A 72089-nucleotide genomic window follows, 5' to 3' on the forward strand; every position below is an offset into this window, starting at 1 on the left:
ACATGTTATTTTGGTACATTTATATATTGCAATATGATTACCATCGTAGAGTTAGCTAACACCTCTATCATGTCACACAACTATCATTTCTTTTTTTGTGGTGAGAACAATAACATATAGTCTCTTAGCAGCTTTGAAGTTTATAATACAGTATTGTTGACTATAATCACTATGCTGTGTATTAGATCTCCAGAACTTATTTATCTTCTAGTTGCAAGTTTGTACCCTTAAACAGCATCTCCCCAATTCCCCCACCCCCAGCCCCTAGTAACCACCATTTTACTCTGTGTTTTTATGAGTTCAGCTTTTTTAGATTCCACTATCAGTGGTATTGTACAGTATTTGTCTTTTTTTGAGTTATCTCACTTAGCGTAATGCCCTCAAGGTCCATCCATGTTGTCACAAATGGCAGGATTTCCTTCTTTCTCATGACACAATAATATTCCGCTATGTATATATACCACATCTTCTTCCTCAGTTCATCTGTTGACAGACACATAGTTTGTTTCCGTATCTTAGCTGCTGTGAATAATGAGTGCAGATATCTCTTTGATATCCTATTTTCATTTCCTTTGGATATATACCCAGAAGTGGAATTGCTGGATCATATATTAGTTCTATTTTTAATTTTTTGAGGAACCTCCATACTGTTTTCCATAGGTGTTGAACAAATTTACATTCCTACCAACAGTGTAGAAGTGTTTCCTTTTCTTCACACCCTCACCAACACTTGTTATCTCTTGTCTTCTTGATGATAGTCATTCTAACAGATGTGAAGTGATACCTCATTGTGGTTTTGATTTGCGTTTTCCTGATGATTAATGATGTTAAATATCTTTTCATGTACTTGTTGTCCATTTAGATGGCTTCTTTAGAAAAATGTGTATTTAGTTCCTCTGTCTATTAAAGATAATTTAGAGTTTATTGGCATTTTTCCATCAGCACCGTTCTTCCTAGGTGGGTCACATCGACTTTGAATAAACACTGCACAAATGCACATTTGAGTAGTACTGTTTTCTAACCAGGTGAAATCACTGATTTAATATTTAGTTTTAAGTGATGTGATTACATGGGTGTAACTTACATACTTCCAATTCCTAGACAATAAACTTATACTTATTTCCTTCACAGAGAGAAGTCAAATTTTAAAATATAAACATGGGGGTTAATCATCAGTGACATGTAAACCTGTTACCACTACTAATTCTATTTTCTATTTACTTACCTCACAATATTTAAGATTCTATCACCTCCGAGAACAATCAAATCTCCAAAGTATAAAGACCAAACAAGGAAAAAAAAATTCACACATCACTTTAGAAAGATTACCAACAGTTATCCTAAGTCTAGAGATAAAATAGCTTTGAATTCTAATCTAAAATAATAAAAAGCAAAATCAAGAATGTCTTAATTTATGTGCAACAGAAATAATAATACAAATAGCAACACAAAATATATATAAAATGCTGTAATTTCTCACTTACAATTTCTATTAAGGTAAAGAAATGAATCACCATGGGTAAACACCTCAAACTTATCACATCAAAAACATTTATGTTGTTTTCATAATAATGCTGATTTGGGGAAATACCACATTGGGGTGGAGGGTGATTCAGAATAAAATAAGGTTTCTATTCTAAGTCCTTATTTAAAATACCTAAGAGTAGCATTGGCTATGGATAAAGTAATATTTTAACTCACAAAAATTTGAAAAGAACAGGTTATTAAATTTCTAGTAACTATATATATGTAATGTATAATAACTGTGTTAATAGAATGTTAAATATAGCAATCAAGAGGAAAAATAATCAGAGGTCCCCATTTATTTAACATGTGTGTACTTAGTCTTAAAAGAAAAAAGGCATAGAAAAAAATAAGAATTTTGTTTAGACTTTGTAACTTAGAAATTTAGTCTAAGATATGCCATAGAGTCATTACAGATTAAGAAAGGTCCCTAATCTTTTTACCACTCACATCTGTAAGACAACATATATAAGCATGTATAATGTATATATATGCCAATTCTCTCTTGCCACATATATATAACATATGTATATATTTATATAATATAATTATTATTTACACATATACATATATGTATATATACATAGAAAATTTACATCCCTAAATCATCACCTTATGGTACCCATGAATACTTCCCAATATTCACAATATTCTCCTGTCATACCAAAGTAGTAATGTAATTAATATGTTATTTAGGGCCGGCCCTGTGGCTTAGCGGTTAAGTGCACGTGCTCCGCTGCTGGCGGCCCGGGTTCGGATCCCGGGCACGCACTGACGCACCGCTTCTCTGGCCATGCTGAGGCCATGTCCCACATACAGCAACTAGAAGGCTGTGCAGCTATGACATACAACTATCTACCGGGGCTTTGGGGGGAAAAAATAAATAAATAAAAATATGTTATTTAAATATTAGGAACAATAAGTACTATATATGGACAATAAAAGAAAAATTAAGATGAAATGATTGGGGGAATGCAAACATTCAATTTCTTAAAGACTGAAATGATCAAAGGTCAATGTGTCTTTTAAAATAGCAAATCTTATACATGAAACTCTATTTAAAAATCTAAAAATTAAGGAAGATCCATAGTTATCTCTGGAATATTTTTAAAAGAATTTCTAAAAAGTTGCATGGAAAATATTTTGCACCATCCTATGTATGAAAACATAAAGTATTTAAAATTGGGGATAGGAAAATTGGGGATCAAGAGCTTGGTGAGATAGCAAGAAAATACTTTCAATCTCATATCATGATAAGCAGTATAATTTCCTGGCTGTAGTTCCTATTCACAGGTATACTTTAGGGTTAATTATATTGTAGTATCTCCTTAAAGAAAAAAAAGGGACACTTTACAAATGCTAGGTGACTTCTGGTCACTTTGGACTCTTTTCTCAAATGTGCATTAATTACTCCAAACTCTAGATTTAGGTTCAAGAACTGGTGTAGGTGCCAGAGAAAGAGAAGAAATAACCATAGAAACCAAAATGTCCACCAGTAGATGTTCTAGGCAATGAAAGCACCTCTTTTTCATTATCAAATTTATAAGCATGAATTTTCACAGATTGATTTTGTGTATGCCAAGGGAAGCTGATTAAAGGGACTCTCAATGGAACCACTAACCATAGTGCGGGATTTGGTAAGACTTGGACCCCATCCATAGTGTTTTAGTGACTCAAGTACCAAATGTTCCCCCATACTTTGTAGTGTCTCATTGTCACTAAGGATACCATTCAGAAGGTCTCCAAGGTATTAAGTAGTGATATCAATTCAATAGGAATAGATCCAATATATATATTGATTGGATAAGCAACTTAAAATACACCAGAAAAATTATTACTTTTTAAAAAACTAAATTCTTGAATAACATTGGAAAATTAGAAAGTTAAATCAGGAAAAATTTATAATTTGATAAAAGTACCAACATACATTCTGCTTTTTTTTTTTTTTTTTGGTGAGGAAGATTAGCCCTGAGCTAACATCTGTTGGCAATCTTCCTCTTTTTCCTGAGGAAGATTGGCCCTGAGCTAACAACTGTGTCCATCTTCCTCCATTTTATATGTGGGACACTGCCACAGCATGGCTTGATGAGTGGTGCATAGGTCCACGCCTGGGATCCGAACCTGTGAACCCAAGGCCGCCAAAGTCGAGCATGCAAATTTCACTACTATGCCACTGGGCTAGCCTCTATTCCGGATTTTTTTAGCATACTAATTTTTGAAATAGTATTTAATGTAAAAATAAAAAGTACTTCAATCAATGATTTCTTAAATTATTACCATTGCTTAACTAGTACTCCAAAATTATTCACAGAAGTGTATTTTACCACCTAAATAAAGCCTCATGTTTCTATTATTAAAAATATAATAATTTAGTTATTCTCATGATTTTGCAATCATATATATTATTATTATTTGAATTTTTAATTCCTGTGGGGACATACGACAAGCTGATCAATACTTCATAGTCCCTGGTTATGGTCAATGATTTCTGAACAATTTAACAGTGAAAATGAAATTATGAAAAGGCTCAGTGAAGCTGAGTCACCATGTTAATAGACCACAGCCATGCCAGGTGAGAAGCCAAGAAAAGTTTATTCCAACCAAAGTGGTACCATATTGAATTATGTGTTATTTAGTAAAAATTTCTGCCTAAAGCACTATTATTACCTTGTGTATAAATCATATTCCAGGTCTCGTTATCATTTTATTGTCTCATGTAAATACCAGGACTGGGAATACTCAATGACATCTATTTTACTGAATTACATAATTTTTCAATAAAAATTTTGTTATAATTTTCAAATTTAAATACTTTTCAGAGCTTGTTTTGAGCAAAAAAAATTACAAGAAGTTAATGGAAAACTAAATATTGGAAAGAGATACTACTTTAATTTATCTTGGTTTGAACTAAAACTTTCTGTGTGATCAGCTTAAGGTTTAAAGAAAAACAAGAGTATTAGGGAGGGGTGATAGAGTAGAAATTAGTTTCTGAAATACACTAAAATGAAAACTAAAGCTATCATTTTTCATACTTTTTAAAAACTTTTTCAAAAATAAAAAGAATTCTATTTCTATCATGGTAATTTCTATTTTCGTTTCTCTTTAGCTGTACTTAGTTCCAGTTGAAAGCAACCTTAACATAAATACTTTGATCACATCATGTTTTCACTTGTTTATTTTGACACCTTTCCTCATTTAAAGAATAAATGTCTGGGGGCCGGCCCTGTGGTTTAGCGGTTAAGTGCGTGCGCTCCGCTGCTGGCGGCCCGTGTTCGAACCCCGGGCGCGCATCGACGCACCGCTTCTCTGGCCATGCTGAGGCCACGTCCCACATACAGCAACTAGAAGGATGTGCAACTATGACATACAACTATCTACTGGGGCTTTGGGGAAAAAGAAATAAATAAATAAAATTAAAAAAAAAAAAAGAATAAATGTCTGGCCTAAATTATCTCCTCATCTCCCTTAAGTCGATATTGATGCAAGCTGATGCAGTCTTCAAATACCAGGCATTCAAATACCAGTCACCTGCAAACAGGCATTTACTTTTCCTCCCCACATACACTCTCTTGAGAAGAATGTAAAAATCTACCGTGTCCATAATATCAAGACTAGAATTGAAGAGCCTAAACAGATCAATGATTTTGATGAATTTTTGAAAGACTTAAAGCAGAGAGTAGAATAAACCCGAGTTGAGAAAGCCAAAACCCACACAAGAGAAGGCAGTTGCAAAGATGAAAATGTGACAACTGGAAAGAAAAAAAGTATGCTCAAGAGAGACAATGACTTTATCCTTTAAGATGGTAGACACTTGAACATGTTTAATTGTTGGTGGGCAGGAGCCATGTGCAAGAGCAGGCCCAAAACCAGAATGCAAATTGAGAAGCCATTTGAGGTTTTGAGGTTTGTGTTAAGATGTTTATAGTGACAATGATACATTGTGTTATACACATTTCTTCACTTATGCTTAGATACTCAGGGCTGGGTGTAGAGAATAGGGTTAGAAAGGTTCATCCAGGTTTGACTTTTCACCAAATATAATGAAAAGAGAGACAGTGGAAGTTGGTTGTTGGTAAAAATGTTTTGAAAATGATGGATCATTGAGATCTAAAGTGGATAAGATATGGAAGGAGAAAAAAGGAGGGCTGTTGGATTTGGACAAAGTAAAAGCATTAATGAATTGGAGGTTTTGAGTGTGTGATGAAGAATATAGTTGCAGAGTAATTGAAAATGTAACTGAGAAGGCTCCATGACATCTTCAATCAAGTATGTAGGCAAAATGGTGTTTCGAATACGCAACGATTTAGAAATGGTACTCTAGCACATCCTTGATCAAAAACTTATTTAATGTCCTCCAGTAAATAAAACAAGGAATCTATGAAGTCAATAATATAGGATCCACAGAGAAATGGAACTCACCTAGAAATATAAAAGAAACCCCAGACAGTTTGGCCACAGGTCTGAGATATAATCAGTATAAATGAGAACAGAAAGCCAGGGGGCTCTTAGTTGAACGTTTTCGTGAAGAAAGAGGGGACTTAAAAAAAGGGTATGGTTAAGAATCTGAGGAGCCAGCCTGGTGGTGCAGCGGTTAAGTTCACGTGCTCTGCTTCAGCAGCCCAGGGTTCGCAGGTTCAGATCCCCGGCATGGACCCATGCACGGCTTGTCAAGCCATGCTGTGGCAGCGTCCCATATAAGGCAGAGGAAGATGGGCACGGATGTTAGCCCAGGGCCAACCTTCCTCAGCAAAAAGAGGAGGAGTGGTGATGGATCTTAGCTCAGGGCTAGGTTTCCTCACAAAAAAAAAAAAAAAAAAAGAATCTGGACATTGTTATATAATGAGGACGGCAAATGTCTTGCTTAAAAATTACCAAGAGAAAGAAAGTAATTAAAATTACAGGCAAAACACAGTTGCCCAAGATAAATCAAATATGAATTAGATGAAAATATGGAACATTTTTAAAGATTTAATATATACTACTTGATTCTCCTCTGAATAATATTTAAAGCAATAATGTTATCAGTAATGTATATGGTTTTTCAATGTCTATTGACATTAAAGAGTAATAAAACAATATATATGGTATAAAATTTGACAGTGTAAAGTAATATATAAAATTGAAAAGTGTCTGGGGATGAAGAGGAGACTATAGGTAGATAGATGAAAGTGTTGTCGAAAATCAAAAAAGACAGATTTGGTTTATGACTTAAAATATAGAGATAGTTGCTAGAAGAATTAAAAACAGTAATACAACTAACCAAACTTAAAGTCAGGGAATAATAAAATTGGGAAGTAACATATTTCACTTCGCTTCCTCATCTTCCAGGTAGATAATGTTTATCATTGATCAACTAGGATTCAGAGGTAAAAGAATAACATTTAGATTTTTTTTTTTTTTTTGTAACTGACAGAAGAACTAAAAACAGAAAATGCTGAAAGTTTTAACATTTTGGACACATGAAAGGAGACAAGGTGTGACAGAGAATATTACTTTCAATTAACATCTTTTTTTAGTTTTTGAACGTTTGTTTATAATCTATTTGTTAATACTCTAGTATAAAGATAACATACTCTTTATTTCCTGGTTCCTTGAAACATTTTGACTCTATTTTAGTTTATTGCATGCCATTCTCCTTGGGACCTTCCCATGAAGACCACCCAAGAGTCAGAGGGGGGAAATGGAATGACTGAGTAATTGCTCAACGGTTTAAGTTACACTAAAGCTTCACATTCCTTAATAATTGCCCATTTTACTTTAGATACAATTCAAGGTATAAAACTATGTTGTATAAATCCCTGAATAACTGCATCCTAACAGCTTTTGAGATTGTGCTCCACAGTAGTCTCATTTGGAAAGTTATGATTAACTATGCTTCTGGCAATTCCCAAATTCCATCTTTAGGGAATCAGAAACAGATTGTCTCATGTGAAGAACCCACTGTCTTGTAGAACTCCCTGACTTGGTCAAGCTTTAGTGTCATTCTTAAGAGTGTAGTACAAGACTTTTTCTGGGTTTTCGTATATGACTATATTAGTCAGGATTCTCCAGAGAAACATAACCAATAGGATGTATGTATATATTTATATACACAGAGAGAGAAATTAATTTAAGGGATTGGCTCATGCAATTGTGGAGGCTGGCAAGTCCAAAATCTGCACTGCAGGTGGTCAGGCTGAAGGCCCATGGAAGAATTAATTTTGCTGCTTGAGTCCAAGGTGGTCTAGAGGCAGAATTCCTTGTTCCTTGGGGGACCTCAGTCTTTTTTTCTTAAGGCCTTCAACTGATTGGACAAGGCCCATCCACATTATGGAGGGTGATCTGCTTTACACAAAGTCTACTGATTTAAGTGTTAATAATCTCAACTAAACACTATCTTCACAGTAACATCTAGGCTGGTGTTTGACCAAATATCCCAGTACCATCGCCTAGCCAAGTTGACACACAAATTTAATCATCGCAATGACTATTATGACTATATATGATTATTTTAATTTTTAAATTACCATTTAAATATCCACCATAAAAGGCACAAACTAAAAAATTAATTATTGCAAATAGGGTGTTGAATTTCAGCAATTACCATAGACCACACTAAAATACCACAAACATGCAACTAACATAAGGCTTGCTCCTGGATCTCTAAGAAATTTTCTTTTTCCACACCCAAATATTTTATTAGCCCCACTTCTCAAGGCTTCTGAATAAATTTGTAAAGGCTGATTAAAAATGAACAAAGTGAACAAATGGAAATTTGTTCAACTTTTTATTTCTTTCAGTAACTTTCATAAGATTCCCATCCTTAGTTTCTCAATGTCTGTTTCTTCTATCCTATGTAAAAAATTAGCTAGTAAAAATATATCCTCAGATCAATTCTATGTTTTGACTTCATCTATTCCCATATAATGCCATCTTAAAATGTATGCGCTTAAACCATAATAATTCTGGTGTTATAATTTAACACGTTGTTCTAACTTACATTGTAGAAATAAATTTTTCACTGTAAAATTTTTACTTCTTAATATGAAATGAGGAAAATGATTCCAGCAATCAGTGGCCATTACTTTTTATCCGTTTTGTCGTAAAATTGACAAAAATTCCCACAGACCTGCCAGCTTCGTTTTATGTGCTAAAACTGAGGCAGAGATTGATTAGAGATTCTTATTTATTTACTTTCCCTCATTGCTGACTTCTGTGTACACTTAAATGACTGTCACATTCTGATTCTGGCTCAGGGGAATGTAGTTTTAGGAGAGTGAAGGAAAGAAGAATGTATCTGCGTGTAGTCAATGGACACACATTCTGTGTATGTATATTTATGTATATACCTATGAAATACATGTGCAACTCTACTTATAATCTACTTACCTAATCTCTCTAGCCTATGTAGTAAGATGCATGTATTCCACCTGTGTGCACACATTTGTGGAAAAAGTCCACCTTCACTCTTCTAAATGATTCAAGAAAATATGAAATTAGTAATAAATCTCTGTATGTGGAGAGAAAACTAGAACAGGCATCCTCTCAGGTTCCTAATCGGGGTATGACATAACTTGGGAAATAAAATTATTCAGTGATACATTTGTAAAGGGTGGAAGTTTGTAGAGAGTATACAAAATATCTTGCTGAAACCACCCATTTTAAGTCCAAGGATTCTGGAGTTTATAAAAGTTGTGTGATTTGTCCATGGTCATATATGGAATGAGTGGCAGGATTGAAATTAGAGATCAACTTTCTTGAAGATTAATTCAGACCCACATCCTTGTTTTGCTGAAACTCAATTTTTCATAGTATGCTTCATACTTGGTAGATCCTCTGTGCAAAGAGATTTAGAGTAATTCTAAAAGAACTTGGGGAAAAAAAGAAACGATTTCCATAAGAACAGACAGATTTTGGTTTTGTTAAGAATAAGAAACAGATCAGTTAGATGTATGAGACATAATTAACAGAAACTAGTGAAATTACATGAGACATTAATAGAAAATATACTAGTGGAAAGATTAAAATAGATCTTTTGTTTGTGTTGCATATTCCATTGTGTTACAGAAACAGCAGTGCATGTTCTGAGTCACACAGCAATGATGTCATCCACTGTAAGGAGCAATAATCAGCTCTTTCATTGAAGGCATGAAGTTTGAAGTTCTACAGCCAAAACGTTAGTTAGTTTTAAAAATCAGAAATTCATCAGAAAGCTATAAATGTTATGATTAGTCAACAAATATACCTTGCATGGATTTTAAGTTCTGGAAAAAAACTTTCAGGAGTGATTTAATAATTAGTTTTCAAGCAGACCAAGAGGCTCTCTTGAGGAAAATGGTGAGCAGCTGTTTTCTAACACCATGTATAGGGCGTGTAGTTTTATGAAGACATAGCACAATAAAACATCATTAAACAATACCATGAGGGCTTTGTCAGTTACATGAAAGACAGCAGTAATAGTAATGTTTGTTATTTTTTGAATGCAACGAAGAGAGATGATTCTTCTGAGCTCTTTGAAAATGCAAGAGCATCTTGGTGTGAGGTGGATTAAACATGGTCTGATTAAAAATGGTATGATAGATGCCTGTTCAAGCTCCTTTTGACTCTATGATTGTGCCATACTTTAATAGTATTACGTCTCAAGAAATGCTTTTCAAAGGTCTCAAATGGAAAGTGAATTTTGTTTGAACTCAGACAAGTTATTAAACTTTCTGGACCTCAGTTTTTTCATGTAAAATGAGGAGGTCAAGCTAGCCTGGGATTTTTAAAATGTGTCCTATTTATCCGCAGACCAAGGTATGCCACGGGGGGAATTGAGCAAGGCTCACAGACTCTCTCCTTTACCTGCACAGCTTGATCCTAGCTGCTGGAAAAACTGACTGTGAATTTTGTTTGAATAAAGATCTGCAGGTTCCCTTCCAGAAGCAGTGAGGCACAGTAAAATGAGTTCTGACTGTTGCAGACATGGGTTCAAATGCAATTTGAATGGTCTGAAATGGGACATGAGACTGAACTTCTCTGATTCTTGCTGTCCTTGTCTACAGGTACCCACAATAGCTCCTCTTGATGGCAATATGCTACAGAAAATTGAGAATCTCTTTACTTCCAGCTTTATGGTCTATGATGCATTGTTTTTGCTTTTCTCTCTGACAGAATCACTAACATTTCTCTCAAATGTGCCAGGAAGAATTTTTTTTTAGCCAACTGAGCCCAAAAAACAAAACAAAAAAAAAAACAAAGAAAGAAAGAAAAGAAAAAAGAAATGCAACACTTTCTATGATTACAAGACACAGACAAACTCCGTTTGTTGGAATGGGTATATGTATCCATCCATTTTGGAACCCCCTTAAAATGCATTCTTTGAGGTATTATGGGACTGTGTTAGACATAATGCGAAGTAAATCTTTTAATTAAATATTGCAAACATTTATTTGACTACAATGCAGCTATTACATGTGTTATGTTACTATATTAACTCTGTGTATATAAATATCATATATATGTACACACTTACGTACACCTCCTTATTGTCTCTCACTTTATTTTCCTAATTATTGTTAAGTTGCTTGAAAAGCTAGACCTCAACTGTCAAGTACTTGAAGCAAAAGGAAAAATAGACAGGGAAAAATGCATATTATTGGTAAAAGCGAAAACCCTAGAGGAACCGCACTCACCCATTCTCTGTGTTATATTTCTTCCTTTCTCAAATCAGCTGTTTACTGTTGGTTTTGTTTAACTACAGGTCTTCCACATTCTGCAGAAGCTCCAGTAAACCGTGAGTAGTTAGTGCGTGTATTATCAAACTTGGACTGAATATGCAGAGGCTTAAGCTGTTTTAGGAAAAAGAAAATTACTCCAAGCATTTTATAGAGGGCATAGCCATTCTCAATATCTCCAAAAGATCATCATAAAAAACTAACAAACAACCCAATGAGGTTTTTTTTTTTTCAAAACCATGAGGGCAGATATTTAATAAAAAATACTAAGAGATAGCGTATCTGGAGGGCCTGAATGAAATAGCATTAGTCTAGAACTCCTAAGTTTTCAGAAGTTTAATGGAACCCAATGTCCTTGGGGCAGCCTATGCCGGGGTCTCTGTTGACTTGGAATTGAATTGTCATTTTATTGCCCCCAGAGGCTACTTCACTACTGCAGATTGCTGGACTAGAATTGTTCTGTGAATATGTTGGTAAAAGTTTTATTTGTTTTGTTTTATTTTTTTTTTGAGGACTGATTTTAGACAAATTTTATTAATAATATTTGACATAAGACAATGTTAACAGGATAGTCTGATTTTTATGTGTTTCTGCTTGGATTTTGAGAATGAGAAATTAATGAGAAAGCATTTGCCAATTCTGGCTGATAGTTCAGCTAAAGGTCACTTCCTACAACCACTTCAAATTCTTTAAACCATGAATCCCTCCTTTCAGCACTGGAAAACTCAGATAACTTGGAAAACTGGCATATGGTAAGTGCTTAAAAACATAATTGTTGAGAATATAAATAATTATTATTTTACCAAAGTCATAGATATCTCTCCTCTCAAAGAATCTAAAATTAATTTTATTATATAAAAACTATGTAACAACATAACAAAAAAAATTTTTGAGAATAGAAAAAGGAGAGAAATCATTCATAATCTTGTTTGGATAACAAAAGTAGTGTACATTTTATTATTTGACTCTCAATATTTTTTCATATGGTTATTTCCAGAGTTGAAGTGATAACACAGTAATATTCTGTATTTCCAGTTTCTCGTGTTGTGATATGATTTCTATCATTCAAATAAATGTATATTATTTTTTATTATGCTATTGATGAATATGAGGTTATTCATTTCTCCATTTCAAACAATATTGCAATGGATAGATATGTCCTTAGCTTCTCCATCTTTACTGGTTTTCCATCGGGTATGTTACCACACAAAAAGGGGGTTCTCCTACCCGATGTGCATAAACAAGCCAATTAATCATGGCATCAGCTTTTGGGAAGAGAAATGAACTTTATTCTATGAGATTGATCTGCAGAGAGATAGAGGACATGTGCTCGCAGATCTGTCTCCCCAATCCAGGATTTGGGGTGAAATTTAAGAGGTTAGGGAGAACAGGCTGGCACACAGAAACACTGGCAGGACAGGTTTTGGTTGGTGGGCTTCAAGCATGTGTGGTAAGGTTCTAAACATTTATGATGAGTTTCTAAACATTTATGATGAAGTTCTAAACATTTATGGTAGTGTAGGGAAGGAATTTTAACACTGGATCTTCCTGAACAATGGACCTCTTGCTTCTGATAAGAGTCCAAGTTTTAAGTTCCAGTAATGTCTTGGCCCTTCAGTTCTGTGAGGAGGAGAATCTTTGGTTCCACGGTCATTTCAGGTCAAGATTTCTTCTTCTGCACATGCGCTGGCTATGTGACTTTGCAAATTTTCTGAAAGACAATTTCTTAAGTATTCTGTTGGTAAGAGATTGGGTCTGTTTGAACTGGGCTCTAAATGAGCCCATGGCTACAGATATATTTACAGAAGTGAAATTATTAGGTTAAAATGTGTAAAAACTTATATGATTAGTTACATAGATCACCAAGTTATTTCAAAAAAATGTTATACATAATTCATCAGCAAAGTTCTGAAATCCCAATTTCATAGCAATTTTACAAGTTCTGGAAATGACTTGAACTTTTCTTTACTAATGTAATTGGAAACAATTACACTTTGCTATTTTAATATATTTCTTGAATTACTATAGAAGTAGAAAATATGTTATGAGTTATACTTTGTCTATGATCATTCATAAGAGTGAGCGATGTGCATGTTTACCAGTAAACAATAATAGTTAATATTCATAGTAAAAGTATTGCATGCATTACCACATTCAATCTAAACTCATTTTATAGATATGGACACTTAGACTTAGGAAGTAAAGTTACACAGTTCATACATGTTTCAACTCAGGTAATTCAAAATTATCCAAGTGTCTAGAGAATGGGATGCAAGGTGTGAGTGAGGACATGCAAACTGAATGAGACTAACTAATTTCCTGTGGAGTCCTAGAAGTCTCCTGACATACTCTTATTGTTGTGTTTGTTGTATTTGTCTTGTTTGTTAGTTTCATTATTTTAAATTTCCTGAATACCCTACAATCATTTCTTGAAACTGAACTGTCACTTGAAATTCTAAAGAGATCAGGATACAAAATTCTCTTTACCTTCATAAGCAGTACTGTAATAATCTATAATAGCCTTCTAGGTGGCAGAAACCTTATGGGATTGTTACAAATCAATGTAGTTATGAATTTTTAGTTGGGTAACTTGAGACCGAGCAGGTCAAGTGATTGGCCCAAATTTCATTAAGTGGCAGAGCTGTGACATTTCGTTACTTCACATTCCCTTGCACTATCTTCCTACTGATTCTTCTTTGTATGGAAATGTTTCCTTTGATGATGGCAAACATAACATCATAGTCCTTTCTCTATGGTGGGGATTAAATTTTATACTCTCTTCCAGGCAAGGTGTTAAATTCCCATTATTCTAAGTCCTCACCTGTGCATTAAATCCTCTTGCAGAGGCAGGATGTGAGAGCGCAGCACATGCTTCCAAGGATACAATTAACCCCATTCCGATTTGTACTGCATGTCGCATGGTCACATTAAAAGATTTTATTGTTTTGCAGATAAAGATTGTTTGAGGCATCCAATGTTCATCTTGAATTATTCATAAAATATCATTATTTATTCATTAGTTCCTGAGCAATCTTGCTCAGCCCAAGTACCTATACTATTTTGTTTCTTATATGAAGATGTGTTAGGATATTAGCCTTATATGAGATGTACTGTATTAAAGGGCAGCTTCTAACCATTTAACCTAGCATAGACACTTAGAGGCAGGACTCACTGGTAAGGAATATATACAGAAATGAAGATATGGGATGCTAATCAGAAACAAAGTCAAATCTCTGCACTAATGGGCAAGTATTCAAATGTCAGTGTCCCACAATTGATAGTGCTTATTTAGACTCTAACATCTGAGTCTCTGAAAGGACTCAAGGCCTACAGGAACTCAAAGCATTAGTTTTGGACAATGAGAATATTCAAAAGCCTTAGCTTAGAACATATTTAAATGCTCTCAAATAATGTTTTATCAACCTGTTGACTTTAAAGTAGTATAGGAACTCCCTGGGGAGAATACAAAATAAAGTTTTATGAAGGATAATATACCAAGAAATACTCTGTGTGAAAGAGGAATTGAGCAGTGAGAAGGAAGAGGATAAAAACAGAAATATTGGAAATATGAGGTAGGAGGGGGCTCAAAAAGGTGTTTATGAGTTAGAAGATATGCTGTTTATGAGAATAGGGATGACAAGAATGACTCACACAAAACTAAGCAGATGAGATTATAGACGGAAGAACCACACGATATTTTTCCTAAACTAGTCCCTTTTAAGAGTGAAAGGAGGTTGCTCCATTACTCCAGGACAACAGGCCTAAACTAAAACTGTATTGAGTAAATGAGGGCATGTCATTATCCTAAAAATAGAGAACTTAAATGAATACTTAGAATAAACAGTATTTTGCATTTATCATGCCACACTGGAATCTACTGAGCACATTTGGGGTACTGAGAAATAATGTTTGGTAGAGTGCATTTAAAGTGAAAAGTCCAAAAAAAAGAATATATGTAAAATACCTGAAGAAACGCAAAACATGTAGCCTGTGTGAACAAAGACAAAATAATCAGGATAGTCATTTTTAAATAGTTGAAGGCATATCACATTATCGATATATCATACATGATATGGTGTCATGTTTTAGGGAGTTTCAGTTTACCTAGGTTAGAATCCCAGCTTGGCTGTTAATTATCTAGATGACTTTAGGGAAGTTAACTATCTCTGTGTCTCAGTTTTCTCATACCAAAGGAGTGACTTCTCTAAAGTTATGCATGTAGCCTTGTTCTCAGATTCTTCACTGCTAGCCATGTTGGGAAAATCATTATATAGAAAGAGGTAGTTAAAGCATCAACCCCCCATTCTTGTTTAACAAGATGTCTCTGGGGCCTCTCTCTCTAATTACAGTTATCATCATCATGCCTCCTTAGAGTTGGAAACATGGCTCTTCCTTTAACATTTTATCCCATGTGTAAGTACATAGTCCAGCTGATACAGGCTGGACATCTATACAAAACTTGAGTAAGGAGTAGACGTTCAAACAAGGAAGAGAGAATAACATGAAACAAGGTAATCAGGTTTTTAGGAAATTGGATATAGGTTCAACTTGGAGTCCTACCCGGAGGTCTGCTTTCATTGGGCAAATGCCTCCTTTAACAAGACTATGTCTACCTCTGGCAGTGTGCCCTTACTCTCCAAACTAAACGAAAGGGTCATTATTTCAATATATCATAAAGCAGAGTTTTACAAACTTTTCCAAGTAAGTATCCCTTGTAGAAAGAGTAAGGGACTAATGAAGCTGTGTCTGTGCCCATGCAAACTTTTGGGGAGGGTAATATGTGATGCTATGTGTGTTTGTGTGTGTTTATGGGTCATCAGGCTGAAATGGTCTATCAAAAGCATAATATTTCTTTGGAGTCTTACAATTTTCTTGAAAATCCTTAAAAATATTGCATGTACTCTATATCTATCTTGTTTTCAAAAAAGTATAATGATATAAAATAATGAGTACAAAAAAAGTTGATGATACAGGAAGATGTGCAGTTTTTTCCCAGGAAATCTCATACACTTTTTATTCCTTACAAGTTGCATAACATCTGCTTAGTCATTTAGGGCTGCCGTAATAGAATACTATAGACTGGGTGGCTTGTAAGCAACATTTCTCACAGTTCTAAAGACTGGGAAGTTCAGGATCAAGGCACTGGCAGATTTGGAGTCTGATGAGAGTTTACATCTGATTCATAGATGGCCCTTTTTTCCCAGTGTCTTCACAAGGCAGAAGTAGTGAGGGAGGGTCTCTTTTCTAGGGACACTAAGCCCATTCATGAGGGCTCCCTGCTCATGACATAATCACCTCCTAAAGGCCCCACCTACACATAACATCACAGTGCACCTCAGGATTTAACATATGAATTTGGGGGGACACAAAACGTTCAGTCTATAACAATATCCCAAGGGTTTTTATAAATTGTGCATTTAAGAGACAGGCATGTACGTTATTAGCAGGTAAAGAGGGCAGAGAAAACCCCCAAAATTATATAAACACATATATATACTATTTCAATTGGAAAGTCTATTGAGGATAATATCATAGTCTAGAAAAATAAAAACCATTCATTGCAAAACAACACTGGAAATATTGAAAAAATTATTTCAGAAGAAAATAATGAAAATAATCAAAAAAAAAAAAAGGAAATAAAATTCAGAGAGATAAGCCTGAAGGGATATTGTGGTTGTTCTAAGAGGTTTTTGTGCAGTGGGGTTTAACGGGGCAGAGGGGGATTGGGAGATATTTCTGGTCTCAATAACAATGGCAAGTAGGTTTTAAGGACATAGAGAGTTAGGATATGAGGCTCTCCACTAAGGAGAGAATTCAACCCATCCTAGGAGAAAAGTTGACGCCAAAATTCCCCATATTGGATTAAAATAACAGTGAAAGGCTAGACTAGAAAATATCCAGCCACAGGAGAGGGAGAGGACAGGAATACATGTTCATTTTACCTTAGATTCCAAGAGAGAAAACAAGTTTTAACCTGGAGCCTGCCAGGTTAAAACCTGGAAGTAAAACTAATATAAAAAGGGGACACAGGCTGGTAATATCCCTTGGGCCCTGTATTTGTTTCCTAGAACTGTCATGACAAAGTACCACAAACTGAGCGGCTAAAAGCAACAGAAATTTATTGTCTAACTGTTCTAGAGGCTAGAAGTCTGAAATCAAAGTGTTGAGAGGGCCATGCTCCCTCTGAAACCTGTAGAGAAATCTTTTCTTCTCTCTGTCTGGCTTCTGTTGGTTTGCTGGCAATCATTGACATTCCCTGGCTGGCAGATGAATAACTCCAATCTCTGCTTTGTCATCACATAGCATTCTCTGTGTCTCTGTCTTCAAGTGGTATTCTTTTTATAAGGACACCAGTTATATTGGATTAGGGCCCACCATACCCTACTATGATCTTGTCTTAACTAATTAAATCTGAGATGACCCTATTTCCAAGTAAGGCCACATTCTGTTAGGACTTCAACATACCCTTTTTTGCAGGGCACACAATTCAACTCATAACAGGCTCCTGGTAGAAGTAAAAGCAAAATCTCTCCCAAGTTACATACTTCAAACAGGCTATATTGCATTCCTATAAATAAAGCCCTTTTAAGATGAGCTCATAAAAAAAAAAGTGACAATAGGAAAAATTCATACTGAGTAAATATAAGCAGACCACTTGGGTCTCTACTCTGGTAAGCCGTGGCTCCCTGTATTCTCCTGGCTGTCTGTCAATCGTTTAGGCAGAGGTTTGCCCTGTGTCCTCTCTCTTATGATCTAAGAAGAGTTGATTTTTCAGTCCGTACAGCTTTTTACTTGTTGTTAGGACAGATTGGCGGCGTCCAGACTCCTTACATGTGGAACCATGAGGGAAACCGGAAGTCTCCCTCTAGAGAATTTTTCATTTCAGTTATTGTAGTTTTCAGCACCAGAATTTCTATTACATTTTTAAAAATAATTTCTATCTCTTTGTTGATATTTTCATTTTGATCATACAGTGTTTTCCTGGTCTCCTTTAGTTGTTTGTCCATGGTTTCCTTTAGCTCCTTTGAGCACATTTAAAACAGTGGAAAAAGTTTTGTTTAGTATGTCCAATGTCTCGGCTTCTTCAGGGATATATTTCTGTCAAGTTGGTTTTTCTTTAAATTTTCCCCAGAGTTTGCGGTTGTTGATTGTTCAGTGCTATCCTTTTGTCATGACTTTTCTAAACATTTTTTCAGAGAATAAATTCAGTGTATTTGATGGTCACTGAAGTGTTTGTTCCTTTAACTCAGTGGTCAGCCATTGGCCAGGCAGGCATTTCCTTAAATGCTTGAAGTCAAAAAGAGAAAGAAAAAAATTCTACCCTCCCAGTCTAGGTGGCATGGATATGAGCTGGGGCGCTCCTTCAATGCTAACCCAGGCTGCCTACAGACGTGCCTTTTCTTTCACCTCTTGCCTGTCTGGAGCCTGCAGATCAGTCAGAGGCGCAAGCCTAGACGTCTTCTCAGATTGCTTTGAGCACGTGTCTGGTCCTGGGCATGAATGTTGTACTCCGTCTTTCCCTGGTGTATATGAGGGCCTCTAAACCTTTATTCCCATAAAAAGACTTCCTCTTCCTTCCATGGCTTTGAGTCTATCTCTCTCTTGCCTCATTTGATATCCATCGTGCCAGGCAGGCAGGAGTAGTCTATGTCTTTCAATCTTTGGACAGACACTACTGCCCAGAAAGCTGCTTCAGCTGGAGGGAGTGGGGTAAATAAAGACCACCCTCTATACCAGTTCCCCAGGGACCAGACAGGTGAAAGTTCACAACCCAAGGATTTTAAGAACAAAGTCTGTATTTACAAACAAGCTGCACCAGGAACGTGGGTCGATTTCAGTGCTGCTGGGGAATGAAACATGGCAGGCAGATGAATACAAACGCAAGGCTCTTATCAAAAATCAACTACCTTTTTCTTCATTAAGCAGTCTCTGATTGCTCTAAGTTTTGGATTCAATTTCAGAGTTCCAAAAAATCAATTCTGTCTGTCTTGGCCAGCTTATGGTTATTTCAGTGGAGGAACTGATTCTTTGAGTAGCCTATTCTACCATATTCTGTGACATGATTCATGATATTGTCTTTGATTCACTTTCTTTGGAAGGGGGGGTCTGGATAATTGCAGAATTTTCCATCTGGCCTTTCCTACTATGATAACTCTTCCTCAATAAATCAGTGGCCCGATGTAGGATTACACTAACTGATAAGTATATCAGTTCCAATTAAGCATTCAAGGATTGCAGAAATACCACTGTGTAGATTGGTGGATCCAGTAGGTTTATTGAGAGAAGGACTTACTGTTGTCTAATGTGATTGCTGGGAATCAGGACTCCATTTATTATCTATCTCCTATAGGCCCCTATTCTAGAGGGGCTGTGATAATTTTTTGGGTCTCCAGATAGCAGTGTCAACTCAGAACCTATGTTCAGTAACCCATGAAATGTTCAGTAATCCATGAAATTCCACTTGTTACAGTGTATAGTTACCCAAATAAATAGCTGTAGGCTCTTTTGGGGAAGGATGGGGTAATCGTCATTTTATATACCTGCCATGGTGTTGTAGGTCCTTACTTCTAGAGATCCAGTGGACTCTGGATATGAAAATTGGCTTATCTCTGGGAACTGAGTAAAGGATCATGACTTTTAATTCTGGAGATTGACCTCACTCTCTTCATCCTCCATTCTTGTTTTGTTTCTGTTTTTTGTTTTTATTATAGATGTTAAGCAGCACCCTCGTTGGCCACCTGTCTGTTTTTTCCCTCAATGTTCTATCATCTTTTTCCATAACTCCACGTGGGTGAAGCTTCCTTGGTTGCCTCTACAACCTTTCCAGTCTTTACAACAATGGAGTCCTCCTGGGTCCTGGTAGTTAAGCACAATTACTTCCCTTCTATTATTTTGGGGGCCCCATCAAATCTCCATAGATTATAACAAGCATAGCTCTACCTGACTGCCTCTCCAACCATCCTTCCCTGCAGAGAACCATTAACAAACTTATTAGTGATGCCGGTGTCTCTATTATTAGCATATTCTTTATGAATTCCATGGTGAACGTTGCCTCCACTAGGTCTTCCCATTGAACATAATCCTTCGGTGGATCTTCTGGCCTTATATAATGTATTCATTCTAACATGCCCACCTCCTCCAGCCTATTTACTATTTCTTCTACCATCTGTCAGGGTTACTTAGGCATTTCCACTTCTCTTAAAGTTGTCCATTATTTTTCCAAGATTCTTAGAGCGACACTAAAGGCGAGTTTGCACCCATCCTGTGAGATTTTTCCCAATGTGTTAAATTCTGTATTCTGAAAAAATGTCCTAATTCAATAAATTCTTGTTGGCCAAGTCTTACATTCTGATCCTCTTGGTTAAGTAGCCTCAAAAATCCAATCTTAGGAGTACTTCTGTCATTTCTACCAATACATGCCAGCTAAATCTTGCAATTCCTTAGAGATATAATCTTTCTTCTCCCTTCCTTCCTTATCAAGCTCATCACAATGCCAGTCATATTATGCTGGGATTTAAGCCTAGTTTTTTGCCTGGCAGCCATGAAAGCAGATGGAAACAGCTCCTGAGGGACCAGCTTTTGTCTGTGAGAGAGAGACTTCTACAGCATCTTCCAGCACAGCTAAGTGTTAAGTTATACTAAGGAAGGGTGGATCATTTCTGTAAGGCTGCAGGGTCCAGGGAAGTTGCAGAGTCAACATCCATAGGGATATCCAAAGTGATACCTCCACATCATATTTCAGGATATCAGATTTCCCTCACCCATCATATAACAGATCTGCTTTACTGAGCAGTCAAATGTCTCTAGAGCTCTGTGGCTCTTACAATTAGTTCTTCAGTCTGCTGCCCATTTGTGTCAGCCCTTTCACTGCAGAAGATAATGTTTTCTATGACTTTTACATGAACTGCTTGTTAAGAGTTTTCAGTCTCTCATTATCCTCTGCAGGGCTTCAATACAATGTAGCAGTAACCAGCCAACTCTGCTATCTTTGTAGGCTTTGTTACTTCCATACTTTTCAACTTTCCACAACTTTATACCTACCATTGCATTCTCTTCAAAGGGAAATTTTCCCAGATTACTGTCTGTAAAATTTTTAGCAGTTGAGCCACCACATGTTGCTAGGTAATATGCATGCCCTACCTACCAACCAAGAAGCCATCCTGCCTGCTGGGCAGTAAGTGAGTCATTACCAAATCCGAATCTTGTAACCTTTTCTCGGATTACCCCAGTCACAATACCACTTGTGTCAATCTAGGTCTTCCAAGAAGGAGACATCAAGATGACATTAAACATAAAAGAATTTCATTAGAGGAAAGGTCTAAGAGAGAAAACGTGGATGAAGTTAGGAAAGGCTGGGAGCTCCAACACACCACAATGCAATTCTCATCCTGAGTGAAGGAGAGGGAAAGAAGGTTTGATGGACGCATCAAATAATGTCAGGCAGTTTACAAATTGTTTAGCAAGACTTTCAGGGAGAGTTTGAGCCAAAGTCTACTATCAGAGGATTCTCCTGTTTCCAGGATTGGTCCAGTGTTATTATTCTATCCCTGACCCTTAGTCATTGGCTAGTAAGAACCTGTGGCCTATGTGAAGCCTGGTCTTGTTGCAAATGAGGGAATGAATTTCAGAGTGAAGCAGTTGAAACTTTAGACAATAATGTTCCCTGGAAGTTGGAGGTCTGTAGGCAGTCTCATGGCTGCCACACTATATAATGTATCTTTAATTCAAGTCTAGCAATTAATTTTTAAATTTGATCAAGTTGGATTTATCATAGACGTATGAGGTATAAGAGTACTTCAATTCTAGATAATCTACTAACATAGCTAATTAAATTAATAAATTAAAGAAATAAGGAAAGGATTTCTGCATCATTCTTTAGTGTAACAAATGCCATAAGAACAGAAAAATAAATAAATATATATATAAAGGAATAATCATATATGTCATTATTCATAAAGTATAAGATTGTCTATATAGATTATTAGACTAAGAAAATTTAGTAATTTTCTATTATGTCTATAATCAAAAATTGAAATTGTTCCTTTAGACAAAAAAAATCAGAAATTGTAATTGAAATACATATAAAATTTTCAAAGTAATTAAAATATAAATAACAAGAAATAAATACTAGAAAAAATATTAAAGAACTTTTACAAAAATTTTACAAATTTACTGAAAGATAAGAAGACCTAAACAAGTAGAGAAGAAAATCATGTTCCTGAATGGAAAAACTTTATTATTTTTAAATTCCTCAAATTAATCTCTAAATTCAATGTAATTCGAATCAAAATTACCACAGAATTTTTTATGAACATAGGGAAGCTAATTTTAAATTTTATAACAAAAAGAATAGGGTTGTGAATCAATGAAATAAGTTTTGAAGAGAAATAAAAGTGAAGAGATTTGCTCTATTAAGTTATCAAATATATTTATAAATCTACAGTGTAAAGAGAGTGTGGAATTTGTGTAGAGATACATAAATGGATCAATGAATCAGAACACAAAGCTGTATGTATGTAGAAACTTTAAAAATGAGAGATCTTCCACTTCCGGCTAAGAGATAGTAACAGGGACTGGGTTTATCCTCTGTGCCTAAAACAACAATAACACTGAAAAATATAGAGTCATGTATCACTTAACATTGGGGATATATTCTGAGAAATGCGTCGTCAAGTGATTTTGTCATTGTGCAAACATCACAGAGCGTGCTTATACAAACCTAGATGGTATAGCCTGCTATACCCCTAGGCTATATGATACTGATCTTTTCGTACCACTGTTGTATATACAATCTGTCATTGACTGAAATGTCATTATGCAGCACGTGACTGTATAAGAAAACCATTTTCAGACTCTAGGCAGCACAGGACATTGATCTTTGAGAGAGGGTAAACAAACAAGGTAAGCCCTTTGATTGCCCATACTTACTGCCTGGAGAAAATATCTAAGCCACAGAGACAGCAGGAAAAAGGAGACCCTAGTGGAGCCTAGTTGTCTCCCTGACTTGAAGAAAAAATTTTATGAGCCCTAAGGAGCCAAAGAACTCTGAGTTCATAGGTCAGAGGACCAGCAAGGAGAGAGAGATACACAAAGATAGAGTTCTGTAGGTCTGTAGAAAGTCACTCTCAAGTCTTTAGATGAGTACTAATCAGAATTTCTGAACAGAAATTTCTTTCTTTTTTTTTTTTGTGAGGAAGACCAGCCATGAGATAACATCCGATGCCAATCCTCTTCTTTTTGGCTGAGGAAGACTGGCCCTAGGCTAACATTCGTTCCCATCTTCCTCTGCTTTACATGGGATGCTGCCACAGCATGGCTTAACAAGTGGTGTGTCAGTTCGTGCCCGGGATCCAAACTGGCAAACCCCGGGCTGCCACAGCGGAACACCCACACTTAACCGCTTGAGCCACCGGGTTGGCCCCAGAAATTTCTTGAGGACCCAGAAATATCCACCTAAAAAGATTAGAGGGAACAATCCCTGGAGCTGACCAGGCACCAGGACTAGTTTCTGTTTTCCACCGGCCAGGTAGAAAAACCTTATAATTCTTGAAAAACTAGGGAGTATACTTATGTATATGTCTTAATAGTGAGTCAAATTTAGCACTAGAGTCTAGGCTACCTTGATGCTGATCCTAACAACAAACTTAAATGAAAAACCTTGAAAGGAGCAAACTGTTTTCAAGTAACTTAACTGCACACAAAGAAAAAACTTAAGAATACTTGTAGGAATACAAAAATATACGGCACCCAACAACATAAATTTCACAATATCCAGCATCAAATGAAAAAGTACCAACTATGCAAAGTAACAAAACAATATGACCCACAGTAAAGAGAAAAGTTATTCAACAGAAATTAATTAAGTACTAGGCAAGAACGTTAAAACAAGTTATGTGAATTATACATTCCAAAGGTTCAAGAAGGTAAAAATTGATCATGTTAAATTCAGACATGAAAGATACACAAAATATACCCAAGTCAAATTTCTAGAGATAAAGACTAACATGACTGAGATGAAAAACACACAAACAAGATTAACATCAGATTAGACTTGCAAGAGAAAAGATTAGTATACCTGAAAAGGTAGCAATGGAAAGAATCCAAAATGCAACACAGATAAAAGGGACTGAAAATAAACGAACAGATCATAAGGAGCTATAGGACAACTTTAAGCAGCCTAATATACATGTAATTGGCTTCCCCAAGGATAAAATAGAAATTGAGGAACAAAAAAAAAATGAAGTGGTTGTCTAGGGGCAGAGTGGGCAAGGATGATCTAATGATCTAAAGAGAGACATTACAAAGGGACATGAAGAATTTTGGTGTGACAGCTTCTTTTTCTTGATTGTAGTGATGATTTTATAAGTGCGTATATATGTAAAAATTTATCAGTTTATACAATTTAAATATTTGTATTTTGTTGCATTTCCTTAATATCTTAATAAAACTGAAAACTTAGTGGGGAATAAATAGTCTAATGATTCTGGGACATGTCATAAGGAAAATAAAGATTTACTCACTACCTTATATAGTAAACAAAAATAAATATTAGATATACTTTAAGATCTAAGATTGAAGAGTAAAATTTGAAACATAAAGAAGAAAATATCTTTAGGACTACAAGGTAGAGATCAATATTTTAACGAGACCTAAAAAGTGAAAACTCTAAGAGTGAAAGATTGATACACTGAGTTATATGAAACTAAAATATCCCATGCATCAAAAAACATAAAAAGGTAAAAAAATAGACTGCACAAAAACTATTTACAGTTCAGAGGATTAAAGTACAGAATAAATAGATAACTTCTTTACAGTCAAAGAGAGAAAGAACTTTTTAGAAAAAATATTAAATCAAATACTAAAATAATTGACTCATAGTAGAAGAAATTACATTTCCAATAAATATAGAAAATATCCTCAACTTCAGTTGTAATCAAGAAATTGTAAGTTAAAATGACAGTGAGATTCCAGTTGTATTTCAATAAGTGACAAAAAGTTAAAAATCCTGATGTTACACATTATGAAAAAAATTTAGGATAACTATAACTGACATTATTATACACTGCTAGTGGGGATGTAAATTGTTTAAACACTTTGCAAAGCAATTTGTTGATATCTATTAAAGTCAAAAATTCATAATACATATCCTTTTACTAGAAATTCCACACCTAGTCTTATACCACACAGAAAATGTCAGGCATAATTTATCAGAAGAAACGTATTAAGAATGCTTGGGGCCGGCCCCATGCTGTAGTGGTTGAGCTCAATGCACTCCTCTTCAGCAGCCCAGGTTCACATGTTTGGATCCTGGGCATGGACCTACACCACTTGTCAGCCATGCTGTGGCAGCAACCCACACACAAAATAGAGGAAGATTGGCACAGATGTTAGCTCAGGGCAAATCTTCTTCACCAAAAGAAAAAAAAAAAAAGAATGTTTACCCCACTAGTGTTTATAATGGAGAAAAAGTGGGAAAACTCAATATCCATCAGCAAGAAATGGATTTTAAAATTAAGTTTATTTATACAATAAAATATCATACAATAGACAAAATAGATGAACTATTTATGTATACCAACAGATGTCTCAGAGACATAATAAAGAGTTCCCATAAATAAGTAACAGAAGGATATGTAAGCAAAATAATAAGTAAATAATAGTCTGTATTTCCCCTTTATTTTTTGGAACTTATTTTTGCTAGGTATAGGATTTTGAATTGACAGTTTTTTTCATTTTGGTACTTTACATATCAATTCATTGTCTTTGGGTTTCCATAGTTTCTGAGGATAAGTCAGTTATATTTCTTATTTTCATTTTCTCTCTGGCTGCTTGCAAGATGTTTCTTTTATCTTTTCTTTTTTTAGCAATTTGAAAATATGAGTATTATGTGTCTAAGAGTATGTATGTGTGTCCTTCTATTTATTCTGCTTGGATTCTCCTGAGCTTCTTGGTTTTGTGGTTTACTATCTTTCATTATTGTTGGAAATTTCTTAGCTATTATCTCTCAAACCTTTCTTCTTCTGTGTTCTTTCCTTCCTTTCCTTGTGGAATTCTAATTACATGTGTGTTAGACTATCGATATTGTATTACAGCTGTGTATGCTCTCCTTTTTTATTTTTTTCATCTCAATACAGCTTTTGGATGCTCTGTTTTGTTTTTTTCTTTGTGATTAAGTTTCAATAACTTCATTGGTTAACTTTCCATTTTGAATAATTTCTTCAGCTGTTTTGAGGATGAGCTCTTTGAAGGCATTTTTCACTGCTGTTACCTTTTCCTTTCATATCTGCCATTTTCATTTACCTCTTCTTCTCTTCTTCATCTCTCTGTTGAAATTCCCCCATTTGCTTCTGCATATTGCCCATTTTTTTCTACTGGATCCTTTAACATATAAATCATGTTTATTTTACAGCTTAGTCCAATAACATCTGGATCATATCTATGTCTGACTCTATTTATAACTTTCTGTTTTCAACATGGGTGAATTTTTCTTTCTTTTTTTGGCTTGTAATTTTTAATTGAATGTTGATCATAATGTATAAAACAGTAGAGACTAAGGAGGAAAATAGTATTTATGCCTGCAAATGGGTGTATCTCATTTTCTTTCAGGCTGTTGGTATGGGGTGTTAGCTGGTTTCTAGATCTATCTATCTATCTATCTATCTATCTGTCTATCTGTCTGTCTGTCTGTCTGTCTGTCTGTCTATCTGTCTGTCTGTCTGTCTGTCTGTCTATCTATCTATCTATCTATCTATCTATCTATCTATCTATCTGTCTATCTATCTGTCTATCTATCTATCTATCTATTCATTTTGCTATGATGACCTTTAGGACACAACAGGCTTCAAATTTCTTCAGTGGTGAGATTTTATCAGCTGAGCATAGAATGGGGGCTGCAGAGTCAGAAGGATTTTCTCATTGCTTTTGTTCCATCCTCAGCTTTCATCCTTACCTGTGTGCTTGTGCCATATGTGTGGTCTCTCCACTCTCTTGCCCTTCTTCTGGTGAAACACTGCTGCTGCTTGTTACTAGAGGGACTGCTCAGCTGATGGTGAGGGGCAGAGGCTTTTATCTGTTGCACTGGTTCAACCTCAGGCTTAGGCAGGCCCTGTGTTCTTATGCCTCAAAAAGTAGTTTTATATTTTGAAATATACAACATAACACTATCTGTTGTTTGTTGACACATACATATTTTGATGTGTGTAGCCGTATGTGTGATGGATTAATACTAAATACAGGATTGTGGTGTACTTTTGAGGAAAGAGGATGGAGAATAAATTTGAGCAAGGGACACAGAATTATCAATAATATGTATAATACATTATTTCCTAAGCTGGTTACTTGTTACAAGGATGTTATTATATTTTTATGTTTATTTTATGTGAATATTATGCACACATAATTTATATTTAATAAGATAAAAATCCCTAACTTAGCCTGAAATTTTATTCTGATTAGCTTTATTTTTCCTTTCTGCAATGATAGCCATCCATTATGCACAGACACAATACTTCTTTACCAAGACCACTCAGATTTTTGTAATGTGACAATTAGTAGAATATAAATAAAACAAAACATCTTAACCATCTGTAAGAAGAATTACTTCTCTACAAATACTTATGATTTTACTAAAGTGATTTCCACTAACTGAGTGGGAGTCATAATCACCACTAAAAAAAAGGGTGGGAGGGTTATGACTAGTTGAAAGCACTATTTGGAATACAAAAACTAGACCAATCTAAAAGGCTATATACATTTGAAGAAGAATGGCTTTTAAAATCAGCCTTAGCTAAGTCAGAATCTCACATTGCCACTTGCTGGTTGCATAAACTTGGGCAAGTTAATTAACTCGAAGCTTTTCTTTCCTCAAACATAAAATAAAGATAACATACCTACCTTGAAAGGGGGATTAAATAAACAGGGCACTTAATGTGCTTAACTTTTTACTTTGTACAGAACAAAAAGAAGAATAAGTCATCAACTATTCCATGATTTTAGGAAAGTCACTTCCCTTTTATGTGCCTCAGTTTCCTTCTTTACAACTAACCATAATAACATTTTCCACCTACCCAAAAATTAGAAAAAGAATAAAACAAGATAACATGTGAAACTTGCTCAGAAAAGGTATGTTACTACACAAAGTTGAGTTATTACAGTGATTGAGTGTATGCTTTCTTTCAGACAAATGAGTTCTAGAATGGAAAAGAACTAAATTGAGAAAGATTAGAGACTTACCATTCTTCAGTGGTGAGGTAAGCACATAATAATATGTTTAATCAATCCAAAGGAAAGAGAGCGGTGAACAAAAATTTTTAAAAAATAACACAAAAACTAAAAAACAAAAAGCAAAATAACAGAAATTGGGGTTTTGTTGCTTGCCTTGGCTTGGCTTTTATTTTTAATTTCATGATTTGATTTTTTGTAAACAGGATTCACATCTTTCTCATTTGAATGGCAGTATGATTTGTAAACAGGTCCATAATAAATATAAGCCACGTATCAGATAATCACGTGTATGGAACTGTGAAGTACAGAATGGACTGTTCAAATATACCACAACTTACAATTTTTGAGCATCAGGAAAAGTTTTGATTGTATGGACTCAGTAAGAGATATAATTTAGAAGCAATATAAATATATATCCTCCAAACTTTTAATAAATTAATATTTAATAAAAATCTGTGATAATTTTCCCACCTTATAATCATTTCCATTATGTTTAATCTCAACAATATTTAAAGTCTATCCCATAAGACTTTCTTTTCTTTTTCCCATTTAAAAGACTGAAATTGTTCTTACAAATCCAAATTAGTGTACTTACAGAATTTACATATTTTATGTGCCTTGTTTGATGGTTGGCAGTTGTCCACTGGTAGCTCTTCTGACTAATCTCAATTCCTTTCTATGCAAGATTTTTAATGGTGGTGCTGAAAGAGTTTCATAAGGCTCATTGAGAGAATTGTTTTCATTTTCTTAAAAAAAAAAATCAAGACATACTTGCGATTTCACAAGATGATAGTATTGGTCATAACATGAGCTCATAGTTTCTCCTAAATGCAAACAATACATGTAATGGCTGACTTGGAAACCATTTTTTAAAGAAGAGATAACATTTAATTGAACCTTGGATCTAATTTCAAACCCATCTGACTTATTCCATTGCAGAAAAAACCTGACTCTTGAGGGGAAGAATTTAGTTTAATTATCTACCACTTATGTCAGGGGAAAATTATTATGAAAAATTTGAACCTGTTTCTAAAGTTCACCATAAGGCTACAGTTGTAACAGGAAGAAAGCATTAGTGATTTGAAGCTTAACTTACTTAGTTTTCACTTTAGTGAGAATGTGTGCTGAAAGTTGAGACATTTGTTACCCTTTCAACAAAATAACTGAGGTGCTGGCTTTTTGACCCTATTTGGGTACCCATAGATGGAAAGAAGAAAAACGATTTCAAATCAGAGCCTCAACATGTGAGCTGGTTTTCCTCCTTTCCCTTTTTGGTTAGTGGCCCTCAGGCCTCAAAAGCGCAAGGTAATCTTGGCCTCTTCTTTTCACAGCATGCAAGTCAGTAAAGCTTTCAACAATCTCCTGTCCTTAATAGCTTTCTTTTCCATACATATATTTTTTTTTCCCAAGCCACAAAGCAGCCATTAAAAGTCACCATCATCTATCCAGTTATAGAAGCAGCGCAGAAAAGAGCTGAAGAGAACTGTTAATCATTGGCATGGAGCCAGGGATTCAAGCCTGATTTTCAGCATGTATTTCTTGAATTAAAGAGATATGTCCCAAAGTAATTACAGCTAAAGAGAGCCTCTCAAGCCAAAACATATACGTATGAATAAGGAGAGAAAGAAATACATGTGAAATGAGTTAAGAACTAACTTGATTCTCATATTTTAAAGACCCTTCAACAAGACAATGAAATTTCAAAGCTCCTTTATAGAAGACGAGTACACCTTTCAAACTAAAGTTTCACGGTGTTGCAGGATTTGTCTACACCTGCTACAGAACAAGTTAAGCATGATGATTTAAAGTAAACTCTAACTAACTTCAAGTTGGCTAAAGAGCAGCTCTTTTAAATCAGATGAATCTACATTACCATCCCTTGAGCATAAGATGAAATGAGACAGAGGTCGATGAAGGGTCTACATTATTCCTCAGATTTCCTAAAGATCCATGCTTCTGCAGTAAATCTGGCTGTATTTCCTGTCGAATTTTTGCTTTTTTAGTGCTGAATTTATATTCACTCAAAATATGCCTCATCTGGACTCCACTGTCTCTGAAGTTCATTTGTTCTAGAGCATCATATGCCAGACGTGGTGATCTTATTGTGCTTTATTTTGTTTTACTTGTGTATGTACGTACATATGTGATGTGTATGCATGTTTTATTGACTCTACCACTACCTACCACATATAGCACTGTCTTCAGCATACGAAAAATAAGGTACTTCAAAACTATGTCCATTTATAGCTATTTTCCATGTTTTAAAAACAGTCTGATGACATTATTTGTTATAAGAAAAACAAAGTAATTAATTCTAAACTAGGTATTTCTGTATTAAAGATCAGTTCCTTGCCAAGCAATCAGTACTAGTCTATAAGGGAAGATCTCAGAGTGTCCTCTCCTCTGAGAAATACCATTCCTCGTTTTTAGCCAGTATATACCAGTATCGAGTCTGATTGTCAGTGGCTTTTTCATACCGATTGTTCAACATCGCAATTAATCTCTTAGAAATACTCATGTCTCTCTACTATTCCCAATCCTTGAGCAGCTCTGGAAATTATTAGTATACAACTTTGTTATTCCAAATATCCTTGGCTCTTTTGACCCTAAATTGACCCAGAATCAAATATATTTGTTTATTGGGTACAAACTGGAAGTTTTATTCACTACTTCGTTCATATAGTGACATTCAAGAACAATTAGTGAATATCACAAAAGAGAAAATCAAGCAAAAAGGTGGAACATTATCAAGTAGATCAATTTTTAAATATATCCCCCAAATAGGTCCAAAATTTTATACTCCAGGGAATATAAGTTCATTACATCTAATTACTCAGGCACTACTACTCATATCTCCCCACATGACATTTGGATCATATGAAAGAATGCCAGTTTAATCGCACTCTTGTTTCTGAGCTATAATCTGAAGAAAGTTCCCACTACAAGATTTTCATACTCTTGGTCACATGCTTTATTCTTCTTGTGTAATATTAGCGCTGGGTTTCCAGTGGAGTATGTAAACTACAACATTTTTAAAAAAAGAACAAAACTGAACATGTAGTGGATCAACTTTTTTCTCAACTACTTTCCAATCAGTAAATGTATGTTTTAACTCACTACGAAATTTAATTGAAAGAGTCTAAGTATTTCTTAATTGAAATACTTCTTTAATTGAAAATACTTCATTACATGAAACAACCTTAAGTTTACAGAATATTTTCACATATTGAATCTGTCACTTGATAATAAAAGAGAAGCAGGAAACCAATTTGATGAACACAAATTCATGCATACAGAATGATGTTTATAAAGATTATTTTTCCTTAGAAATTATGGCTAAAAAAGTAAAATTTTCTACTATGTTATAAAGCCATTATAGTAAATTGCTAAATTTAATTGTTCTTTGTAAAGGTCTCATTTAAAATTTTTTTTAACAATTGACAAAAATGAAATAAACCCAGATCACTATGTAGAAACAAATCTACTAAGACCAAGAAATGTCTCATTTAAGTCTGAATTCATGTTTTCCTCAGATGCTATAAGATATCTCCAATATGTATGTTCCATTGCTTCCCACAAAGTTATATGCTAAGTAAAAAAGACTGCAAGCAACTAAATTCTAGTTTTGTTCTTTTACATGGCGTATTTCAAGCACATGTCTTGAAGGGAATGAGCTTGAGGTAGAGTGAAAAGAAATTAGAACAATTCCCTGGAACCAACATTTCTCGTATTCCAATCCCAATTACGAAGTTAATGAGTCTTCTTCTTAGGGAATTGGAGTTCAAATAGTGGGTTAAAAGTTCACAGAAGGAACAAAGTTTAGACGAAAATTGAGAGGCAGTCAAAAGAAGAATGAAGAAGAGGAGAAGATGAAATAGAAAAGTCTAAAGGAAAAGAATATTCTGAAATACATTGCACACCCTTAGAACTAGACTTAAAACCTTCAAAAAGAAAGAAAAATGAGACCATTCGCCGTTGTGCTCCATGGCAAACACTATTAATGGGGGTTGCTCAGATGAATATCAAAAGGTATTATTTTTTTTCAAATGCCCTCTCATGTTAACATCTCCCTTTAATAACATTTTAAAAGTAACTACATCAGCTCATTCAATTGGGGAATGAATTGACCATTTTTTTGGTTTGAAAGAGGACAGGGTCAAAATAAAACAATATACTTTCTAAATATCCTTTACATAGAAAAACACGAGTTTTGGTAAATGTAAATTAATAAGCTACATTTTAAATCCTAAAAATTGGATATCAGCAAAACTCCCTGTTCCTTAACTAGGAATAGTTTCACGGGTTGTTCTCCTGGGTTGATATTGGCTCCTCCTCTTTGCTGTTTCTTAATGGTGGATCTTGACCACTAGGAGAAAGAGCAAAGGACGGTGCCATGAGTACGAATTCAGCCTTGTGTGAGAGTTAACCGGCCCCAACTTGTGTACAAACTGAGTCAAAGGAAATTAGTTATATGTGAGGAAGGGCTCTAAATCATTGTGACTGATTTTGAATAATTATTCAGATTTCATATATCCAGATCTGTCTTACCTTCTTAAAAAGTGTGATTACACATTTTTTCCAATTACTTTGCTATTGTTCAAATATTCCAGTACTTTCTTAAGGAATTGAGATAAAATCAATGCCAGAAACTATAGTCTAAGTGAATTGTGCTAATGGGCACTATTTTTCTTTCTTTTTTCAGATAAAGAGACTGAAACTCTAGGAGGTTAAAAACCTATGACTTCTCCACCCTATAATGCCGAGTAAGTGGGGACAAAACTGAGCTGTGTGACAGAAAAAGAGCAAGAGAAATAGTGATAAACAAGATCTGTAAAGCTCATTTACAAATGAAGTTATAAGAATTTTTTTGTAACCTGTGATTGTATTAAGTATACTTAAAATATCTATCTTGAAGGTTAATCTTGTCTTAACTTTGTAAAATCTGTATATCTTTAAAAAAATCATTATTGCTACTTTATAGTCACACCTATTCAAGAATCAACTTTGCAGGAATCATGCATTTTTACTCTATCTACAAATTAAATGTAACTTAAATCTTCATGAAGTAAAATAAAACAACCTGATTAATGTTTCTCCTCTTACATAGTGTACAATTTTTTTAAAATTCAGGTCAATATTTTTTATTCAAGAACACAATTTTAAGCAGCATTATTAGCCTAACTTCCATGGACAATTTCCAATATTGTTTATGCCTACTATAAACCTGAGACCATCAAAGAAGCAACTTGAGAGTATCCTCTGAATTTCTGATTTAAAAAAAATAAAAAGCAGTTTCAATATCATCCCTGCCTCTTTTATCATCTTTTCTTAGAAAACAGTAGTTGCTGGGATTATATTCAAGTATTTTAAGGGAAAATCAGGTACTGAAATGTGTATTTTCTTGCTCTGACAGATTGGTTTACTTTCTTCCTATCTTGTGAGTGGGCCTCCAATAAATACTGACCTGAAGTGAATTATACTTCAATACATGGAATAATGTGTTTTCAGCAAGTGAAAAAATTCTGTAAATTTCAAGGCACTGTATATAATGAAGTACCTCATGTAGTCTTAAAGCAATTAGTGTATTACAGAGATCTTTATCTATGTATGAGGAAAATAGTCAAATTTGATACTAAACTTTTTAAGTTCAAATCCTGGAAGGTTTCAGTTCCAGGAGACCAACTCATTCAGAAACAACCTGGACATCAGCAAACCCCAAATAACCCACATGCCATCAAGAAATCTAAGAGTCACAGATTTCTAAGACTTTAAGGTCAATAGATGTTATGAGAATGTTTTAATTAATTATGTAGAATTTTCAGAGTATCTCATTTTGGAAGTTTCACAGAATATAATATGCAGACTTCAGACACTAGGAAAAACTTGCATTAAATATTCTTTTCACGAGGATCAAAATGAATAGACAACCCACCAGCTGGGAGAAAATATTTGCAAAACATATATCTGACAAGGGCTTAATCTCCATAATATATAAAGAACTCACACAACTGAACAACAAAAAAACAAACAACCCGATCAAAAAATGGGCAGAGGAAATGAACAGACACTTCTCCAAAGAAGATATACAGGTGGCCAATAGGCACATGAAAAGATGTTCAACATCACTAATCATCAGGGAAATGCAAATCAAAACAACACTAAGATATCACCTCACGCCCATTAGAATGGCTATAATCACCAAGACAAAAAAACAACAAATGTTGGAGAGGATGTGGAGAAACGGGAACCCTCATACACAGCTGGTGGGAATGCAAACTGGTGCAGCCTCTATGGAAAACAGCATGGAGATTCACCAAAAAATTACAAATAGAAATACCTTATGATTCAGCTATCCCACTACTGGGAATCTATCTAACAAACCTGAAATCAACAATCCAAAGAGGCTTATGCACCCCTATGTTCATTGCAGCATTATTCACCATAGCCAAGAAGTGGAAGCAACCCAAGTGTCCCTCATCTGACGATTGGATCAAGAAGATGTGGTATATATATGCAATGGAATACTACTCAGCCATAAAAAAAGACAAAATCGTCCCATTTGCAACAACATGGATGGACCTGGAGGGTATTATGTTAAGTAAAATAAGCCAGAAAGAGAAAGACAAACACCATATGATCTCACTCATACATGAAATATAAACCAACACATGTATTGTGGTTACCAGGGGCAATGGGGGTAGGGGATGGGCACAAGGGGTGAAGGGAGACGTGTATATGGTGATCGACAAACAAAAATGTACAACCAAATTTCACAGTTATAAACTATTAAGACATCAATAAAAAATAAAATAAAATAATTAAAAAAATATTCTTTTCATTGTTAGAAATTTAAAATTTATTATTTATGAATGCAAAGTGATATTTACTCATGCTCAAGAGTTCACTGATTATTATCCTGGTTATCTGCAAGCTATTTTCTACTGTAACAGAAATGGCCTTTTTCACCTCTTCTCCAAATAACCAGAAATCTGGTCATCATAAGACAGAAAAATAAAACACATCACAGACGTTAGGGAGGTGTCTCAGATTCATTGACCCAGTATTAGAAAAAGAGTTATTTATAGGCATAAGCAAATGTGCCCAGAGCCCACGTCTTTGTGATTTAAGAGGTGACAGGGTCTTGCATTCATCTAAATTCCAGAGAAGATTAGCCTCTATTCACCTCAGTCTCTGTCTAATAGTAATGTCCACTGCTTGTTAGCGCCAATGAGTCAATTCCAACTCCTCGCGTCCCTGTGTACAGCAGTGCAAACCCTGCCCTGTCTTTTTGTGCCATCCTCTCCCCTCTGGTGCTATATCTGACAATGTTCCGCTGCTCTTCATAGTGTTTTGATCGCCAATCTTTTTGGAAGTGGGTGGCCAGGTTCTTCTGCCCAGGGTGTCTTAGTCTGGAAGCTTCACTGGAACCTGTCCACTATGGGTGACTCTGCTGGTATCTGAAACACTGGTGGCATAGCTTTCAGCATCACAGCAACACGCAGCCGCGACAGTATGACAAACGACAGATGGGTGGTGTGGTTGCCTGACTGCGAAACGAATTTGGGCCATGGTGGTGAGAGCCCCAAATCAACCACTAGACCACCAGGGCTGGCTGTCCACTGCTTAGAAGAATCCAAATGTACAGGACCAATATTTACTTCTGATGTGCTGAGAGGTGAGGAATTACAAAACTTGTCACAGATGGAAGCAATTTGAGTTTTTCAGACATTTAAACTCAGTGTAGAACTCTTTGTATGTGACTCTCTTCAGCTACCTGAATATTTCATCCTGTTAATAAAGTGAAGCATTTTGATTTTTTTTTTTTTGGCTGTTCAAGTTTTAAGTTTACTTGGTCAATAAAATGACATTCAGATCCATTACAAGAATTGTAATAATTATTTCATGTAATGTCCTTCATAGTAAGAAGTTAAATTTTATGTTAAAGTAAACTAAATTAGAAAAATATTTATTGTCCAAATAACTAAGTATTCCAATAATTGTTATACATTTTTCTAAGAATATATTTTTTTAAAGAGTTAAAAGTTGGTATTCTGGAAAGAATAATAAACTGGATAATAAGCATATGAAAAATATAATATAATTTTTTTCAAAGAACTATTTCTTCTGTTTACTTAATTAACTAAATATCTACAAGTGTTTTTGGAGATGTCAGATTAACTAGATAACTACAGATTAAAATAAAAATGTGTGAAAATGAAGCAGGAAGAAGTTAGCGTGCCTTGTCTCATATTCAGCGATTTCTCTTCAATGCCTACCTACACATGATGATTATTATCATTCATCGACTCTCATCATGCAGACTGATTTCAGATTCTCAATTTTGCTGGATAAATTTATAAAATAAAAAAATAAAAGAGAAGGGCATGGACTTACATTGAATAGATTAGAATTCTATTCATCTAGTATATCCATGGAAATTCACGTTAATTTGGAGATCCATTTGTGACATATGTTGTCATGGGTTTTAAAAAGTGAGTTTGGGGATGCAATAGATTAGAAAGATTAGAAAAGACCATATTTTACACTAAATGAATGACATGTTTCCTACTGATAGGCTACTATAAATTTCCTTGCTCTTGGTATATCCAGAAGGAAACTACAATCTAAAGGAATATTTAAAAAACATACATAGCCAATACAAACATAGTGAAAATACTCAGTGTAAGGAAAGCTCACACTTACAAATATCATTGAAACTCCAGTTAATCAAGGCATCAAAGTAACTAAAGCATTTCTATAGATTTTATTGAAAATAAATCACTTTATCATATACTCAAATGTATGCATGATTTTCTCATAGAGATTTTTTTCTTGGTCCTTTTCAGTTTTTTTATAGAGTATCTCCTGCCCTCTTTAGTCCAGATTTTATAACTACATTTAGGAAGATCTAACTCTACTGCATAATTCTGACTTCAGCTTCTTCTATTGCTTGGTGAAAATAGGTCATTATTAGCTGTTTCTGGCAGGAACAGTTGACAGGAAACAGGACAGGAAATGATATAACGATTCCAGAATTGTATATTTCCCCTATGCCCTGCTGTGTGGGGAATGACCTTACAGTTAATCAGGAAATTGGGAGTTGGTATTGAGCCTCAAACACTCATACTATTGAACTCCTTTTTTTGTCTTTTGGTCCTCTTCACTTAAAGAAATGGATTAAAATTCTAAGACCAATGGAGATAAAGATAAATTTAACAAAGAAAATATCTGTCTGCTAAATTATATATATTTCTAGATTTTTGAGCAGACTATTCAAAGCCCACATTAATACCCAGTTAGCTAACACAAACATAGCAATATAAACCACCTAAATATTAAAACAAAAAACTTTCAAATGCTTCAATATTTATGGAGTTTAACTATTTTCTCATGAAAATGCAACTTTGATGCTATTTATTTTTAAATACATAGCTTTTTATTTACAGTTAAATCACTGTGTTTTAAAACTGCTTTTTAAGATGTGTGTTTTTATATGCCACATAATGATAAATTACATTAATATGTGGTCCATTGTTCATTTTTCCTCTAAGATAGAATATATCTCCTGGATGAAATATACCCAATAAAAATGACATGCCTAAAACTCACACAAACACATAGGCACAAGGATATGTAGCATAAAATGTAAACTCCTCCATTTAAAATTTTATGCAAATATAGTGTTAATAAATTCCATTTATCCTTTTACATTGTTTAAAGTTACTTTATATCTTTAAATATAGATACCCAATTCAGGACCCCACCTAAGACAATTAAGTGCTCCACAAATAAAATGTGCAGAATCTATCACAGGAAGTCCAATGCTCACAGTGTGATCTAAACCTTTTTTGTTACCCTAGCGTGGTATTAAGCCCTTTAATATTTTAAAACACTTCATTTTATTTACATTCCCTTAGTCATTAACTTCAACCTGTTTTAAATTTATGTCACTGGAGGATCGAGAATAACAAAGCTGTACAAATTTAACAATTAGCCTTACTATGTAATTGCTTAGAATAAACATCCTGATTAGTTAAATCACTATTAAATTTTAATCAATGTGAGTGGGTGTTTCTATTTTTGATTGAGGATTCCACATAGGTTTTCTAAGCAACTCCTTTTTGTACATGAAGTTGATATGTTTTCTCTCTTCATATTGTGCCTAATGGATTGTATCTCAATCTTACATAATGCACTGTTAGTGAATACTCAAAAATATTTTTCTTTAATGTGAGTTTTCTTTTTATGATGCTAATGACATGTTTTTCTTTTCTAAATTTGTTTATTTTCTTTTGGTGTTTAAACAAGTAAAGGTGTGCATAGAAATTAAAATGTGACAGTTTGTTATAAAAACATTTTCAAGAAATAGAATTTAAGTCATGCAAATATTCTGTGTTATTTTAAGTAAAAAATGTCACTTTTTAAAAAAGAGTAATGCTAATTATTTGGAAGATAAGCCTTTATTTTTGAAAAAGAAAATATGCTTTGATTTCACCCACACAAAATACAATATCAGAAGATAAGAGATGATATCAATTATCAATAACAATAACAATTCCTAAAATTCAAAAAGCAAGTGATTTTTTTTTTCCAGGAAGATTCATTCCATTAAATAGGTATATGACCGTAGTTTTTTTTTTTTTTTTGGTTTGACAATCTTCCTATCAGAAACAACCAATTAGCATAAAATAGCATTTTCTGTGTTTAATATTCTGCAGACATCATTTCCATGGATTTCTTTAATGACTGCTTGTGAAATCTTCAGGTGTTTTGAGATGAAGAACTCATTTCCTACACATTCGCTTATGCCCTCATCGTGAGAGCCTTATCCCTGCAGTCAAACATTTAGAACCACTCGATCTCTTTTAGCATTCTCTGCTAATTCAATATCGTCTACCAGGGGACAGGTAGAATGGCTTGTGGAGTAACAAGCTCTATTACAAATATAATCAATTCTGTGAAACAAGAAGTTTCATTTTTTTCAGAAATGTACTTGGTTAAATGACTGAAATAAAATAATACATACACAAACATAGCATTTATGAAAATGAATAAAATATTTTATCCCAATCACAGGAATCATATTTTCTAAACACAATCTTTGTATTTTCCTTGCCTTTTATAACTCAGCCAGTTCTGAATATGGCATAACTTTGAAACTTATCAGAAAAAAGCAGTATTGAAATGACATTCTGCTCCTTTCTTCCTCAATGCACAGTTTGTGTTTCAGAATTTCCATTTAGTTTTTCTCAATTAAATAATTATTCTGCTTTTTGAGAAGTTACAATTTTAATATACGACTGTGTAAACTTCAGATAACTAAATGTAGTTCCAGTGTAATTTACCATTTCTAAGAAACATTTGCATGGGAACAATAGAGATCTCATTTTTTTAAAAGTAATGATGACAAGGTTGTGAAATTATATTACTTCCTAAAGTTAAGGACAAGTTTAAATGTACCTTTCGCTTTTCGTTTGGATCATTAAATGGTTAATCCTAACAAGCATGGGGGGAGGAAAAGAAATTAACTAAAGTAAGGCCCTTGTGATACAATGACACTTGCTCTGTGCTCTTACAGAGAAAAAACATGATGATAAAACAGCACAAAGTGGAGTGTTATGAATTTTATTAATGACTAGGAGACAGTGTGCAAAACATCAAAGGTCTGTGGAAAAGATTAATGACCCCGTGTGAGACTGTTTAATTACCTCCAGCTAATTAGATTCTTGACCAAATTTTTAATATCTGCACTTCTTCTACAGCCTAATTGAGATTCCACATTATTTATCAATCTTTCAAAAAGCCCTTAGTGGGCTGCTTTTTTAGTTTTTCCCTTTGCACTTTGACTCCGTTTATGGCCAATTATTAAATAAATAGCAAAGTAACTATTCCCCACAAATTGTATATGTGGAACACTTTATGCCTGTTTATTTTGACTAGGAGACTATCATTGGCATCTTTTATACATAATGAAGCACTCTAACTAATAAACTAACTCCACTGTAAACAACAGGGATAATATTTTTGTTATCTGTGCTGTGCTCAGGAACTCCTCATGTGGTTTCTGTAAATTAGCCTTTGCAATAGTCGGTTAATCTTCATTTCAGTTTACCTTGGTCAGGGCCCAGAGACTCATGGAATGTTACCATACAAACTAGAGAGAACAACTCAATCAATTCTTCTTTCTTTTTTTTTTCCTAAATTTAGATTGCCTTTTAGTGTTCAGAAAGTCTTAATTGCATGACAATTTGCCTTAACAAATATCAAGCAGTTCCTTCTGAAATACTGGAAACACAAATGCAGTTTGTTAGATATATATACAATACACTATATATTGTATTTTGTATATATACTCATATCACATACCATTTCTGAAGGAGAAACATTTGATATAGCACCTCAACAGAAGAAAATGGCACTGTTATGGAAAACCCACCACTCATCTAGAAAACACTGATGGCATGGATTGTCCTTAACACATTGAGCTAAACAAGAAGTCCAAATTCAGCAGGGGCCAGCTGAATTATCTTTGTCTAGGCAATCATGTTTTCTGAAAGATTTATAAAATCTTACCTGTTAAATTCAAGTATTTTAATAGGATAACTCAGTACTTGGTACAGTCCATTGTGCCTGATGTTTCATTTATTCATACTGTTAATCATCTTTAAACAGAGTCTAGAACCCCTGTAATAACTTCACCTTAGGCTTGCCTTATACTCATGTCAAAGATTCACATTTAGGTTAGATTAATATTAATAATAAGAGGAGCACCAACCCTCTATGAAATCTCATGGAAGTGAAAACAAAAACAGAGAGCCTGTCATGCTTCCCTGGAGAGATAGAGCCCAACAACAGTGACAAGATTAGGGAAGTCCAAGGAGGATAGAATACATGACCAATATAGCATGAGGCAGAAATAATCTCCCACTGCACCTGGGAGAGCTGTAAGATCTGAGAGCAGATCCAGACCAACGAGTCTCTGAACCCCAATACAACCCTACCAGCAAGTCATGGATACCTGGATTTCCACATAGGATCCTTTTCCTTTGACAAAAGGCAAACAAGAAAAGAGTAGAGAGCTTTTCAGTTGTTAGTGCAAAAATGGCTATGGGAGAGACAAAATATTAGCATATCACTCATTTACACCCTTATAAAACTGGAACTTCCAGATTCTTTCTCCAGAGAAAGTTTCAATGAGAGGGAGGCAGCATGAGGAGATTGGACACCTAGATTCAAAACATGGGAAGGAGAGCAAGAGAGAAAAGTACAGGATGCACCAAGTAAACCTTGATTTCTCCTTTATAACTTTGATTAAGACTGATCCAAGGACTACGTCACAGCAGTCTCTGAGATTCAGTCATGGCAAAGGAAAGGGATACAATTGCACCATGCCTCATGCAACTCTCTTAGTTTGTAATATGCTGATCAGATGATCTAGTCAGGACCTTCCAGAAGGTTTTAGACCAATAGAGAAACCTCAGAACAGCCACATGTTCTTAGTTTTGGCCTTAGCTAATAACATTCGTTCACTCTCTTAGTCTACATCTTCATTCATTAACTCATTGTTTTAAACAAGCATGTTGTGAGTGCCAACTGTGTGCTTGATGGCATATAATGATTCATCAACCATGGTTCCCATCTTCCAGGAGTTTGCAATTTAGTATGCTCTTAGGTATTATCTATAAATGTGAACAAATCTGGGGTCAGTCTACTATACATCTCCATCCAAAAGAAATGTGAGAGCTCACTTTTTTTCCCAGAAGTTCCAGAAATTCTTATTCTTTTTGTCACTGTATACACATTCAACTGAACTTACCATTGAGGGCCTATATTTTTAAAATCAAGGCAGAAGCCACTTGGCTAGCAACAAAATTCAGATAATTTTGACATGACAATGAGGATGAAGGTCCGCCTTCCTCAATCCTACATCTACCTGGAAAAAACCTGCAGAGGACTTAATGACTGAATCAGAGAAATCATTTAAGCCAACTTCCAGATCATCATGGGAATCCATTTTAAGCATCCCTATTAGGTTTTCCTTTCAGAGCATCACCTCCCAGGAGTCAGGGCGCTTCAAGTTACATTTTAACACATCATTAGTTGTAATGCTGCCATTCATGTTTATTTACTGTGCAGCAATTATTTAAGCAAATACTAGATTTCTCCATATAATTGTTATAATTATAAATTCTTATAATTATGTGCTCAAAAACTAAAGGACAATCTGGGAATAATTTCTCACCATTAGTTTTCTAGTTGCCATGCTTTTGCTCCATACTAAATGACTCAATAATTTGTTGGACATATCAATAGATTTTGGTGAAAATTAGGTTGAAACTCTTAGCAAGAAGACTTTTTTACCACTATTTAGTGCAAATCATAGAAGATAAACTTATCAATGAGACCATCTAAATATGAAATTTCAGGGAAACACGTATTCTGATACACTTTGGTATAAATATTGTATAGAGTAATTACTTAATGTAAAACAGGAATCTGAAAATTTTTGTGTCCTTTTGTCCAATATTTCCTAGTGATAAAATTCAGTAAGAAGAAGAGGAGAAAAAGCACAGATATTCAAACTGATATCAAAATTATAAAAATGTTTATTTTTAAATAATTCAATAGTCTATTATGAAATTAAAAGAAAATATTATGAAACTACCACATAATGATGAAAAATTATTCTAGTTATCATTACAAGTGGAAAAAAATGCATACGATCTAATAGCAACCATGATTCTATTTGTTAAAAATACACATAGAATATGCAAACCTAGAAATCTATATATTTTGTTTAGTTTTGAGGAAAATAAAGTTTCAAAAGGGCATGTATAAAATAAACCTGCTTCTTTAAAAATACTTAAATATGACTTGCTATCCTGTTATATACTTTTAATTCATGAGTAAAATCTACAAAACTATACAAGCTATTAACATTTATTAGGTCTGGAAATGTTTAGGAATATTTATTTTTTCAGCATAAGTTTTTTGTGATGTTTGATCTGTTTACAATAAATATTTAGTATCCATAAAAATACACATTTATGGATAGAAAAATTAAAACATAGACATAAACTGGGAAAGACAGAACAATAAAATGGTATAAAGGATTTCTTTGTGTGTCTATATTTTTACATTTTTCAAATTATCTAACATAACCATATATTATTTCATGATTACAAAAACATAAAATAAATTTTAAGATGAAATTATCCAAATAAACATGCCAAATGTATTTATGAATTAAAATCTAACTTCAGATAAAATGCAAGAAGACCTTCAAGTAATAAAGCACATATCCACTAATATCTAAAATATACCACTAACATGAAATAAAGATTTTTTTTCTGATACTGTTATATATTACTTTTAAAGATTTCATACCATTAAATTTTGCACTACTAAAATGTCAATCAAATCTGGAAAGATGTGCTTATGGATATATGAAGCAGTCTGACAATTTCAGATCTTTCTTTCTCAAGACTTGCTAGAACTGACATCACATAGAATGTAAATTATTCCTAACATATAAAGTGGTCTATTAATTTTAAATTGCTCTAGATCATGCCTGTTCAACTTATCAATTGTTCCTATATTTTCCCTTAAATACATACAAAACAATAAAAGGCACCCTGGTAACAAAGCAGATGTAAGTTTAGATCACTAAGGTTGTTGACATTACAATTTAAAGGTTTCAAAAGGAAGATATGTGTGTGCATGGAAGAATGTGCCATGCCAGGTTTTCACTGGTTGTTACATTACGTGGAACAAATTTTCAATTCTATAAATAGAAGGAACACAAAACCTTAATCAATAAACTTGATAAAACGCATGTCAGTTGTTTTGTATTATTTGCTCTCCAGTTTGGATAATTGCTGCTACCTGTAGCCTAAACCATTAACCTCTCAACCTCAGTAAATTGAGATTTCCTAGCAAAAAAACCACACTACCAAAAGGAAGCCACATTTCCAACAGGAGAGAGAAAGCAGTTTGTTAATCAAGAGTCTGTACCACACTGCATTTGAGAGTTCACAAATAACTGTGTTGGCATTTTGTATTTTCTTTCAAAAACAACTTCTTATAAGCTCCTAAATGGGCTCTCCTATCCCCAGCCATGAAAAACAGCAGCGTTTCCAACTTTTCACCTTTCAACCAATGTGTCCCTGTAGTATTCACAGGACTAATGAAAGAGATTCTTGACAATGTCACTATGGACCACCCCAGAAGTGGAGTCCTGCCAACGTAAACCGTTATTACAGTACTGACCGCTCATCTCGTGCTGTGAGGTCATTCAGAGACTTCCCCTGCTTCCCTACTGCTCACACTGTCTCTGAGAGTGACATCCTCCCTCGAACCACAGACATTGAGGCAAGGCCCCTGCTACTGATTCTCATCCAGATTGCTATGGACAACGTCCACACTCTGATGCTACTGAATGGACTTTCTTTCTTTGGAGGGAGAATCAAAGAACATTCAAAGGAAAAACAACTTGGTGATGACAAAGAAATGTCTACAAACTGATGCAGTCTGTGCTTTGGAATTTTCCTCACATCCTGAACTTATAACAAGCAATGAAGCTCCTTGAGCATAATTATTTAATAATAAAAGCACCAAATAATATAAGAGCTATGTTTTTGCCAGAATCGCATTTAACTTCTGGGCATGAAAATGATTTGGGTGCAAATTCAGTCTACAGTTACTGACATGGGAGGATTTAAATAATATGAATTATGGGCCATGGTGACTATTAGTCTCTATTAAATCACGGTGACCTGTCACACACAATTTGTGTGGAGTGCGCAGAAAGTTTAGGTTGCCATATTTCGAGAAATTGATATGCAAGGATAAGGGAACATGGGTAAGCATTCGGTGTTGCTAAGAAACAATTCATCTAATCAGTTTTTCCCTAAGATAACTACCAAGTATCAGACATTTTCATACACGTGCCCAGACCATACCAGGTTGCCCTTATGGAGTCAGGGAAAGAAAATGCACTCTCAGTCTTTAATAAAAGTGCCTTGCCCCTCTGCCAGTTTGAAGAACTTAGTCCTCCATGTTCCCATCTTACACTTTTGCCTTTTAATTTCCTGCCCTTATTAGTTGATAGTGCAATGCCAAGGATGAAGGATTGTCCACTTTATTCATTTACCAAGAGACTAACTCGATTTAGGCTCAGCAATCGCTTATTTTCCATTCATAGTGGATAGCCACTATGGCCTTGAATGGAAAGATTCACTTAAGGATATATCATCAGGAGAAGAAAAATATTTTGTCTTTGCCTTCATGGAAATAAATCACTGTATAGACAAAGAGGTAAACGCAAAGAGATAAAATGTGATAGGAAGGGTGTTGATATAAACTGTAAATAATTATTTCTGCCTATAATTGAAGAAGAATTCACAGGCGAGTTGACATATAAAAAGCGTTTTAAGGGGTAATTAGGAACTTTACAACGGAGCGAGTGGACGGTGAGTGTTTCAGCGTGGAAGGATGGACAACAGCACATGCTAATGTACAAAGCCATGGAGAGAAAGCCCAGAGGCTTTGGATGCAGTGATGTGCTGGTAAATGTTTAAAAATCGACTCTTTGGAAACAAACAAAAAAACACGACATCAGGGAGCGCAGAGTTGGGAAAAGACACACACTACTTGCTGTAGTGAGCCAGTAGGAACCAGCTTCACCACACCACTGTAACTGGCCAATATGGTAGGTTCCTGATCTTCTTCTATCAAAGATACAAACATAATTGAGCATTTACAAAAATACTTAATTTCACCAAGTACTAATTCTAAATTTTTAGCTTATGGTGGGGTTTTTTTGGCAGTGGGGAGTCTCTTTCAAGCATCAAAGTGTGTTTTGTCACTTGTCCTTTTATAACTATGCTCATATTTAACAATATTTCTACTCTGCTATGGGCTGAAGATAACTGAGCTTGTTAAAATATTATGTAAAGTAAGAGTCGCTAGGACCCTCACTGAAGTCAAAAGATTATGATGCATGACGGAAAGACAGAGGTTTCTGACAGCTGTTGCAAGGCCCAGGCCTTATTTCCAGATTCAGGACTGTGATTTGAATGGTTAAGGTGTCCTAAATATTAAGCCCCTGGTAAGTGGAGTTGCAATATATAGACAGAAACATCATAAACAAGTAGGTTATTTTTCTAGTTTAAGCTATAAAATATTGGTTCTTTCATGTTAGAAAAAAGGAAAAGCAACAGCAAAAAAGTCTGTCATTATTTTATTAATAGAAGAAAAAGCTAGTAAATAATGATGACTTATTTAAGTAAATTGCTCATCTCATTAATGCAAGAGCCCCAACCAAAAACTTTATAGTGTCTAGCAAGTCATATAGCAAGTGTCTAACCAGGCCAAGCGAAATACAGGAGAAATAAAATAGAGTCTCAGGAACCGTGATGCACTGCAGAAGGAGCGGCTACCACTCAGGTACTGTTGTCACAGAATAGAGGCCCCTTTAAGAAAAATCGGGATTTCACGTAAAATTTTCTGATTCTTAAAGGTTGGCAAGTAATTCATGTTTTAAACACACTGTGTGGGCCAAACAAAACATGTCAGTGGGCAAGATTTTGCCTGTTAGCCACCAGCCTGAGACCTTTCCTTTCATTCACTCTAAACAGCGCAATGTGGTTTGTATTATGTGGTATTGGCAGGCAGGTAGTATGTGGAGCTAACGTGCTCGGATTTATTTTACTTATTAATTACTTTATATCCTGCCTTGTTCCCAGATGTATTTGAGATAGTTATTTAAAAAATCATACAATAATATGATGAAGTAATTGAGATGAGGAGAGAAAGGACAAAAATCACGAGTCCTAGGAAGAGGTAATATAAAGAAAAAAAGGACATAAAGTGCTATAAAATTATTTGAGATGAGATAACGCTTCATTGAGCTTCATAGTGGCCAAAGCAAAGAATGAAAAAAAAAAAATCATAAAATTTATTTACATCACATGTGAGGTAAAATATGCTAGATAATCAAGAGAGACATAGCTTTACAAAGGACTGAGGTCAGAGAAAAATTTCTGCCAAGGGTCTTTATATTTTCCAGCAATGGAAGAACTTTTCTCCTCACACGAATGGTCTGGTTCCCTCATCTCCTGTAATTGATGGCAGTGAAATCACAGACTATGCTGGAAGCATTACAATAACACACTATTTTCAGGGGCTTTTGTCAAAGAATACTACCTCTTCCTTCCTGCCCATACAGATACCCAAACAGAAGACGCAGTTCCTGCCCCCACCAATGGATTCACCCATCCCTAATATCAGTAAACATTGTTGCCAAAATTTTAGTTAAAACCAAGACAGCTTCAAAATTAAATTCTATTTAATATTTATTAAACACACACAATATGTCAAATATGGTAAGAGGTACTGGGTAATTTACAAATATGAATAAAAAAGGAAAAATGTTACTTGCTCTTAGTGAATTTCTCTTCTAGTAAAGGAAACAAACAGGGTTTTTTTGTTTTTGTTTTTTTGTGAGGAAGATTGGCCCTGAGCTAACACCTGGTGCTAATCTTCCTCTTTTTGCTTGAGGAAGAGTGGCCCTGTGCTAACATCTGTGCCCATCTTCCTCTATTTTTGTACGTGGGTTGCTGTCACAGCATGGCTTGATGAGTGGTGTAGGTCCATGCCCGGGATCCAAACCTGCAAACCCCGGTCCGCCGAAGTGGAACGCGGTGAACATAACCACAACAACACTGAACCAGCCCCACAAACGGGTTTTTAAATAAGTATAAGATGGTGTGCTAAGTCATGTTAAAAATATATACAAAGCTCAGATGTAACAGAGAGAAAAGCATGATTATTTCTCTCTTGGAGGTATGAGAAAAGGCTCCCAAGAGTATTTATAGAAAGTCCCTCAAGATTATTTTGAATGATGATTAGAAATTTGCAGGTGTCTTTGGGAAGCGTAAGGGGTCTTCTTGAGAAATGCAAAAGAACACGGTAGCCCAGAGAGACCTTCCACCAGACTCTCTTAGGGTGTTCACAGCATCTCCTTCTCAGTTATATTCCCGTCACTGTGTTAAACAGTACATTCTGGTCCCTCCCTTTTATTACTCCCATTACCTCCATATGACTCATCCTTATTGCTCTGTATTTAAAAATTCTTTTTATTCCAACTACTTATCATCCGTCTAGCAGACATATAGTTCCAAGAAAATACCAATTTTCTATTCTGGTTTCCATACTCTATCCCCTGTGGCTTCAAGTTACATGGCATATGTGGCAGCTATACTCACTCTGGTACTATTCAATACCTTGGAAACCCAGGCCAGTTGTAAGTATCAATTCACTTGTACCTTTTTGGTCAGATTTCCTGGTTGTTTTGATTAGATTCACTGATTCTCTTTTGCTCTCTTCTTACATCTTATTCTGGGCATTTTCTTCCTTCACTGATTACACATCCCTTCTTTATGGCTAAGAAGACTCTCTTTACTCCCTTTAAAAGCCCATAACTTGCATGAAAAATCCCATTACTTCTTTGCAAATCCTTCCACTTGACCAGTGTGATGGACCTTACTCCTTTTTAGGAAACATTGCATTAGTTTCTCAGAGTGTTATAGTTCAACCAAACTACGATTTTCCAAAATAGTAATGATTGCGAGCATTCTATCTATTGCTTTAGTACACCTGGTCTTCCCACTCTTCCCTCTGTGGCATAAACTCTGCTTATGGAAGAAAACACTCTTAGTCAGAAAAAAAGGATATTTTAAGCATAGCCCTCAATTGCATTTTAACTCCACATCCTAAGACAAGGAAAACAGATTTAGAAAAGAGTATCCGAGATATTTCTATGATTATCTACATATATAAGATTCTTTGTGTGTGCATATTGAAATCCATGGAGGAGAAAAAGAATCAGAAGAGAATAGAAGACAAGCAATAGTAGACCAGATAGACAAGTAAATTCAAAGTCTCAGAAAGTCCATAAATGCTGAAAAGAAAATTAAAAGATGACCCTACAGAAACAGGTTCAGTCCTATAACCTCCATTTTGGGCAATCAAGGCGATTTGGACTCTAAACTTTGGTTATGAGCTCTGCTCTCAGTAAGAAGGAATAAGACCTCACAGGTAGGTATTTTAGACATAAAGAGGCAAAACTTCCCAGGAGCTGGTATATTTCAATTGTGTCAGGGTCAAGGTTCTAAACTTAACAGCAGTATCTTCTCTTACACCCAAAACTTACAAAGCAGCAGCTTGCTCTCGTGAATAATAGTGCAGATTTGTTATCAATTTTTGCATCTCTTGATTTGGATGGGTGCTCCTTCTACATTGTCTCTGGCTATCCATTAGAGCACTGTATAACTGTCCCCTAAAAAAGAGTTTCCAAAGAGGAGGAAGATTGTCAGAAACATCGGAGGTCAATGGGCAATTTCTCCTACCTCCAAAGAAGAGATCAGAAGAGGGAGATTCAAAGAGTTAGGAACTGCAGGAGAATATAAGACCCTTAAAGTACAGAGGAAGAAGATTCCTCATCAAGTGTTAGATAATAAACCAGTGCAGAATGTGAAGGAATTCAAGCAACAGGGAGAGACCAGTACTTCAATAGTTATTTCACTTTTGCTAAGCCAACGGCAGCCATTTCAGCGCAGAGCAAGCACCCGGGAGGAGCTACAATCACTGAGATAACAAACACCTACTCCCCACAGATATTCATAGATCAGCCTCAGGTCCTCAGTTCGCACCCTGTTGGTGAGGAAGTAAATATCCCTGTGCTGTTGCTCCAACAATTTCAAAAAGGGGGTGAGGAGTAGGAAAAAAACGCTGAGTCAGAGTTAGGAGAGACATGTAGGAGGGTTTATTGACCTGAGACTTTACATTTATTTTTTAAAAATTGGTTAAAAATAAACCTATTAATTTAGGTCTCTAAGAACATCTGGGGTCTTAATCACAGAGTTGGCAAAGCTGCAGTGAGAGAAACAAAAAGATAAACTTAGTTTTTCTTTTAACATACAATTATTGTCCTCTTAAATGTAAATTTAATACCTATTTGAGACATGTAATTTAAATTGTGACTAAAAATATTATAAGCGTGCTGACTACTTCTAATTAAATCAGGTGGCCTCATTTTATTGAAGGGAGAATTTGGTGCCAATTGCAGTAACGAGCTGATGACTTGTTTTCCACAGTCTACATATCATTAGCATTTGGACCCTAGAAAAAGAGTAATTATTTTTTTAAATAAACTTTTAAAATTAAAGACTAGGTATACATAACATAGTCCACCCCCGAGTTTTTTTCTTTCTTTTTTTTTTTTAACTGCTGTTTGAAATAGACATAGACTAAACAAATTAAAACGTGCAAAAACACACCTGGTCCTTATCTGACCAACAGTTAAACCTTGGTATAAGAACTACATAAACTTAGCAGCAGCTTCCTTTGCTCAGTTAGCATTGTCTTCTGGGTTTATTTTTTAAGACTTGGGGTATGCATGGTCACCACTTAAATGCTGAAGATTTGGCTCAGCTTTATGAAATAAAATATAAATTGTTTACTGAATCAGGGTATAAAAAGGAGAGTTAAATTCTCTTACTTTTAATATTTCTCTTTGATATCTGCCCTCCTGGACAGAAATTTCAAGCAACAGTTCCCAGCAAACACATGGGGAAACCCATTGAAAATATTGTAAGGTAAATTAGTAATGGCAGATGCCGGCATGTCTGGATATTGTTTATGTGAAGAGTCCTGCATTCTTTATGTTTTGAAATTATTCTGTTGTAACCATTTTCAGATTCGTTTAGTTTGGCAATGTATTCTCCTCTCCAAAGGTGTCTGCATTTATTTGACTACAGAAAATATTTACTTTACTAAAGGGCAGCTTAACCTTTGTTTAAATTTGAGGTGAGTTAAAGGTCACTGTAATTATTTTCTGTATTATTTGTGTCAGATTTGAAGTACTATGAATACAGCACTTGCATTGCCCTTTATTATGAAATAAGCTAAAAGAAACTCAACTTCTGCATCCAGCCAGCATATTTTATGGAACCAATCAGTGTTGCAGAACATTTTCAAGGTTCTCTCTTGGACTGTGATTGACTGAAAGTGCTTGAGGTTAAGGTCCCTTCCCAGAGGGAGGGAAGGAGACTATTTAACATGGCAGCTCACTCTCTCCCCCACCCCCAACTATGTTTTTGATGGCTAGCAGCCAGCATATGGACAGAGTGGGGTTCAAGGCTATTAGTGAAACACTACAAGCAGTCACATTGGAAAAAATATGGAGACAGGGGACTAGAAGGGTGGAATTGCTGAGCAGAGGATGATTTCAGAACAGATACACAGGAATCCTTAGGTTTTCACTGAGGGAAAATTCAAAATTAATACATGAATATTGGGAAAAGAAAAGTCAGTGGAAAATATGGAGAAAATGATGGAAAAGTTTTGAACTCAAATAGATTAGGGCATAAAAGTAGACAAGACTTCATTCTTGATCTTTACCTTTCACTTATGGAGAGAAATGATGTAACGTAACATGTTGACCCTACTTTTAAACACACACACACTTGTCAACCAAAGATATTTATGCAAGATTCTGGTGACAAAGAAATATCAAGTTTCAATTAGCAACTGAACTATACTAATAATGTGGGGTTTGTTTACTTGGGAAGATGTATGATCTGATGGAAATGAGTAGCACATTCAATATAGTGAAAACAATAGTATTTATACTTCCAAATTAATCGGATGGTGCAAGTGAAGAGTATTCTTCTTTTCCTCATATAAAAGTAATAATAGTACCCTTTGTTGTGTCGTGTATGTTAAGAAGACTAATACATTTATAGTACATAGGAAGTGCCTGGCAGATAGCAAGCATTCAATAAACATTAGCTATTATTTATTGTCACCACCACTATCATCATTATTATTACTCAACTACTTAAGGCTAAAACGCATACCTACAGCAAATGCAGACTTTCGGCACAAGCTAAAGCGAAGTTAAAACTGAAGTCAACTGCATACCTCTACAGCAAAAGAATTCAGTATGGATAAGATATATAAAAAGTGTCATTCAGGACGTGGGGAGAACATGTCTACATAATTAACAGTATGGTCACAAAAAAGGGAGATAATGTAGTCAGAGCAGGAAGGAAAAATTCCAAATATCATTCAAAAGCATCTGTAAATGTTGGTGATACTGATAGCTATTATAGCCCAACAGCTATAGAGGATTTTATTTCAGTTCTAGGATGGGATACTCGATATTCGGTTATGGCCAAAATTTCTTCCTTTTAGATTCTTCATCTACCACTCCTTACCACAATAAATAAAGTGTCTAAATCTAAATTAACTGTCATTAATAGCTCATACAGTTTTTAAAGCAACTTTTTTGAATTGTTTTGGATACAGTAATTTACATACCATAATATTCACCCAAGTGCATTATTCAAAGATTTTTTAGTAAATTTACAGAACTACACAACCTTTCCCTCAATTCAAAACTTTTAATGGCTTTATTGAGATACAGTCCATCTACTACATAATTCACCCACTTAAATTTTACAATCCAATAGTTTTTAGTATATTCGCAGGAGTTGTGCAACTATCACCACAATCTAATTTAGAACTATTTCATCATCTCAAAAAGAAACTCTGTACCCATTAGCAGTTACTCCACATATCTCCTAAATTCCTCTTCCCCTACTCTTAGGCAACTGCTAATCTACTTTCTGTCTCCATAGATTTGACAATTATGGACATTTCATATATAGAGAATCATACAATATTTGGTCTTTTGTGACTGGCTTCTTTCATTTAGTATGTTTTCAGGGTTCACCCATGTTGTAGCATTTTGTCAGTACTCTATTCCTTTTTATTGCCAAGTAATATTCCAGTGTATCAATAGATCACATTTTGTTTGTCTATTAATGAGTTAATGAACATTTGGGTTGTTTCCACTTTGGCTATTAAGGTATTGTTGCTAAGAACATTAAAGTGTAATATTTTGTGTGAACATATGTTTTCATTTTTCTTGTATGGATACCTAGGAATGGAATTGCTGGGTCATAAGGCAAATGTATTTTTTTTATGGTAAATTTTTTTTTTTTTTTTTTTTTTTGTGAGGAGATCAGCCCTGAGCTAACATCCGCCAATCCTCCTCTTTTTTTGCTGAGGAAGACGGCCCTGGGCTAACATCTGTGCCCATCTTCCTCCACTTTATATGGGACACCGCCACAGCATGGCTTACCAAGCAGTGCTTCGGTGTGCGCCCGGGATCCGAACCAGCGAACCCCGGGCCGCCGCAGCGGAGCGCGCGCACTTAACCGCTTGCGCCACCGGGCCGGCCCCAAGGCAAATGTATTTTTAACATTTTAAGAAACTGCCAACTTGTTTGCCACAGCATTTATATCATTTTATATTCTCATCAGCAGTACATGAGGTTTCCAATTTTTCCTTGTCAATACTTGTTTTTTTAATCCTTTTTTTGTAAAAACCATTTCAGTGGGTGTGAAGTAGTATTTCATTGTGGTTTTGATTTGCTTTTCCTTAACAATTAATGATGCTGAGCATTTTTTTATGTGCTTATTGGCCATTTGTTTATTTTCTTTGGAGAAATGTATTCAAATTCTTTACCCTTTTTTTTGTGTGTGAGGAAGATTGGCCCTGAGCTAACATCTGTGCCCACCTCCCTCTATTTTGTACATAGGATGCTGCCACAGCACGGCTTGACGTGTGGTTCATAGGTCCATGCCCAGGATCTGAACTCATGAATCTCAGGCCATCAAAGCAGAGCGTGCAAACCTAACCACTACGCCACCGGGCCAGCCCCCACTTTGCCCATTTTTCAATTGGATTGTTTGTCTTTTTACTGTTGAGTTTATATATTTTATGTACTAGACACATCAGATACATGATTTGCAAATATTCTCTCTCATTCCGTGGGTTTTTTCCACCTTCTATTAGTGTCCTTTGCTGCATGAAAGTTTTAAATTTTGAAGAAACCCAATTTATCTATTGCCTAATCCAAGGTTATGAAAACGTATACCTATGTTTCCTTCTAAAAGTTATATACTCTTAGCTCTTTTAGGTCTATGATTGATTTGGGGTTATTTTTTGTATGATGTGAGCAGGAGGGTCCAACTTCATTTTTGCGTATTGATAGCCAATTGTCCCAGCATCATTTGTTGAAAGTATTATCCTCTGCCCCCCGCACACACATTGAAGTGTCTTGGTATCTTTGTTGAAAATTAGTAGGCTTTAGATATAATAGCTTATTTCTGGACTTTAAATTTTGCTCCCTTGATACATGTCTATCTTTATGCTACTACCAGACTGTCTTGATAACTGTAGTTTGTAGTAAGTTTTGAAATTGGTAAATGTGAATCCTCTAACATTGTTCCTCTTTTTCAAGATTGTTTTGACCATGCTGACTACATTGGATTTCCATGTGAATTTTAAGAACGGATTATCAATTTGTGGGGAAAAAAACAAAAAGCTGGGATTTTGATAGGGATTGCCTTGAATCTTTAGATCAATTTGGGGTGTATTGCTATCTTATCAATATTAAATCTTCCAATCCATGAACATGAGATGTGTTTCAATTCATTTAGGTCTTCTTTAATTTCCTTCTTCAATTGTAGTTTTCAGAGTACAGTCATGCATCACTTAATGACAGGGATATCTTCTGAGAAATGTGTCATTGGGTGATTTCATTGTGTGAACACCATAGAGTGTACTTACACAAACCTAGATGGTATAGCCTACTACACATTTCAGCTAGATGATATTAATCTTATGGGACCACTGTCATATACGCAGTCTGTCCCTGATTGAAATGTCATAATGCAGCACGTGACTGTATAAGTTTTGTACTTCTTTTGCAGAATATAAGGTTAAAATTATTCCTAAATTTTTTTCTGATGTTATTGTAAATGAAATTGTTTCTTTAATTTTATTTTTGGATTGTCTATTGCTAGTGTATAAATTAAATTTTGTGCGTTGGTCTTATACTCTATAATCTGGCTGAATGTGTTTATTAGTTCTAATAATTTTTTAATGGATTTATTAGGATTTTCTATCTACAAGATCATGTCATATGCAAATGGAAATAGTTTTACTTCTGTCTTTTCAATCTGGATACCTTTTATTTCATTTTATTGTCTAATTGGCTTGACTAGAACCACTAGTACAGTATTAAATAGAAGTGGTGAGAGTGGATATCCTTGTTTGTTCCTTATTTTGAGGGCAAAGTGTTCAGTCTTTCGTTATTAATTAGGATGTTAGCTGTGGGTTTTTTGTAGATGCACTTTATCAAGTTGAGGAAGTTTCCTTCTTTTCCTAGTCTGTTCAGTGTCTCTATCATCAAATGGCGTTAGGTTTTGTCAAATGCTTTCTCTGTGTCTATTAAGATGATCGTGTGCTTCTAGTCTCTTTTCTGTTACTAACTTATATTACATTGAGTGATCTTCATGTTGATCTAATCTTGCAGTCCTGGGATAAATCCTATTTGATTATGATGTATATAGTCCTTTCTATGTGTTGCTGGATTTGGTTTGTTAGGGTTTTGTTGAGGAATTTTTGTGTCCAGAGTCATAAGAGATATTGGTCTGTAGTTTTCTTGCCATGTCTTTGGTTTTGATATCAGAGTAATAATGGCCTCATAGAATGAGTTGGGATGCATCCCTTCTTCTATTTTCTGGAAATTGGTAAAGAAATTAATTGTTCTTTAAATATTTGGTAGAATTCACCAGTAAAGTTATCTTGGCCTGGGCTTTTCTTTGTTTGAAGCTTTTAAAAATTACTAATTCAATCTCTTATTATAGGCTTATTTTTATTTTTCATTTCTTCTTGAGTCTGTTTCAGCAGTTTGTATCCTTTTATAAATTTGTATTTATTACTAGTGATGTCCCTCTTTCAATCCTGATTTTACTGGTTTATCTTCTCTCTCTCTTTCTTTTTTGGATCCCTCTAGCTAAAGATATGCCAGTTTTATGGATCTTTAAAAAAAAATAACTTTTAGATTCCTCTATTTTTCCATATTGGTTGTTTTTTATTCTATTAATTATCTGATCTAGTCTTTATTATTTCTTCCTTTTGCTTTATTTTGATTTAGTTTTCTTTGTTCTCCATTGTATTAAAATGAAACATTAGATTATCAGTTTTAGTTCTTTCATCATCTTATTTTTTTTTAATATAGGCGTTTACAGCTATAAATTTCCCTGTAAGCAATGCTTTAGCAGCGTCTCAAAAGTTTTTATACATTGTGTCTTCATTTTTGTTCATCTCAAAGTATTTTCTAATTTCCCTTGTGATTTTTTCTTTGACCCATTGGTTAGGAGTATGTTGTTTAATAATTTCCACATAAATGTGAATTTCCCAAATTTTGTTCTGTTGTTGAATTCTATTTCATTCCATTATAGTCAGAGAACACACTTTGTATAATTTCAACCCTTGTCAATGAATTTAGGCTTGTTTTATAGTCTAGCATATGGTCTATCCTGGAGAAGATAGACTCTTGAGAAGAATGTGTTTTCGCACAGACTTAACCACTATGCCACCGGGATGGCCTCTGTCTTTTTTAATTTCATAATTACTTTTACCAATTCTCTTTGCTTTGTGTGTGTGTGTGTGTGTGTGTGTGTGTGTGTGTGTGTATGTGTGTGTGCATTCAAATAACTCCCCTGGGTCACTTCCTTTCACCCTGAATAACTCTCTTAATCTTTCACCAAGGTGAGTCTTCTAGCAACAAATTCTCTCAGTTTTTGTTTATCTAGGAGTGTTTTTATTTCATCTTTGTTTTTGAAAGATAGTTTTGCTGGATATAAGATTCTTCATTGACAGGTTTTTCTTTTCTTTCAGTCTTTTAAATATGTCAATTCTCTGTCTTCTGGTTCCATTGTTTATGATTATAAATTAGCCCTTAATTTTATTGAGGCTCAGTTTTACCTGATGAAATGTTTTTCTCTTTGCTGCTTTCAAGATGTTCTCTTTGACTTTGTGTTACAACATTTTTACTATGATGGTTCTGGGTGGGGATCTCTATCTGTTTTTCCTGCTTAGAGTTGAGCTTCTTGGATATGTAGATTGTTTGTCATCAAATTTAGGAAGTTGTTAGTCTTTATTTCTTCAAATATTGTTTTTCCATTCTTTCCTCTCCTTCTGATACTCCCAGTATGCATATGTGGTTGTGCTTAATGGTATCCTTCGCTTCTCTTAAACTCTCTTCATATTCCTTCCTTTTTTTTTTTTTTTCTGTTCATCTCTATGGATATATCTTCAAATTTGTGGATTCTGTCTTATGTCAGTTCAAATCTACTATTTAGCTCTTCTGGTGAATTTTTCATTTCAGTTATTTTACTTTTAGAATTTCTGTCTCTTTCTTAATAGACTCTATTTCATAAGACACTATGATAATACCTTCTCTTACATCTTTAACCATGGTTTTCTTTAATTTTTTATTCAATATATTTATAATAGTTGCTTTGAAATCTTCATCTGCTAAGTCTGACATTTGTACTTTTTCAAAGGTAGTTTCTGTTGGCTGATTCTTTTCTTCTGTATGTATCATCCTTTCCTGTTTCTTTGCATGTTTTGTAATTTTAGTTGAAATTTGGATAATTTACATAACATATTACAGCAACTCTGGATACTTATCCTCTACTTTCCACCTCAGCATGCAGCCTCTAATGTTCTCTGAAGAGGGTGAAGCCTTGGGCATGAGCATAGTCACCCAAGAATGACAATGGTTTTAGCAGGACTCTCTTTGCCTAGTTCTCTGTCTCATTTAAATTTGTGTCTCCCTTTAGTATCACACTCTGTTCTTAGCCTCCACTAATTGCTGGCCTAATTACTTTATTGTTTTTGATAATGTCCTGAGACATAGTTGCTCCTTAGTCTGATCCAATTAAATTTGGGCCCCTTTCAAGAGGTAATATTTCAGGAGGTCTCCTTTTGGCTATCCTTTTTCCAAACTGTTTCTGGTAAACCTCTCTCTTGTTTAAGGTTAGCTTGTTGCTCTAATATAAGCTAACAGCCTTCTCTTCATTGCTTACCTCCATATTCTCTATTATTTTCAACAGCGTACTTAGATCTAAACTTCCCCACACTCTGTTCAAAATACATTCAGTTGTTTTGGGTAAAGCTTCAAAGCTCTCTGTTCTTATAGTCTGCTTCTTCCTCTGCACAAAACCTCTGCACCACAGCTCTGGAGCTGGAGTCATGGAATGTGTCTCACTTCAGTTGGACTAACACCACTGCTCCATCAGCAGAGCATTGGTCTGGGTCAGGGGGCAGCCTCTTCTCAACTTGTTTCTCTCAACATGAAACCTTCACACCCCAAGCAAGCTGGGGGAAAGGCAATCAGAGAGCCATGGTATTCTCAGCCTGTCACACCTGCTGTAAAGTTTCTGTCCTTCAAGTTGGAGCTGAGTGGAGAAAGAGAGTCCCAGACCTCTCAGCAGCTCTTGACTAGAATAGAGCCTCTGAAACTTGGAGCTTGGAGGATGAGAAATGCTGGTATCCTGTCCCTCCCAGGGATACACTGTAGTTCTTGACAGAACTGAGAAAAGAGGGAGCCATATGTTCGTGGATACACCTGCCCAGAATGCAGTTCCCATCATGCTTAGCTGAGAAGAGAGAAGAAGGTAACTAGTCATGGCTTGAATGCCACAAACTCCTGCTCTTCTTTCTGACATTTAGTAGCTTTTCTTGAATAAATATCTCTTCATTTGCTTTATGTCCTTAGGACAATTTCCAGAGACTATACTTTTTTTTTTTTTTCCTGTGAGGAAGATCAGCCCTGAGCTAACATCCATGCCAATCCTCCTCTTCTTGCTGAGGAAGACTAGCCCTGGGCTAACATCTGTGCCCATCTTCCTCCACTTTATGTGGGATGCCACCACAGCATGGCCTGACAGACAGTGCATCGGTGCACACCCGGGATCCGAACCCAGGCCGCCAGCAGCGGAGCGTGTGCACTTAACCACTATGCCATGGGGCTGGCCCCTATAAATTTTTTTAAATCATTTTCACCAGTTGTGATTATTTCACTAGGGAGAGGATCCACAGAGCTCTTCACACTGCCATTGTGGAAGTCATCTCTTTATCATTTACATTTTTATATATATTGCATCATAAGAAAAATGCTTGGTCTGGTGAAATAGAACTTTTTTTTTAATTAAGCACACAGAAAGTCAGTCAAGGAATTGTCACTGGAATTACAATTCAGGAGACCACGGTGACTCAGTGTGAATAGTGTAAGCAACGTTCCTTGCCTTTTGTGTGAAAAGTCCAGATTTCTGACACTGACCCCCAAGTTAAAGAATCAATAGGTTTCAGAAAGAGTCCACCAATTTGTACTTTTAATTCATTGTCCCAATTGATATTAAATGATGTGGTCAAAGGATTCCACTTTGAGTACTATGGAATTAGGGAAGAAGTTGAAGATGAAAGAGATAGATTCAAACATCCAAGAAATATGTAAAGGAAAAGGTAAATTAAAGAGGTGTATTTCTAAGACAAGAAAACTGTAAAATGCAGGAGATTATACTCCACCAATGATTGACCAGCCTTGTAACTCAGAGAGTGAAAGAATTCGACTGATTTAAAATATCTTGAATTAAATGGTGGACTCTAGGTTAAGCTAAGTTGTAAAGTGTTAGGCATATTAAAAAAAAAAAAAAAAAAAGAACAAGACAAAAACCGGGAATGCCATCATCAACCCAGAAGTAGATTGTGAGGAAACTGAGTTTACATGTACATCGATGACCAAAAAATCAATCTGACACCAGAAAAGAATAATGATGTTAGTATGATGGACAGGCCAAAAAAGAGTTCTTCCTACGAGTTATTGATTAAGCTAGCAAAACAGAAATCAGCGGGAGTTCAAATAGCACAAAATCTTCAGGATTTTAAAAATAGAGGGGCTTTAGATATTGTCTAATTGTCCCAAAATTTATATAATTCCATTTATTTATTCATTCATTTCATAAATATTTTTTTGAGTGTCTACTATGGGAAGGCACTAAACTAGGGGCCAGAAGTAAGCCATTGAACAAAATGAATGAAGATCTCTCCCACAATGGACTTTAAACCTAAGGCCCAGAGAAATATAATCAATTCTTATGAACTAATTATTGGCACAAGAGAGGATCGAGCCCTAAAATTATAAGTACTAATTCAGTGCCCTAACATCAGTGAGAATAGACAAAAAATGACACAGACATAGAAGTGATTTTGAAGGAAAATGGTGAGAATTAAGACATTCAGAAACTCCAGTATTAAGTTCAAAAAAGGACCATCAAGAAGAATAATTCAGAGCTCAACGAAAATCATTTGTTTCTAGTAACCATTGATCTCACAATAATGGGTACAGGTCAATTACATAAGAATTAAAGGAACAGTGGGCCAGAGCCGACAGTCACGATCTCTTTGAAATCAAACAAAATATCAATTCTGGTTTGACACTCACTAGCATTTCTACACATGACAATTCAAAGTTTTTAAAGAATCAGGTGTTTGAGAAACCCCTGCTGGGCAAATGATGATAATCTTAGTTAATTTTTATTGAGTACCTACTATATTTCAAGTACCATGATCCAGACTGTACATATACTACTCTGTTTAATGCTCCTAACAATTCTATGTGCCATGGAAGAGTATTTCTCTAACTTTACCAGTGAGGAAGCTGAGGTTTAATTTCTCCACGGTCACACATAAACTCAATGGCAGAGGTGGGATTGGCTTTAGAGTGCGGCTGGCTTAACCTCTCCACTGTCCTAAGCATCACTACACTTAGATTCATGGAACAGATGGTTCTGTACACAGTAGCGGGAAGAAAGCAGAATATTTGAAGGGCAGAAAGCAAACAAACAAAAAAACTAAACACTGTATGAAAAATTATTGAGTGTATGCAAAATGCCTAAAAGTCATTAATCCATCTTAGCGTCTATATGAACATACAGACTATACGTGGTTTATAAAAATAGCCATGTGATTACTGTATGATTATCAGATTCCTCAAGTGAATTAATATGAATTCATATGGTTAACAGTTATATCCTTTAAACTTTCTTACATGCCTTACTATATGAAGGAAAAGAGAAAGATCTATTTATTCCCTCATACTGAAAAATATCCATAATTGATTAGTGATGATTGAGCAGCCACTGGACTAAGCTAAGTAGAGGATTTCAGACCACTGAAGCTCTGTTCAGTTTAATAAACCACATTTTCTCTTCTGGTTTGGTTTTTTTAATAAACTGAAAACTTGAGCCCCTAAATAACAATGAGATGATTTCCGATCCCTTAGCACTAAGAAAAATGACATCTATCCCTATCCACAGTTCTTGAACTGATTGCAGTCCCTTTGAGGAGCTGGATCAGTGCTATGTCTTGTTCAGTGCTCCTGGGTTTAAACGAACACTGAATTTTTATGTTTTGTTTTGTTTGTTTTTGTTGTAGTTAAGGAAGACTGGCCCTGAGCTAACATCTGTGCCCATCTTTCTCTATTTTGTATGTGGGATGCCGCCACAGCATGGCTTGATGAGTGGTGCTTCAGTCCATGCCCAGGATTTGACCCTGCGAACTTGCGAATCCCTGGGCTGCTGAAGCGGAGCACACGAACTTAATCACTATGCTCCTGGGCCCTCCCATAAGGGTGGGTTTTAACAAATTCTTAGAATAGATTAGCAAACTTTGTCATGTACAGATGGAAGCATTCCATTCTTTTGGCTGGAGAAGGATATTAATTCCAGAAAGAAAGATCAGTCAGTTTTGTCACAGGGCTGCATGGATGGCTCCATTTGATAGTAGTCCTGGGTGGGAGCGCGATGTAATATGCATAGAGAAAACGTCTGCTTCCTAGTAGAATTACTCTTTATAATTCTATCATCCATGTAAACATGAATTTGAGACAATGTTTCTGGCTTAATTCTTGCCAATTTTAGAAGGCTGTGTTGTACGAAGTTATTGCTTCTCCCCATGATAATACCAAAACAAGAAGATCATACTTAGAAGATGGAGAGGAAAAGGATGTGTTAGAATGTGTTAGAATGAGATAATGGCATTCCCACATCAGCATATTGGATTCGTGTGATCTCTCCAACTTGTAACCCTCAGTACAACTGCAGTGTCTAACAGCAAATAGGCATATAATATTTTAGCTCTGTTAAATTTTAGGATGTGGAACCAAAGAGCAAATTCTGTCTCAGTGTGTAGCTGTAGCTGAAATGAAGACCCAAGCAGATGAAGCGGTCTCCTCTTTCAAGAAGAGGTCATGGCATATTTGACAAAAGTACACATCTTTTGCTGAGCAAATGCTTAACTACAGTGTGGTTTCTCATACTGTATATCCAGGTTTGTTAAAATAACAATAACAACAACAACAAAGTCTTGCATTATGAATTGGAATTCAGGGTAAAGAATAAAAAAGAAATACTTTAAAAAGCTTTTAGCAGATGGAAGCCCATTTTAAATTTATAAGGATGCCCAACTTGTGTAAAGGGAGCAAAAATGATACACTCAAGAGACCCAGATGTTGTTTTATAGCCAATCTGGTGAAGAGGATATAACCCAGCTTACTTTGTAACTGGGAGAAAAAAAGCCAAGCAGTAGGAAGTGCTGATATTATAGAAGCCTTTATCAAATTATTTCTCTAGTGTATAAATAGATTGTTTAGTGCCAGGAGATATTATAGGAGACATAGGAATTTGTCTGCTAAGCAAATTATTAGCCATTCAAATAAGCTCACTTTGAGAAATCTTATGAACTAGAAAAAGGTCAAAAAGTTATACCAAAAACAAATTATATTTTAAAACCAATATCAAACGTTTATAGTGCTGCTTAATGGCATTTTTTTCTCCGATTAAAATTAACAAAAGAAGTCCACAGGCCACAGACTTTAAATCAATTTGTCCAGCCTTAAGGAAATGGGATAAGGTAAAACAAGAAAATGCGTCAAAATTCAACAGTACTTCAGCAATAACACCAAACATTTCTTGCTAGACTATTACATAGAGTCGTGAGGCTGGCAGCTGCCATATTCATACTTTATGTTATAGCAATTATTCCAGGCATTAGAGTCACTATAATAATGGAATCAGTAGAATAAAAAACATGGAAATGAGTATGGTCTAGAAATTGAAGATCCATTTTCAAGATTGCATAGGGTTGTAAATGATAAGAAATTAGATGAGTGCTTGTCTAACTTTCTCAGCCTTCATCTGCTACTTCCATTTCTCTTTTCTCAATCAATGAAGAAAAAGACCAACAAAAAAACATAGCCTTTTTCTATCTGATTTCACCTTTGAGTGGATAGAGATTCTGTGCTCTCATCCTGTTCCCTCTTCCTGTAACAAATCTCTTACCTTCCTTAATTTGGACAACTCTTCTTCATCATTAAGCATTTAGCTCAGACATTATATCTTATAGTAAGTATTTTCTGGGCTCCACAGATTGTGCTGCATGACTCGTTCTAGAAACCTTCTTCACAGCAGTATTGTATTATATGAAAATTAAATGTTGATATCAGTCTTTAGATCTCATCTGAAAACCTCTTGAGGATAAGGGACTATGCCTTATTATCTTGGTACCCCAGGTACCAGTACTTGGCATATTACAGTGTTTCAGTAAATGTTCGGTGAACTATACTGAAACTCAGAATAGCCTATTAGGAAGTGATTAAGTCCACAGCAAAGTCTTAGAAGTATTAGAAAGACATTAGGGCTAATGTGAATTTGTATTCCCCTCATTGAAAACATTTTAGTTGCTGACAATGGAGACAATATTCCAGGATTCATATTCAGCACCACTGTGGTGAAGCTATTTAACCTCTCTGAGCCCCAGGTTTTTCATCCATATTATGGTGATATTGATAATACCTTGTTCACTCTATTCCTTATACTATAATCATTGTAATGCCTTTATCTGACTCATAGTAAGTGCCTGTTAAATAATAGCTGCTATTGTTAATACTATCCTTGTTGTTAGGACTGGTAGTCACTGTTCCACAGGTAGTAGTAATTAAGATTAGGAATCTACAAACAACACCCTGTGTCCACTCAAGATGACTAATGCCGTCAATTTAACACGCTTAATCAACATCAGTATAAATACTACGTACCTTGTAACTTTTTTATTAAAAGTTTTACTTTCAGAGATAATTTTCTAGTTTCTTCTTTCAGACTGAGTATAAAGCCCCTCCTTTGCTACCACAAAGTAACCAGCACATGTTCAGTCTCTGTTGTGACTTGACCCGGATGTTTTCGAAATTTTGAAATTGAAAAAAAAAAATCTCTATGCCATCCTCAATACCTAAAAGAGACTGTAAAGCTGTAAACATTGTCCATTCAAAATTTAAAGAAATAAAATGAAAGGTGTGATCAATTAAACATGCTCATATGAGTCAATATTTTTACGGCAAGCAGTAAGGATTTTATTAGCTAAGGAATGATTGCCTTGGATTGCCATTTATTTTAATAAAACAAATCTTTTTTGATCAATAATGCACTTATTGCATAAGGAATCCACTCATTTTGTGTATAAATATTCTCTAATTTATAACTTATGGGAACATTTCAAAAAATGTTTGTCAAACATTAAGGTATATGCCCCTCTAAAACAAGTTATTTTTCAGTACTTAGACTTAAAGCATGTTTTTTTAATTGAAAGAAGACATTTACTCTCTCCCTCGCTTTATGATAAATCCATAGATTAATCAATTTTATTTTATTAAAATATTAAAATTCAACATGGAGAATTTAAAAATAGAAAGCAGCTGTTAAAACATCCTAGGTAAATTGCAACCCTCAATAATACAATCTGCTTTAGTGACATAGTATTTATTTTGTGAAGATTGCCATAAATCCAAGCGACTCTCGATGGGCACTATATATTCACATTGTGAGCATGATATGGGACGAAAGTATCTCTCATTGATTTCGAACATATTGGAAAATAGCAATTTTGTCCTTAACTGTAATTTTTTAATTATATTAATCACAATTGCATGTTTCTGTCTATCTAGACTTGGAAGATATAAACTCAATGAATTTATATCCTGTTTCATTCACAAATGAATTGTGCTCCTGAATTTTAACATGCTATTCCTAAAACTATTAGCTGTGTGTCTGCTTTATGGGATGTTCCTACATAAGCTGGCTGTTCATCAATTTGGTGTCTATACATTTCTTTGAAAGCTATATTATAATTAGAGTTTAGGTTAATACTATTCAGTAACCATAAAACAGACATAAAATAATTATAACTCATTTAGTGAAATTAGAAAAGGAGCAATTATTAGACTCCCATTGTGAAGCTTTGCTGTGAGGGATAGATAATCTATCTGCAAGATGTACTTTAAGAACACCATTTCCAAAGAAATAAACTAGATAGATTACTTCTTTGTCTTTGTGCACTTGCGGCAGAAGGGGTGGAACTGAAAACTTGTGTTGTATATTTGAGTTTCCTGAACTTTCCTGAATGTTTATAGGCAAATTAAAAAAAAACAATAATTCTAGGGATAGTAGATGCTTAAGAAAGATTTCTGCTCATTTTAATATTGGTGAAGCTGAGAAATTGTATGTCTGAGAGTTTGTAAGTATGTTACATAAATTAATTTGTATTTGTAAAGTACATTTCCCATAGATTTGCAAAAAAAAAAAAATTTATAGTCTAAGGCACTCAAACCCTGTCTGAATATCTTGGTCCACCATTTTTTTCAGTGTGCTCCAGAGTGATTGATTTACTTGCATGCCAAGAGAAGTGTATTGGGCTTTATAATTTGCCTTATTCATTCATCCACCCCGTGGCAAGGGTATGTTCATACATTCAGAGATACACGAGAAGAGATGATGTCTAAGACTTGGAAGTTTGAAGTGGAGAAAATAACAGACTTTCTCTACATGCCTCTTCATTAAACCTTGTTTCCTCCTAGTAGTTCTGTGATATGAGACCTCTAATGTCCAAGGAAGAAAAAAATAATACACATATATGTGTTTTATAGAAAATAAATCAGACAAATCTAGTACATCTGTACATTTAATTTCTTTCATTTGTTTCTGAGAACAATGTCTGATGGCAGGAATTCATATTTCTAGGCTAGGTGAAATGGTACATTTTATGAAATGAGAGGCCCTATGGACATATCTACACCAACTCCATATGGCCCTGAGAGGGAAAATAAAATCTCTTGGCATTGGCTTTAAGAGAGGCAAGAAGGTCCATTCTTTATTTCTTGTAATCCTTAAAGATATGTTAATATTTGCCTTTTGTGATATTGTCATATCTACAGTATAATCCCACAAAAACAAAAAAAAACAAGTTTTGACATATATTGCAACTGGGAGGGCATTGGGGAACAAAGCAAAAAAGGAGGGATAAACTGTTAAAAAAAGAGTTGCGTTCCTCACTAATTGTATTTGTTTAATAACATATAACTTTTGTTTTGATTCTTGTTCAATGAAAGCAAAGATACATACAGAGAATTATCTCTGACAGCTATGAACAAAAAGAAAGAAAGAAAAGGTTTCCTTCTGAGAGTATTTTTCTGTTATTTGAGCTGTTTACATGTTACTTTGCTTTTACCTTTCTTGTTGCTTTCTGACCACCAGGGACCCAATGTTAGCACAGGGGTCACTGGGACTCTGTCCAGCTGTAGACAGATGTTGCTATAGTCAGGGTTTTATGATGACAGAATGAGATTTCCAGAATGCGCTGGTGAGTTCTGTGACAATTGTTAAGCTTGTCATTTAGAGTAAGTAAAAGGCAAGTCGTTGATTACTTTCAACTCTCACTACCTTTTCTTTGTGTCAAACACGTTTGATTTTCTCATCCAAAAACAATAGACAGTAGCCCCCCAAAATAGGCCACATTATTCAGCGTCCACGACTCTCAGGCAACATAATTTACATTGAGCTGAAAAGAATTAAGACTTTTAAGATGAGTTCAGTCTTGCTAGACAAGTAAGGGGAATTAATTGAATGAAAATGCAAAATTAAAAGCAAATGATGAATTTGGCTAATTTCTTCTCCCTCCAATGTTCCAGTATATTCCTCTGACCATTCTCCAAGAACATTGCTTGAACTAACAGCTGTGAATTATAGGTTTCCAGTAAAGTATGAAGTTTTTTTTCTTCTTCAGAGAAAGCATCTGATGAGCAGTTGTCTCAAAGATTTAGAGGATTCATTCCAGTTTTTAATAATCCCACGTGACTTTAAAATATTTTAATACTTTCTCTCAACATGTTTCCCACTCTACAGCTGTGAAATGAGTAGGACAATTGAAATGGGAAGAACGGCATTCTTATTCTCTTGTATCACAAGTATTTTTAGGGATCACCTAAGAATTTAATAGCAAAAAAAAAATTCTTTTATTATTCTATGTGTATAATTGCTTGGTAATTTAATCAACTTGATTAATTCTTTATTAAAATAACCAACTTTTCTGATTTCTTTGATTTTAAAAATCAAAATCACTCTCTATCTGTATTTGACATATCAATTCAACTTATTCAAAATCATCAAACAGATTAATTGTATAAGGTACAGCATAGAATAAGAAAGTGACTTATTCTGACAAACTGTTTTATGTTTGCCATGGATGTTTTCTCTGCCACATTTCTGAGATAAATAAGATAAATGATGTTTTAGTATTGATAAAATTTAATTGTCAGGTGGAAGGGAGTTAAAAAGGAGGAGGAAAGAGGAGATTATATTGATTATCCAAACAGATTTATTAATAACCTCATATAAATCAGTGCTAAAAACCTTTAATAAGATATCTAAATTTAAGTATCCACTATAACTCATATCTCATATTCATGTTGAAGGCATTGACTAAAAAAAAAGAAAAGAAGCTAGATATTAGAAAAATCTGACTGTAATAAAGAAAAAAGTTCCCTGAAATATCTAAAAGATGATTCTTACTATAGGTACTGCATTTCTTTTGTTATGGACCATTAATGTTACCATATGCATTATTTTAATGATATTAAGAATGAAGAAATAATAAGTAACTTTCTTCTGAAAGTGACAAAGATGTTTGAAGAGTGCCATATTTGGGGGAAGTTATTTGGAAAACCAATATAAGCTTACCTTTCCAAATTTTCAGGTAATTTAAATTTACCAACTTAAAGATAAGAACATCAATATTTTATATGAAAAGTTAGGATCCACAGATTTTAGATATGAGACTATAATTTTCGTTTTTATACTGCTTTGATTTAACTTTCAAATATGCCTTTCCCTCTGTATAATACATATAATAAAAAATTATTAAAAATATTTTACAAACTTTATGTGTAATATTTATTTGTATAATTTATAATGTGTATAATTTATTTGTAATAATATTAGCTTTTAGGCACGTAGATGTTCAACTATTCATGAAATTTATATAGAAAAATAACATTTATATGCAACATGTATTTCTAATGAACACAGAATAAAAAATAGCACTTTACTATATTCTCGACATATTTGAAATATTGATGTTTGTCTCAGGCAAAATCTGAAAGATTTTAACATAAAACAATATCAGCGGTCATTGTGAGTACGTGAGAACTGTGCTCTGCATATTTTAATTGTAATCCTAACAATGATGAAATAAACACGACCTTCAGTCCCTGCCCCTCTATTTAGAGCCCAGACCACTTCAGAGCCCTGTGGTGCCCTTCAACCTCAACCTGATCCTTTTGAAAGACTTTTTGTTAATTTATTTTATTTTCAAAATTGTGGTTACTTTTACTCTCCATTACACCTCTGTAAAATATTTTGAGATTTCTAAGATGAAAAAAAAAGCAAACTCATGAGGAAGTCTATGACAGTCACCAGTAAGAGTTAGGATGATTTTTAATTCCAAAGACATGGATGACCTTTCAGATCATTAGGAATAATTTTGTTAGAATAAAAATCTCAGCCTATGTCATTCTTAAAACCAAACAACATGCTCATCCTTTGGGTGTTCTTGAAAGATTTCCTTCTCCAAAAAAAGTGTTATTTTCTAGATTATTTAATCAAAGTGAAATGTAAAATTAACGTCTAAACTAACCAAGATACAACTTTAGTCATGAGATACAAAGAAATCTCCAACTGCATGTCTTTATAATTAATTATATTAGTTTAGATATAATAATATATCATACTATATATAGTATGGTATATTATATTTATATATTAGTTTAGAAAGCCACATTTTTTTATCAGAATAAACTTTAGCCACAAAAGGGATGACTGGCACAGCAAGATAAAATTGGCTGAGCTAATCTAAATCTAATACTACAAGTTTATTTTGGCTAAAAGTAAAATAAAAACACAAATGCTGAAAGATTTTTTTCATACACTATCATTCAAATAAAAACATATGGCAAAATGTAGTTAAATTTGCATCTTTGAGGTGATCAACGAATTATTTCTCCTGAGTCCATTACAACATTAATTCTTTAAATCCATGTCCAATCCACAGAAAATTAAAAGAAAAAAGGGAATGAAGTGAGGGTGGAAGTGAGGGAGAAACATAAGAAGGAAAACAGAAAACATGACAGAATGAGCAGAAAGATAAACAAAATCGAATATTGCCATAATTTTGATGAAGTATACTGGTCAATTGGTCAGGTAGACTCTTTTGCTACGTCAAATTCAGAACCTTAAAACTTGTCTTTGTAGGATGATGATTCTGAGGATATTTAACTTTCTTTCTCCAAATCAAATTTGTTTACCTTATCATCTTCTTTCTATAACCTCTCTCAATTTTTACAGCAGTGAATTAGCACAGATGCCTGTAACAGAAGGACGCTCTCCTAAAAAATGAAGACATCTGTCTTTTTGAAGAGGGACAGAGAGCCTACAAGAGGAATGAAACAAAAAGAAAGACACCCTTTGGTAGGCAGAGCAAAGCAACAGACTGAAGTGATTCTGAATTCAATCTATTCACAGCCGAGGTGGTTATTGCTACATCAATAATATTGTGGGAAAAGGGAAAAAATCAGGTGGTGTGTCACACACACACAAACAAAGTACCCAAGATAAGAGAAGAGCTGAGGAAAACATTTCCATATAAATGTAGAAATCACTACATATCTTAAAATTGCTGTGAATTACATAAATTCTACCTAGATTAGAAAATTAGACGGAAAATAGATGTTCAGTGTTTATATAATTCTGATATTGTATTATGCCAAAAACAAGGCCCTGGGGAGTGGTTAAAACAATTCAATAAAATTAGCATTGATTGGCTATGCCCAAAAACACTTTGTTTAAGCAGTAGATTTTCTTTCCTCTGATCAAATAAAATCTATTTGTAAGAAGTAGATCTTCATAAAAAGTTGTTGCAATGGAAACTGTCTTAGAGAATATCAGAGTTCAAAGACTTGTAAAGGGGAAAAGGAGTTAGAAAATCATGTACTACATCTTCCATTTTTTAGATATGAGAAAATCAAGACCCGGAGGTATTAAACTTTCTTATCTAGAAATCTCTTAATCACTGATGTAGACTGATAGATAAGAGATAGATGGAAGATTAGATAAGACATAGTTATAAAAATATATTTTATTTATATCTACATATCTTTAACAATATCTTACCTATATCTATCTATCCACCTATCTACCTATATGGAATCAATTATAAGTTCTTTTTTGACATGGTGTTAGCTGTTCTAAAGAAGAGTTTCTACTTATGTAGTAACCCATCTTTCTTTCAAAGAAGATATTTAATCTGATACGTTTCTTAAAAATGTTTCTGTGTCATGAATCCTGCAAGTTAAAATGGTCCTCCTTTGGAATAGCTTACTTCCGTCTGCTAAAAAAATAAGTTTTATAAAAGTGAATCAGAAGGTGGATGTCTTAGCAGTCATGAGTGTCATCCGTTTTCCTTTTCCCAAATAAATCATTTATATATGTATATATATACATTATTTTCCATAGCCCCAAATCTTCAATCCATCCAAAATAAAAATTATAATTCATGTTTCATTTAAACTTGAGTTAATATATTTGAAACAGTGGCTAGCTCTTCTGTGTCAAGAATATGTTCATCAGTTTATTAGAGAGAAGATTGAATTCCAGTTTCTAATATTATTTACATTTCTCCTGACTCTATCTGAAATGCTTGGTCTCATCTATATTATCTCTTACCTTTTGCCTATTAATATCAATAGCACTTCTTTTTATTAGTCTCTTGGTACTCATTGATGTTTTATGCATAATGATGCTTAAATTTAATTGAGCTGTAAGTTTCTGTTTAATTATGAGGCTCTGTGATACCTTCAGCACTTTTTCCTTCTATGGTTACTGTAACAATTTCTCTATAACCCTTTTAAAATCTTTCACCTACTAAACTCCTAGTAGACAAGCCATTTTTAAGAGAAAGACTAATTAGAAATTTGCAATTATCTTAGTGTATTTTTTTTTTAATTTTCCAAGGAGGCTTCATGTTTATCAGACATTTCCCTCCATAAGAATTTGCCAAATTATGGGCATTTTTCAGTCTTAGGTTGATGTTCAAGCTTACCCCAAACTTACATACTCTGAAAGGGTAGAGAGAAACCAGTTAAACTCTTAATGTTCTAGCAGTACAAGAGTAACAATTAAGAAATTTGAGAAGACTCATCACTACGCTAGTGTTTCCTAAAAGATATTGTAGAATTTCAAGACTATGCAGAAGGATTGGGAGTTTATTTGAAAATTCTTA

This window comes from Diceros bicornis, chromosome 10 (assembly GCF_020826845.1).
Source record: "Diceros bicornis minor isolate mBicDic1 chromosome 10, mDicBic1.mat.cur, whole genome shotgun sequence".
In the NCBI taxonomy this organism is placed as follows: domain Eukaryota; kingdom Metazoa; phylum Chordata; class Mammalia; order Perissodactyla; family Rhinocerotidae; genus Diceros; species Diceros bicornis.